General features: G+C 36.0%; 4 protein-coding genes and 1 long non-coding RNA gene across 6 annotated transcripts; 1 reads left to right on the forward strand and 4 right to left on the reverse strand.

Annotated features, from left to right (window-relative positions):
* Positions 1 to 6,964: 6,964 nt before the first annotated feature.
* LOC122602683 (protein SMG7-like) lies at positions 6,965 to 13,684 on the reverse strand. 2 transcript variants are annotated; one of them, XR_006324366.1, is made up of 8 exons: positions 13,514 to 13,681; positions 13,272 to 13,392; positions 11,841 to 12,443; positions 11,627 to 11,749; positions 11,325 to 11,536; positions 8,835 to 10,939; positions 8,345 to 8,476; positions 6,965 to 7,409 (listed from the first exon to the last, which is right to left on the reverse strand). XR_006324366.1 is itself a non-coding variant. In XM_043775272.1 (7 exons), the coding sequence occupies exons 2-6, from the start codon at positions 13,353 to 13,355 to the stop codon at positions 8,854 to 8,856; spliced, it is 3,108 nt and encodes a 1,035-aa protein (XP_043631207.1). In that variant the 5' UTR covers positions 13,356 to 13,392; positions 13,514 to 13,684; the 3' UTR covers positions 8,483 to 8,715; positions 8,835 to 8,853. The 2 variants fall into 2 exon arrangements, 1 of the variants encoding a protein (XP_043631207.1); XM_043775272.1 differs by lacking the exons at positions 6,965 to 7,409; positions 8,345 to 8,476 and adding an exon at positions 8,483 to 8,715 and having other exon boundaries at positions 13,514 to 13,684.
* Positions 13,685 to 16,386: 2,702 nt separating this feature from the next.
* LOC122602873 lies at positions 16,387 to 17,393 on the reverse strand. Its single transcript, XR_006324413.1, has 3 exons — positions 17,349 to 17,393; positions 16,896 to 16,950; positions 16,387 to 16,451 (listed from the first exon to the last, which is right to left on the reverse strand). It is a non-coding gene; the product is annotated as an uncharacterized LOC122602873 (long non-coding RNA).
* A 3,109-nt stretch (positions 17,394 to 20,502) lies between these two features.
* LOC122604272 lies at positions 20,503 to 21,753 on the reverse strand. The gene has a single exon (XM_043777160.1). The coding sequence runs from the start codon at positions 21,751 to 21,753 to the stop codon at positions 20,503 to 20,505; it is 1,251 nt and encodes a 416-aa protein (XP_043633095.1).
* An 11,502-nt stretch (positions 21,754 to 33,255) lies between these two features.
* On the reverse strand, positions 33,256 to 47,043 carry LOC122603490 (rho GTPase-activating protein 7-like). The gene is made up of 22 exons (XM_043776203.1): positions 46,710 to 47,043; positions 46,286 to 46,322; positions 42,448 to 42,524; positions 42,176 to 42,246; positions 42,010 to 42,088; positions 41,272 to 41,416; positions 40,298 to 40,417; positions 40,077 to 40,154; positions 39,931 to 39,986; positions 39,721 to 39,790; positions 39,180 to 39,267; positions 38,859 to 39,102; positions 38,140 to 38,358; positions 37,432 to 37,704; positions 36,818 to 36,867; positions 36,526 to 36,586; positions 36,362 to 36,445; positions 35,867 to 35,980; positions 35,596 to 35,765; positions 34,555 to 34,624; positions 34,240 to 34,449; positions 33,256 to 33,739 (listed from the first exon to the last, which is right to left on the reverse strand). Exons 1-22 carry the CDS (start codon positions 46,761 to 46,763, stop codon positions 33,542 to 33,544), a joined length of 2,568 nt encoding a protein of 855 aa, XP_043632138.1. The 5' UTR covers positions 46,764 to 47,043; the 3' UTR covers positions 33,256 to 33,541.
* Positions 47,044 to 69,010: 21,967 nt separating this feature from the next.
* On the forward strand, positions 69,011 to 69,448 carry LOC122604274. The gene has a single exon (XM_043777162.1). The coding sequence runs from the start codon at positions 69,011 to 69,013 to the stop codon at positions 69,446 to 69,448; it is 438 nt and encodes a 145-aa protein (XP_043633097.1).
* The last annotated feature ends 2,641 nt before the right edge of the window (positions 69,449 to 72,089 follow it).

A 72,089-nucleotide genomic window follows, 5' to 3' on the forward strand; every position in this document is an offset into this window, starting at 1 on the left:
TTTCATAGTATTTTGTTTTGAGTTAAGGGGTTAGTTTAGTTGGAACTTTAGTGGCTAGCGGGTATTTTGCCACAATCTATGTTATGGGACGTGGCTAGCAGGGGGAAAAGCCACCCACCAGGTTTGATGATTCATGTTTTCCCCCTCAATTTCCACTCATCATTTTCACTATCTTCTTTCTCTAATTCTTCTTCAAATCCATGCAATAAAAACTCAATTAAAGAAATTTTAATCTTGGAACAATAACCAATAACCATCTCCAATTGTAATAGAAATTGAAGTTGAGGGTTTGTGAGGAGGTGGCGGTGGCCGAAAATTCTAGGGAGAAAAGGAGAAGAATTGTGATTTGATAGCCTTAATTCCTTGTCTCTCATGCTTGAGGTATTGATTTCATAACCCTAATTTTATTTGTTATTGAAATTTAGGGTTCTTAATCTTAAAATTTGGGGGTTTTTGCTATTTGAGATTTTGAAGTAAAACCCTAATAATATTGATTGAGAATTGGATAGTAAATCCCCTTTGGTAAGAATTTTATACTTTATGGTGTTTGGCTAGTGATTTTGAAATAAAGCCTTATTATGAGAATTTGAATTTTGTTGGAAAAGTGTAAAAAGCCAAACACCATAATCTTAGAATCGATGACAATGCAAGTGGATACTTGCAAGAGAGTTGAGTTTGTAGAACTCATAGATGATATGTGTTTATTCTTGTATAGGTGTTGAAAATTTAATTGTTGAACTTGTAGCCTTGTAGTGCCAAGTAGCCAAGTTTGATGTGAGTGTATATGCATATAATCATATTCTTGTTATTAGAGGTCATAGGTGGGTAAATTCCTATGACCCATAGTTTGAGTGTTTGTAAGAACTAGTAGGTGGGTAAATTTCTACTAGTCATATTGTATGTAAGAGCTAGTAGGTGGGTAACTTCCTACTAGCCAAAATATCCATGGCCATGTTGAAAATGTATGTGTGATGTTTGTTATGAATGATATGGCTAGCTTGCTAGGCTTATTGTGGTGCTTGATGCACAAAGTTAAAATGACATGATTATGATTATATGTGTATGCATTCACTAAGCGTAGCTTACGTTTTAGTTGTTTAACTCTTTTATAGGCATTGGTAGTAGTAAAAGCAAGGAAGCTTTAGAGTGAAGTTCAAGTGAAGGTTCTTGCCAAGGTTGGCAAGTTGGATAATTTTGAGGGTAGATAGTCCCTTTTGACCCCTTTTGGCTCATGATACATGTTTTGGTTAACAAGTTGAATTTGTTTTGAAATCCTTTTTTTTGGTTCATTGGAAATCTGTTGATATTGTAAAGGTCGTTGGATTTAAAACTTGGTCATTTGACCCGTTTGATGTAGTTTGGGTAAACGACCATATAGGTCACATTAGTTGATTAAAACCTTCTCGGAATTTTGAATGTGTATTTATGTATCATTTTTGTTTTCATACGTTATTTTCAGAAGTGGTTTGGAAATTTGTTGTTGAGGGCAAACTCTAAGTGCAGGAAAAGTTGATCTTTGAACAAAGGGTTTTTCTGCAGGTCGTCCCACTGCGCCGCAGTGGGCATTTGAACATTTTATGCCGAGGTTTTCCCCTGCGTTGCAGTGGAGGTGTTTCGCCTCACTGCGCCGCAGTGGGTACTGAAAAAAATAAATATGGTTTTGATTAAAAGGTTTGGGTCCTTACAAGTCACTACCGTAAATCGCCCCCACCTACTAGTTACCACTGTGAAATGCCGCCGCCGCCAACTCATTACCCCCACACCGCATTTCCAGATCTATATCTATATCATTCATCTCAACCTTCTATAATTAAATATTTATTTCCAAATCTATATCTATAATGTATATCTATATAGATCTATATTCGTTTTGTGAGAGGTGTGTTGGTGGTGGTGGTCAGTGGAAAAGAAACCAGAGAAGAAAGGAAGGTTGGAGATGGTGATGGTTGGAGGTGATGTCTAATGGGTGAAGAACCATATGAAAAAGGATTGAGAATTTTTAGAGTTGATCTAACTTTATAGATTAAGTTGGATCAATTTTAACCATTGGATTAAACCCAATGGACAAGATTTAAACATCAAATTTTAATCTTGCCTATTGGATTTAATCCAATGTCTAAATTTGGATCAACTTTAGAAAATTCTAATCCGATAAAAAAACATTAGACTTCCTATAGAAGTAAATATATATAATGATGATGATGATGATGATGACAGATGAATGAGTTAGAGTTAATTACACTTCTGGTCCATGTGTTAATGACATGACTAAATTATCCATCAAGTGACGTGATTGGTTTTAAACAAACGTTAATAGTCGTGGCCAAAAATGTTGAAGGAACTGAATTTTTTAGACTAAAACTGTAACTTTTGCAAGTTAGAGATGAAAGCTACAAATAACGGTCTACAACAAAGACACTTTCTTCAATTAACTCCAGTTTCTATTTGCATAACTAATGTTAACTTCATAGATATCCTCACATAACAACATAAGATATGATAACTATATAAACTATGTGAAGCATAAAAAACAAATTCATTTGAAACATATAAAACAATAAACAATTGTAAACATAGTAACTTTATTTCAAATAATAAAAAATGAGTAAATGAGTGAAAAACTATTTGGTCTTATGTATCGTCTTAATACCCAGAGTACACATCGTATAGAATTCATACCCGATAACTTATAATTATCACACATGAATCATAGAAATCTAGTTTTTCCACTTGCATTTGGCAATGTTTGAACATGTAGCTTGTAGCTTATGTGAAAAGCAAAGTGACCCTCCAACCTATTTTGAAAGCTAAAAACGTTGGAAAGGTGTGCTTTTGCTGAAAATCAATTACTGAGTCGGGATGAACCAAAAAGGCTTCGAAATGTTATAGGATATGTATAGATTTGACCAAAAAAAACTAGTTTAAAACTGTAGTAAAAAAGCTGGTGTAGCATGAAAGCACAAACGCCTTAGCTAAGCGTTCGTGCGACCATCCGTGCTCTCTTAGAATACGGGTAAAAGCCCATGATTATTGTTCTTACACTCAACCTTTTAAATCTGGCGTTTTACTTTCGTTTTAGTCAAATACACTGATACATATAATTTTGTCAAATATATAACTTTATCATAATAGCATTTTGAACCTATTTACGATTACACACGTTGATAAATTGTTAAAAACCCAAGGATGGGGGGTGGGGAGAACTGAGAACGGTTGAAACTAGAACAATACCCGTGCGTAGGTTAGGTAATATTAAGTATTTAACATTTTTTTAGTTGGTCTTTCTCATCCTTTTTTGTTAAATCTTTTCTTTCTTAGCTTTCTTCAAAGATGGTACCTTTGCATATAGTGTCTTCTTTTTATTGACTTCGATCACAATTTTATTAGGAAAGAGAATTAGTGGATACTACATGTCACCTTTATAAAGTGTTAGGAGGATTTTTAGGCTATTTAGTTAGGAAGATTTATCATTTTCCAATAATATTACTATATTAGTTAGAAGATGATACACCTTCTAAAATAAATTTTTCTTCCATGTAGATTCACAAAATGGGTCGTTATAATGCTAAAGTAAAGCGCAAGATAGAAGTTTACTTCTTGTAAAAAGTTTATGAACCTGAAGCTCCATTAATTAGTTGACAAACTCCATAACTGCTTAGACTGATAAACCGTTTCAAGCTCGATTTCTACCCAGATCATTTGTTGGTTTCACAAGCCCTCTACACACAAATACACTAATTTATTTAGATATGCGAATCACATAAAATGAATATAAAAGTCTCGATCCGTATTCAATAATGGAAAGGATACAATGAAATAAAACGAAAACTAATCCTATTTATCGCAAAACAAAGCAAGTAAATTCTAAACCATTAGCTCTTATTTTCTAGTAGCCCACTATCAAATCTGATGTATGTAATTCATCTAAACCACCATGCACGTTTCTAATTTACTGGCACATAAATTGGTCATTTACTACCGGATCAAATTGAGACCAACATTGTCTTGATAACCCATATTTCTGACCCATGCCCATGACCCAGTAATGTAACCCACGAACAAACCCATGACGTGTGACTCGATAACGTGCATGCTAACGCGTAACCTGTGAACGAACCCAGTTAAGAAAACCGATTAACCTAAAATCATCATCCGTTAATACTTTTTTTTCAAGAGAAACACCTTCATACCTAAAATCCATATAATTTTCACCTTACATATATAAAACCAGCAGCAATCGACTGTGCATCTAAACTTGTTCCACAACCGGATAGAAATTAACAAAATATATATTATTTTCCCTTCTTTGGGTAAGCCATGATTCTATCTATTTCGCATCTATATTTCCATTCGAATATCGGGTAATTGAGATTGTAAAAATGATTATGGCAATAGTGATCTCAGTTTATATCTAAGATACCATCAGCGTTTTTTAAAATGGTTGGATGACAAGGTAGCATTTGATTTGTTGTTTGGAGCCATTGTTTTTTGATTTTCAAAGTGGATATTTTGATAAAGCTTATGAATATTGAGTAGAATTATGGTATTTATGTGTTTATATAGTGGAATGTTTATGGAAAAATTAGAGGGAAGTTGTGCATATGAAATTCAAAAGCCCATGATAATCCGATTAGTTAGTTACCAGGATATGAAAACGTGTGTTGGTTAAGTAAATTATATTGTTTTGTTTTACATATGCACAATAAAAGATAAGGATCAATTTATAAGCACATGTTGTTTATATAGTAACTAACTAAAAGATATAATCCATCTAAAAAGGATGGATTTATGCGGCTGTGATTTATTAGTTTGTTAATCGGATGGACTAAATTGAATTTGGAAGTTCACTAATCGGTGGCAATAATTATATATAATGGACGTGTGGCTATAAAATGACGGTTTGCTACATATTTTACTAGAGCCCAACAACACATTGAATTGAATTCCGAGGAGTGACAGATTATCATCTCACTACAGTGAAGTATGGATGTGCGAAATGCCGAAATATATTACACTGCAAGTCTGCAATATCAAAATTTTATTTTCATTTATTTATTATTATTATTAGTTTTTTATATTAAAACAGTAACTAGATATTAATGATTCGAACTTGAGTAGATTGATGTCCATATTGAGTATTCATTTATAATAGTTTCATATATTATACTGTAATTTTATTGTATTACTCTCTCGTTCTACTGGAATCGTCGCACTTTAAATATTTAAATTCTTTGTTTTATAACTTTGACCTTAAATATATAGTTTTTTGTTATATAATAGTCGATGAAAATTATACCTAATGAAAATATATCTAAAACTCAATCAATCCATATAACTTTTATCAAATATTATATAACACAAACAAAAATATTTAAGGTCAAAACTAAAGAATAAAACACTTTAAAATTTCAAAACATGACATTTCTAGTAGAACGAAGAAGGTATCTCATTTTTTCAGTTGTCATATGTAATTGCCATTTGCCAAAGACCATATAAACGAGGAAGAATTATTATGAAATGATATTGTATTATTAGAAAATATACAAAAGAGTGTATATATACAGATATAACGACCAAGCGGTTATAACTAACTTATTTCTAACTTATTTCTAATCTATATGTATTAAACCTCAAACTATCAATAATTACATATTTTCCCCTCTAACTATCTAAACAGTACAATATTGCATATATTTACATAATTCTTCATCCTATGACCATTTCCATTAGGCATCAAAAATGAAATCTAAAAAACGACTGAAATGTAGTAGGAATAGGCATGGAACTGGTACCATCCCGTCCCGTACCGGTCCCGATACTGATAATATCTATCCCGAAATTAAGCAAAACATGGTACCTTGAAATGGTACTGGTACCGGTACCGTACCGAGACGGGACCGAGATATCGGTACCAAATCCCAACTAGTCCCAAAATTCATGATTGTTTTTGGGGTTTTTTTTTTAATTCTCAAATTCACATAAATTGAATGATAATTTATGGTTTTTGTTCTAGATTATGCAGATGAGGATAGACAGATAGTAGTTTATAATAAAGATACTAGTAGTTTGAATCCACTATAGGTCTATAGCACTTAATCTCGTTTGTTCCTTGCATATTGGGACAGAATTGTCATGATTTTAGGCTTCAAAGAGTTAAAACTTAAAAGTTGTATGCGTAAATTAGCTACCACTAGACCTATCTTATGTGCCTTTTTATGCAGACTTAATTGGAGCAACCAATTAGAATCTTTGAAGTTGGTTTTAGTTGAGCTATATACTACTATACGTTCATGTAAATGCATTAGGAGTTTAGATTAGTTTTGACTTTTCACTTGTTACAATGTGCTATTGAGGTACCGCATATTTTATGTACTGCATATTTCATGTACTGTTTTTAGCATAATACTTGTTTTTTGATGAATAATATAACCGTGTATTGATGAAAAACTTAGATCTAAAAGGGAGCATATATAAAATCAGAACAATATAATCAAGATAAAACATTACTAATGACATACTTCTTTGCATGTTGGGACCAGTATTTCCCGGTCCCGGTACCGACTAGTCCTGATCCCGAAAACCATCAAAACTAGGTACCGGGACCATTGTTCATGAGATATTGTTTTAAGACAAAGCAACAGTTGATTACCATTGATTATAGCCATATTTTTCCTACCTAAAATCCGCTTAGCATGCTATTACAGGGGTGATATACTTCACAAGGATTTTAATGCCAATTATCTCGCCTGTATTATACATGGAACCTAACCGGTTTTAAAAACTTAGTTATTGTCTGGAAACAATATCGATATAACAAAAATGTAGAAATGTATATCTATCCGCCACAATACTTGGCTAAGAAATTACAATTTCTCATGTTATGGGAGACATAGGTTCTAAGCCGCATCACATATATTTGTAACTAACTCTGGCACAAAAAATAAGAACAAGGCTACCATCAGCATACCCTGGCAACAGAAAATTGATAGATGAAATATATTTGTTCAGAAACCATGTTGAGACCACAACATGACCTTATGTGTTCAAAAATCTTCAGAAAATATCCAAGAAACACATCCACTTGTTTAGTAGTAGTTTTAACTCTTAAACAACCCACCGTAAATATACTCGGAAGGAAAGTATTAGGCATTATTACAAACCCCTCGAATGGTCGAAGATAGTATCAACAAAAGAAAATATCAAGACGGAACTGCAATCCAGATTAAGCACGCTTCCATTCATAATCCACCACTTATCCCCAAAGATAAGCCACAAACTCAGCAGACATTCATACAGATATTATACCCAGTGGATGTTCATACGGTTGACATCCATCCCCAAAGCATAACCAGAAATGCATAACATTAGGTGGTTCTTTTGGACTCTAAAGGGAAAAGTAGTCGCAGCCTCTGCAGCAAAAACAAAATAAATACACAATAAGTAGAGGAGTAAATACTAACTCAGCTCATGAATAAAGAAAATCAGCATGGATAAAGAAGAAAAAGTGGGCACGGGTATCATGAGCAAGACACTCTGATATATAAGAGTGTGGTTAAATAAGAAAACAATAACAATATAAAAACTCAAATCATACCTAGTAACAAATACCTTTTCTCAACATACCAACGCTGCTTGGTTATGCAATTACAAGATTAGCGAACTTTGATTAGTTATTTCGAGATAGGTTCAAGTATCTTGATAATGTGGCTTTTACATGTCAGCTATCTATTAAATCCAGCCATCTATAGACCCTTGAAATATAACGTTTCATTATACAGCAACAATGGGACATAACTTTATTTCTTGTAAACTCAAGTTTTTCAACAATGGCGACCAGTGCCTTCGGGGTAGACTCATGCACCAAAGAGCTTAGTTACTGGATTCTCATATAGCTTACAAAATCTGACGTAACTTACTTTATTTATTTTTATTTTTTTATTTTTTTTGGGGGGGTAAAAAGTTTATACCCAGTGAATTTATATATATATATATATAAACATGAATTCACACTAGCTGTGATGGTGGGGGCGATTGTTAGTGGCGGAGGCTGTGTCGAGTGGTGTAAGTTATTGATGTAAAGGGTTAAAGAGATATTTTGAAAGATAAATGCTTAATAATGTAGTTTAATTATTAATGTTAAGTGGATAGTGTAGATAAAAACAATTAAAGGGGTGCTATGTGTAAATATTACACAAGTTTCAACATTTCCATAAATAAAAGGCTATTCTTTTATAATATAGTATAGAAGTATAGATAACTTCATTTATATGTTGAATTAAAAAAATACCTAAAACAAGTGCAACACTATTTCATAGTAAAAGCAGGTAACACAGTTCAAGCTTACCTTTTTGCCTGCAAGATGCCGGGATTGACAGCACCATCATGCTCCAACACAAAATTAAGAAAATTGAATGGAAGCTGGAGTGTGTACTTCAGGATAAGAGGATCAAAGGCCATCATAATAACCACAAATGACCTTCATACAACACATATATGTTAGGGGGTGAACAGATGAGGTGAACACATGAACCAAACAAAGACTTGATGAAAAAGGAACTTCATAAAAGTTAGGGGGTGAACAGATGAGGTTTTCGCTATTCAAGTATCTTGGGGAAGGCAAGTCGTTGACGCACATGAACATGCCTGACCGGGGTTTCCTCATGACCGTTTCCAAATCCTTTCCCTATCTATTCACTGCCCAACCCAAGATATTACCTAGTAAGGTTCGATTCAATGACTTCTTGTGAGGACATCAAAAGCCTAGCCACTAGGCCACCTTAGAGTTATTAAAATGAAGTAGATATAAACAGATATAAAAAAGCTTATAAAAATACCATGCAAAGCTCAGAGAGATCACACGAACTGATTGCCTTTCCACAGGGAATGCCCTTGTTGGTCTGCTCGAGAAATATATTGTTGTTGAAGTGATTCATGCTGAATGTCAGACCTTTGCATACTTTTCTGCTTTTCCCCTTCAAACTGAACCACTGAAGCATGTTTTCCAGGAAATGGGAAACTAGCAGTAGCTACAGGATCATTTATATACTGGGAAGTCAGATTTGATGGCAAATTAGCTGTTGGAAGACTACCCTTCATAGATGATTGCAACTGATATCCATCTAACCAGCTGTAATCATCAATTAGGGGATTCTGGCCCAAAGCAGAACCATGCTCATTGATTTGCTTAGGACGTACAGAGCTAAAACCAGGTGGTGGTCCCATGTGTCTTACAGGTCTGTTGGTAGAAACTTTCAAAGAGCTATTTGACAAGTTTGAGAATGTATTTCGACCCACAATGTAAGGGTCGGGTCCAGATGGTGCAATTGTGTTTATATGAGTGCTAGCTTCTCTACCAACCACAGAGGACCCTACCTTACTTTGAGATGCTCCGCTATACATCATACCACTTTCCCCGATACCAGTAGTATTTGATATCTGAATATCTCTGTGCATTCCATGTTGACCTAAATGCCCATTTTCCAGTAGGTTCAAGCCTTGCAAACCATCAGCAACTGAAACTGCCACTTGTCTGTTGCCAGACCACATTGGAGACTGGATATGGTATGGCTGCCCAAAGCTTTGAGTATAATTGTTAACCGGCTGCCCAATTATTTGAGTATAATCGTTAAAATGCTGCCCAATGCTTGAGGTATTAACATTAACTTGCTGCCCGACACCTCGAGTATCATTGTTAACTGGTTGCCCGATGCTTTGAGTATAGTTGTTAACTGGCTGCCCAATGCTTTGAAAATTATTGTTAACTTGCTGCTGGATACTTTGAGGGTTAGTGTTTACTTGCTGCCCGACACTTTGAGACTCATTGCTAGCTTGCTTCCCAATGGTTTGAGTATAATTGTTAGCTGGCAAAACGGACTGTGAATTAATGTATACTGCATTTATTTGGTGAATATCAGCATGTGGCACTGAAACAGGAGCTTCAAACTGATAAGTACTATCCTCTTCATTTTGCACATGCTCAAACCCTTCTTGATGACGACCTTTTGAAACAAGCACTTCACTTCGATTATCAGTCAAACTTGGTCTGAAGACAATTACTTCATCCTCGTCTTCAACTTCCGCATGTAATTCCGCCTTTGACTGTTTGACTACAATGGTTGAAGTTGTATCACTAAACTGTCCTTTAATTCCCCCATTTGAGTTGGGGCTTCCTGTGTCTTTATGAGTCTCATTACCTATAACAAACTTCCTCATTTTTGAATCAAACATCACCTTCTTGTTGTCAATAGTAATCTTTTCTGCAATTAGTTTCCCCGCGGCAAGGATCCTCTTCACACGCGCTACTTTATCTTTCTTGCTGTCAGAATGCTTCCTTGAGAAATCCAAAAACGTTTGTGCAGGCTGAAGGGGCAAGAATCCTCTTAACTCAAAATCCTCCCACAATGCAGGCTGGTATTCATTATCACCCTCATCATACGTTGTCATTTCAGTGAAGCAGCTGATATCTTCGTCATCACAGGTAACCAGACCAGCAGATAATAGCTTGTTCAACAAAGATATGTAGTAGCTCCAAAAGTTAATCTGAGCTTTTGAACGTTTTTCATCGATTTCATTGTGTATAACAATATCAGGATGACAGGCAATCCATTCTACACAAACACAAATGCCGGGCAACAGGAAACTTGAGACAGGGTCAGATAGCTGTAGGCATCTTTTTAGTAACTGGCCCATTATCTCAAAGAATGCGATGAGTGCATTTTTTATCAGCACTGTGTTTTGTACAATATTTGCATAGCTCTGACCTTCGGTCCCAACTTTCACATTATTCACTGTAAATATAAGTATGGAAACAAGTATTACAATAAAAAGTCCATTCTCTACAGCATCAGTGCCAAAATTCAGCTCCTCTTCTGGCCCAGAAGAAAGAAGCTCCTGCAAAGCATTGGTAACTAGAGAAAGGATTTCTTCAAATGTCTCCGAGCTGAAAAAACATACATAAATCTAATTATCTTGCTATGAAGTAAATGGGCATTGGTATTTGCATTTTAAACAATATAATCAGCTTCTTTTTTTAATCTGAAACAGCAAATTATGTTTCTGAATACCTGATTAGTTAGATTTGTTTACTAACAGATGCAATCAAATGGATTATCCAACAGTATAACAAAATTACATAACTAAACCTTCTTTTAAATTAATTTGAGATAGTTAATCGGTTACTCGCATATCACAAAACGTCTTTAGTTCACGAAATGTCATTTGCCATAAACAAAAGCATATGCATATGATCATGGTAAATCAACACCACGTAAACTATAAAATGCATAACCAGATATTCACTTAGTCGATCAATCAACAGTACATACCTTGTCCGCGTGAAAAGAATACCATTTAGGCGGACAAAACAAACACGAAATGCTTTAAACATCCGGCGAAGTTTCACAACATCAGTAATTGGCTCCTTCGATCGTACTACAGGCTCTGCTTTACCCCCTCCTTTACCTATTGTCCTAATAGATGTTTCCTTCACAAATGAGGCTTTTGGATCGATATGCAGTTGAGTGTAACTTTGCCGATTCTGCAATGCAAGAAAACAAGACATGTCAAATCTTCTCAATATAATCATCAAAAACTCAGTTACCCACAATGACATGTCAATGTAAATTACCTTCTCAAAGACTAATGACAAATTTTCTTTTGATGTCGAAGAAGGATATTTAACTGCCAGACTTCGGAAGTACCGATATAACCCCAAAAATTCGTCCCCTGAATAATTAGCCAATACACCGAGCTACAAGACATAAAATGATCAAGTAAGGATAGAAATACATGTGAACTCAGATTAAAAATTTTGATGAAACAAGTTGATGATTATGAATAACCTGATGGTGTGAATTCCCACTTGATGGCCAAAGAGAAGCTGCTTGCAAGTAGTAACTTGAAGCCGCTGCATAATCACGACCTTTTGATTCACCTTCACCGTACAGTCCTTTGTAACGTGCAAGATCACCCAAGTATATCAAACACTGGTGGCAGGATTGCAAGCCCATTTTAAACTCAGCTGATTTCTTTTCATCTTTCTCATTCAGATTATGGTTCTCAGAATCAGGATAGAACTGCCCCATCGGGAGACCATATTTGGCTCTAATTTTTAAGAGGAACTCATGGTAAAAACCAGTAGCTTCTGAGAGAAAAGTTTTAAATTGAAGACGTATTTTTTGTGCCTTATCGGTTCGGGCAGGCCCTCCCCTATGCTGAGAAGTAGTTGAATCAGAAGCAGATAAAGTGTTATAATGATTCCTAAATTCCACAATACGCTTATAGTGCCAATCCCATAGGCTAAATTCAACATTGTGCTTCTCAGAAAATTGATTGTCTTCAAGTATTATTGCTTCATAATTATCACGTATTTGCTGCCAAGTATTTGGATCTGACGGCAGCCTTGCCTGAATCGCCTTCTTACGCCTATTTTGCAACTCAATATTCTGGGATACAACGCAATAAGTAGCCCAAAAAAGAAAGTATAAATAGAACTATAAATGAAATAACATAAGAAAAAAAAACTATCTAACATTCACAAACAAATTGTCAAACGTTCACAAACATAAATGAACAAACGCCGGTCATCTTCATGTTCATTCATTTATATTGAAGTTACAGAATTTCAAGTTCATTAATAGTTAGTTGAATGTTCAATTTATTTACATTCCTACCAAAGTTCAAACCACAGCAGGTAAACACCTCAGGATGGGCAGCGAAAAAGTTTAGAAAACTGCCACAGGAATACATGTTACACTGCCTACATAAGAGCCAAAGACTCGACTTTCCCCAAGTATCCTAAACAGCGATCACTCTCTATTTACTTGTAGTTAAAGATATACTTTAAGGCCCTGTTTCTTTTTTACTTAATAAACTTAATAATTAAGAACTTAATCATTCAGTCAAGTTTTATGTTTCCTTTTTGACTTAATAAACAAAAAAAACCGTCAAATACATATATTTTACTTAATACATTCAGACATTCTTAATGCATTCAGCCACTTAATAAACTCAGTACTTAATGACTAAAAAAAGAAACGGGCCCTACGACACTTATTAAAGGCGACCACCACATAATAATACCAATAATTTCAAGTGTATATTCATTTACAACAAAATTTAAGAATACATACACATTAATAATATCATATAACATAACTTTACTACAAGCTTCATGTGTGTGTAATTTCTACATGTACTTCAAATACAGAAATAGCAATAATGATAATAATAACAAGTAATGATATAAAATAAAAAAGATGAAAATGGATTACTTTCTCGAAAAGACGTCGGGCACGGTCATACGAAGACGACGAAAACGAAGAAGAAGCAAGTGGTCTATCCATCTTCACAACCATCACCAATCACAACATCTCATAAATGCTTCTCAATAATCTGTCCATAACAACAATTTATAATTACAATAACATATATATATATAATAATCAATTGATTAAGTGATTATATAAGTAAAGTAAAAATAATAAACAGATAAACCATCAGAAGTAAAAAAAACCTTGAAATAGATAAAGATCTGGAATCAGGAAATAAGGATGGAATTGACCGACAGAAGCGCGGAAAAAAAGGGATGAAATTTAGGGTTTGGGTTTGGGTCAATGAGAATTTGATTATACATTGTTTTTTTTCTTTCTTCAATTTTATTTTATTTTGAGGGGAAACAAAGAGATAGATATATATATATTTTTTGTATGTATATGTATGTATGTGTGAATCGTGATAAGAAAGGTGAATCGGGTCTAATAGGGGTGACTGGGTTAATTGGGGGGTTTAGGAGTAGGTTAGAGTAGACTACGCGTTTACTACTCCACGCAATCACATCCAATGGGATTCCTTGTTTTTCTCTTTGTTTTTTTTTTCCCCCTATATATATATCTTTTTACATTCATTTTGGAACCACCTTTTTTATTTTTGACTTTAGGGATTGAAATAAAATCCACTATTAGGTGTCGACCCAATAAGATAAAAAAAATAAAAAAATAAAAAAATTAAGGCCTTGTTTCTTTTTAATTTAATAAACTTAATAGTCAAATTTCATGTTTCTTTTTACTTAATAAACAAAAATAACCGTCAATTACTTTTATTTTACTTAATACATACAGACATTCTTTATGCATTTAACCACTTAATACACTCAGCATTTAATGACTAAAAAAAGAAACAGGCCTAAGTGAGTTTGGATTCGGGTTTAATATTAAGTCATGCCAGTTAATTTATGAGATAGTCTAAACATGATAATCCGTCTAAACCTACATATATTACGAGCATGGTATTCGCGCGCGGCGGATATTATGGACATGATTCTCATGTCACGATTACCTTTTTTGGATTCTTAATTTTTGGTAAGTTTGTGTATTACTTTCTTAATTGTTTGCCAAAGAAAGAGGAGAGTATTTGCTAAAGAAAAAGATTTGTAGAATATGGAAGAACATGAGTATAGAATAATGGGTGTGTATGGACAAATAAGTAAATTCGCATGTCCCAAAATTTTTAAATTTTCAACACCACCCAATAATTTTTATAAAACAGTATAGATATACAATATAAGAGGAAGAGTTATTTAAGAACTCACAAATAAAAAAGAACTCAAGAACAATTCTGGACCACATATTTTTTCTATCTTTCCCTCTTTTCAATTAAATAATAAAATTCATCCAAATCATTCAAAATATTTTATCTCACAAACCGTAAATCGTTAGATAAAAAAAGCATGAGTAGTTTTAAAATTTCGTCTTCTTTCATCAGAGATTCAATTCGATATACTTTTGACGACTTTTTAATTTTCGTTTTTTTCCCTTTGTGCTTGTGTACCTACACATATGTAGGATCATTGTTTTCACACGTATATTAGTAAATGAACATATGTACACAACAATGAAGGTTAAGGGTGGAGCCCGTTAATCCATGGCGGAGCCATGGTGGCTAAAGGCGGAGCCCGTCAATCCATGACGAAGCCATAGCGGCTACGGGCGGAGCCCGTTAGGTAGATCACCCATCACCGGTCACCCCCTATGACCTATCACTCTCTATGACCTATTACCCTCTATGATAGGGCTGTTCATATCGCGGTCCAAACCGAAAAAACCTAGAAACCGAACTGGATTTAGACCGAAACCGAATAGAACCGAGGTCATCGATCCGGTCCATGGTTCTTTATTTTCATGCTATTTGGTTCTCGGTCCGGTCCATGTTTAAGCCGAGAAAACACTCGGTTTGAACCGAACCGAGAAATAGGATATCAATATATATCTCAGTTTATGTTGGATTCCCTTTTTTATTATTATTCTCATATAATAGTCATTTTGTTGCTATTAAATTTGCATGCTCAGTTTATTTGACATTAATTGCTCCATGCTGAAGGTATATAATTCGTTTCTTATGATTTAACATGAGTATATTGAAGTGCTATAATCATCATTAGTAAGAATACTGCTGCAAATATGCAAAATCTGTTTCGCGTATTTGTCTTTTTACTACAAATATATATAGTTTAAGTTTATATATTTGTGTTTCTCATTCCAATATTGATTTTCATGTTGAATTGACATGGTCTCAGTCCAAACCTTCAAACCAAAAAACCGACTATAAACCGAACATGAACCGAACCGAAGATATCGGTCCGGTCCTCGGTTCCAAGTTTTTCTAAAAACGGTTCTCGGTTCGTGTAACACCTCACCGTTGGCGGAAACATGAGGTGTCATGAAAAGTACAGCACGACATGCAATTACATAGATACTGCTATATGAAATAGAATATAATGAATATATTTGAAAGAACCAAACTCGGTAAACCGAAAACATAAGAAAAAAAATTATTTTTTTTTTACATACCGCAGTAGAAATCCTCGGCCAGAAGATGAACCTGCCCCCACTGCGCCGTAGTGGGTTCGATACATCTCCCACTGCGCCGCAGTGAGAGGAACCAAAACTATTTCCGTGGGAAACCACTGCGCCACAGTGGGCAAAACTACCCCCACTGCGTCGCAGTGAGACACCTGATCAGCAAACCTAAACCATTCCAACACTTTAAACAAACTTGTAACATTCACAATTCAACATGAATTTTATAAAACACATTTCAAAGATGACCAATAACAATATAGACACATTTTGAACAAAATTACAACATAACTTGTTTCAAATTCCAAGGAGACCATCAAATGGGTCGTTTACCCAAATAGACATAATTTTCGCCCAAAATTCAATTCACAACCCTTCCAAAAAGACTTACACTTGACCATTTGCACAATTTTAATAGGGACAAGACCATGAAAACAAAATGTATCAAGAGCCAAAGGGAGAAGGAATTCTATGCCTCTAATACCAAAGTAGTCATTCATCCAAGAATGACCTAATACCTTCAAGTCTTGCCAAGGTCAACTTCAAGCTCTACAAATCTTTCAATTCAACCACACTAGTTCCTTCTTCCGGAACTACCTATAAGAGAGTAAACAACTAAATTATAAGCAAAGGCTTAGTGAATATACTTGCATACATTTACGAATACGAAAGAGGGCAAAGTACAAGGACTTTTACATGCAACCTATGGTATCGTCATGTCACATTTACATATGCACCTTGTACACTAACAATACATATATGGATCCATATAAGCTAAACAACATAATCATGATCATCTATCGGGGTTCTTAGGCCACCGGAGGTTCATAGGCCTCATTAGATCAACTATCGGGGTTCTTAGGCCCCGGAGGTTCTTAGGCCTCAACAAATGCTATGCCCCACATGGGCTAACGCCGCATCAATTACCACACATGGACAAATAAACTTCAACATGGTGGTCAACACCACCATGGACAAAAGGTTTCAACATGTGTAGTCAATTGATCCAACATATACCTAAAGGTATGCAAATATACTCACCTCCTTCGCAACTTGGAAAAATAAGGCTAATCGACTATGCACAACAAGCTTCAACCTATGATCATATCATAAAATGTATAAGTTTACATTAACAACTTGACTAGCTCAACCTAGTCATACTAAATCACTAGCCTTTCTAAACCCAACACAACCCATTTGTCATTGAATTACTTTCATTTCCCACAATCACAATAAGGTAGTTCAACCTACCATTTTCATTACTATTTCAATAACTAGAAAAACTCATCTTTTCTCATAAACTTAAATTATCACAAGAACTTATCAATTTTATAATCAAACACATCAAATAACTCAATGACAACTAGGTTAACTAAAGAATTGGGAAAAATCCATCCATAATAAATTTCTAGTAAAACCCCCCAAATTTGAAATCTCCAAGAACCCTAATTTCAAGAGAAAAAGGAGATAAAACTAGGTTAAGGAAAACAATACCTCAAACTTCCAAGAACTAATTCAAGACTTTAAGTTACAATTTCTTCTGCCCCAAATTCCTTAGGAATTTCAGCCACACCACAAACCCACAAACCCTAACTCTTCAAATTGCTTGATAAGGATTATTGGTGATGGTTATTATGATAGTTTCTATCTTGAATTGAAGGAATTGAGCTTTGATTTTTTTGAAGGAAATGGGAAGGAATGCATGAAAAGATAGAGAAAAAAAGAGTGGGAAGTGACTCACAAGTCAAATGGATGGCTGGCACTCTTTGGAGATGCCACGACCCATCCCACCTTTTATGGGTATTTTACCCGCTATCCGTTAAAGTTCCAACTAAATTAACCCCATATTCAAAAATAAAATACTAGGAAATTAATTTAATGTCAAAACTATGAAAAATGGTTAATTTCTTTTACCTTAAAATATTTGGGGTATTACAACTCTCCCCCACTTGAAACGGATCACGGCCTCGTGATCCAAGCCATATGCAAAGACGGATAATAAACTAGCACATCATGCTCGGATTCCCATGTACAATCGGACATCCTACCATGCTTCCACAATATCTTGTAAGTTCTCACCGTCTTATTTTGTACTCTTCTAAGCTCTTCCTCGACTATGGCAATCGGCTCCTCAATATAATTCAATTTATTATCGACCTCAATCTCATTCAATGGCACATACGAAGACTCGTCGGCAAGGCATTTTCTAAGATGTGACACATGAAAAGTAGGGTGAATTCCCGATAACTCTTCTGGTAACTCCAAACGGTATGCAACTTTGCCAACTTTAGCCACAATCTTGAATGGACCAATAAAACGAGGACTCAATTTTCCACGCTTCCTAAATCGTAGAACGCCTTTCCAAGGTGAAACTTTTAACAAAACACGATCACCTACTTGAAATTCAATCGGTCTTCTCCTTTTATCCGCATAAGACTTTTGCCGATCCTGAGCTGCCTTTAGTCTTTCCTTGATCACATCAATCTTTTTGATGGTTTTCAACACTACCTCCGTGCCCCCTATTTCTCTTTGACCTACTTCTCCCCAACAAACTGGTGATCGACACTTTCTTCCGTACAACATCTCATACGGTGGCATTTGAATACTAGAATGGTAGCTATTGTTGTATGAGAATTCTACCAAAGGCAGGTGAAGATCCCAAGTGCCTCTAAAATCGATTATACATGCCCGAAGCATGTCTTCAAGTGTTTGGATGGTTCTCTCACTTTGACCATCCGTTTATGGGTGGTAGGCGGTGCTAAGCTTGAGCTTGGTGCCCATATCATCGTGGAATTTCCGCCAAAAGTGAAGTAAAACGGGTATCTCTATCCAAAACAATTGAGATAGGAACTCCATGTCTAGCTACAACTTCTTTCACGTAGATCTTTGCCAACACTTCGGATGATGATGTCTCACGGATAGGAAGAAACAAGGCACTCTTGGTTAATCTATCAACTATCACCCATATTGTATCAAATTGGTTTCTAGGGGTCTTGGGCAATTTTGTGATGAAATCCATGGTGATCTCTTCCCACTTCCATTTGGGAATTTCCAACGGTTGCAACATACCATAAGGCTTTTGATGCTCCGCCTTCACTTGTGCACAAGTCAAACACTTCTCGACATACTTCACTACATCACGTTTCATACCGGGCCACCAATATTCTACTTTCAAATCATGATACATTTTTGTAGCACCGGGGTGGATGGAGTACTTGGATTTGTGAGCTTCATCAAGTAGAACTTGCTTCAACTCACAAGAGAACGGGATCCAAATCCTCCCAAAACGTAAGGTAAGGCCACGAGAATCCTTAGTAAAATATTGAATTTGACCTTGAATTCTTTCTCTCTTGGGATCTCGTTGCAAGGCCTTTTCTTGAGCTTCTTTAACTTGATCATGGAAATCGTTGGTGATCAAGACCCATAGGGGAGAAACAACTAAAGCATGATGAGAACTCTTCCGACTCAAGGCGTCCGCCACAACATTAGCCTTTCCAGGATGGTACAAGATCTCACAATCATAATCTTTCAAAAGATCTAACCATCTTCTTTGGCGATCATTAAGATCTCGTTGTTCAAAGAAATATTTGAGGCTTTTATGAGCGGAGTATATAGTGAATTTGACTCCATAGAGATAATGGCGCCAAATTTTCAAAGCAAAGACCACCGCCGCTAATTCTAAATCATGGGTAGGGTACCGTTTCTCATGCTCTTTCAATTGCCTCGAAGTATAGGCAATGACTTTACCCCGTTGTATAAGAACACAACCAAGGCCATTAGATGATGCATCACAATACACTACCATATCTGCAAGACCATCGGGTAAGACAAGAACCGGTGTTTGACTTAATCTGTCTCGAAGTTGTTGGAAAGCCATTTGTTGCTCGCTTTTCCATTCAAACTTGATGTTCTTTCGAGTCAACTTGGTCAGGGGAGAAGCTATTTTTGACAAGTCTTGGATGAAACGACGGTAATAGCCCGCTAGACCAAGAAAACTTCTAATTTCCGACGGATTCTTAGGTTGCTCCCACTTCATCACAGCACTAATCTTAGCCGGATCCACCATGATTCCTTCACTATTAACAACATGGCCAAGAAATTGCACCTCCCTTAGCCAAAATTCACATTTGGTGAATTTGACATAGAGTTTCTCCTTACGCAACGCTTCCAACACCTCCCTTAAATGAACTTCATGATCGGACGAACTCTTGGAATAAATGAGAATATCATCAATGAAAACGATCACGGGCTTATCGAGCATAGGGCGACAAACACGGTTCATAAGGTCCATGAAAGCCATGGGAGCATTTGTGAGTCCAAAAGACATGACAAAAAACTCAAAATGACCATAACGAGTCCGAAAGGCGGTTTTAGGAATATCTTCTTCGCGTACCTTGAGTTGATGGTAACCCGAACGAAGATCAATTTTTGAAAAATACGAAGCTCCTTGAAGTTGATCGAATAAATCGTCGATTCTAGGCAAAGGATACTTGTTCTTCACGGTGACTTTGTTGAGCTCGCGATAGTCGATGCACATTCGCATGCTTCCATCCTTCTTTTTGACAAAAAGTACCGGTGCACCCCGAGGAAAGTTACTAGGTCGAATAAAACCCTTGTCAAGCAATTCTTGTAGTTGCTTCATCATCTCTTACATTTCCGTTGGAGCCAAACGATAAGGAGCTTTAGCAATAGGATTAGCTCCCGGAATAAGATCAATTGAGAATTCAACTTGTCGTTCGGGAGGAATGCCCGACAAATCTTCGGGAAAAAAATCGACAAATTTATTAACAATAGGGATGTCTTCTATAGATAAGGGTTTCTTCTCAACATCAACGATGTGAGCAAAGTAAGCATGACACCCATGAGATATGTAACGTTTGGCACGGGTGAAAGTGCACACGGGTATAGAACGCTCTTTCCTATTACCATAAACCACCAAGTCTTCGCCCCTAGAGGTCTTCAAATATACCGCTTTTTCATCACATGCGATCTTGGCATTGCAAGAGCTCAACCAATCCATACCCAAAATTATGTCAAATTCCCCCATTGGAAAAGGAATCAGATTAGCTTGAAAGAGTTCCGAAGAAATTTTGATCTCATAACCTTCATAAATTTCCTTCACTAATTCTATCCTACCATTACCAACCTCAACTTGCAAAGTATTTTCTAAACATGATTTAGACACGGGAATAACATGAATTACCTTAGTTGCAACAAATGATCTATTCGCCCCCGAATCAAAGAGAATTCGCATAGGCACATTGTATACGAGAAATGTACCTGTGACAACATCGTTGGTGTTTCTAGCTTGCTCCATGGAGAGTTGGAAAGATCTTCCTCTTGGATTCCCATGTGTTTGAGCATTCTTTCTCTCCGTTTCCCTTCTCCTTTCTTCTAGCCTCTCCTCCTCCGTCAATTTTGGGCATGAACTTCTCATGTGGCCCTCTTCGAAGCACTTAAAACATATAATGGGCTTGTGGGGTTTTGACTTGCATTCCCGGCTTGTGTGACCCGGTTTCCCGCAAGTATAGCACCCCCTTTCCGATGCCTTACAAATTCCGGCATGATTTCTCTTGCATTGACGGCAAAATGGGCTGTTTCTTTCATGAGAGTTGTTACGGGAACTACCCTCCTGTTTAAACCGTTTGTTTGGAGAATTCACATCTTCGTGCTTCCTTTTTAACTCACCTTCATCCACCCTAGCCATCTCAATTTCGTGGTCCCTAGCCACATCCGCCAACACGGAGAAGGACTCCATTTGGCGTAGGCTAATCTTCTCTCGAAGGTTCTTTTTCAACTTCAAGTAAAATTGCTCTTTGAGCAACTGATCATTCTCAAGAAATTCCGGACAAAATTGAGCCTTGTCCAAGAATTGGGCTCGAAATTCGTTCAAACTCATACTACCTTAACAATCGTTGAGAAATTCACTTCTCAACTTAGTAACTTCGGCCTCCGACCTAAATTCTTTGAAGAACATGGTCTTGAATTCGGGCCACTCTACATTATCCAAGGCTTCCTTCTTGATTGCCAACAACCCATCCCAACATCTCTTACCACTATTCCTAAGCATACCCACCGCGAATACAACCTTCAAATGTGAGGGGCATTGACTAGTGTGGAATGCCCCTTCGATCTCCGATATCCATCGTGTACAAACAATGGGATCACGGTCTCCGTGATACTCCGGTGGGTGGCAAACTTCGAAATCCCTGAAAGTGAACTTCTTCTTGTAAAATCTTTCTCTAGTCACTTCTACTTCTTTTTCGTCTTCAGTTTTCTTGCCCTTATCCTTGGCATCTCTTTTCTCAAACTCCCGTTGCACATTGACCGCAACCTCTTCTCTAATCATTTGAGCAATGTGGTCGTTCATTGCCCCTTCCATCGTTTGATTTAATCTCTTGAGTAAAAGAGGAGTGTACTTTTCCAACGCTCTCCCTATTTGATCGGAGATGTCCATGCTATGCCCGGGAAAAAGGATTTCCTTTTCGTTTCTTCTATTGTGTTCATCCTCTTCATTATGATTTTCAGCCATACTATAATAAGAGTAGATAAAACTGATTTAAATATACACCCTATTTCTCTCGAACTAAAAGTCAAAACCTATACTTTTATACTAAACTGTCCTAAGGTTTGATGCCGTCAGTTTATAAAATTGTTAGTACTTCAACCACAATAAGGTCGGCTTCTTATTGTGCTTTAAATACTAGTAAGTGGATAAACTAGCATCATCAAACGCATCTTTCGGTCCCATATAAAATTTCGGTCACCTAGAGTCGAGTCTCAACTAAGGTTTAAGTCTAGGCACTCTCTACACGAAGGAATACCTAAATCCCTTAAACCTGGCTTTGATACCAACTTGAAAGAACCAAACTCGGTAAACCGAAAACATAAGAAAAAAATTTATTTTTTTTTTACATACCCCATTGTGCCGTAGTGGGTCGAGGACTCCCCACTGCGCCGCAGTGGAAATCCTCGGCCAGAAGATGAACCTGCCCCCACTGCGCCGCAGTGGGAGGAACCAAAACCATTTCCGTGGGAAACCACTGCGCCGCAGTGGGCAAAACTACCCCCACTGCGTCGCAGTGAGACACCTGATCAGCAAACCTAAACCATTCCAACACTTTGAACAAACTTGCAACCTTCACAATTAAACATGAATTTTATAAAACACATTTCAAAGATGACCAATAACAATATAGACACATTTTGAACAAATTTACAACATAACTTGTTTCAAATTCCAAGGAGACCATCAAATGGGTCGTTTACCCAAATAGACATAATTTTCGCCCAAAATTCAATTCACAACCCTTCCAAAAAGACTTACACTTGACCATTTGCACAATTTTAATAGGGACAAGACCATGAAAACAAAATGTATCAAGAGCCAAAGGGAGAAGGAATTCTATGCCTCTAATACCAAAGTAGTCATTCATCCAAGAATGACCTAATACCTTCAAGTCTTGCCAAGGTCAACTTCAAGCTCTACAAATCTTTCAACTCGACCACACTAGTTCCTTCTTCCGGAACTACCTATAAGAGAGCAAACAACTAAATTATAAGCAAAGGCTTAGTGAATATACTTGCATACATTTACGAATACGAAAGAGGGCAAAGTACAAGGACCTTTACATGCAACCTATGGCATCGTCATGTCACATTTACATATGCACCTTGTACACTAACAATACATATATGGATCCATATAAGCTAAACAACGTAATCATGATCATCTATCGGGGTTCTTAGGCCTCATTAGATCAACTATCGGGGTTCTTAGGCCCCGGAGGTTCTTAGGCCTCAACAAATGCTATGCCCCACATGGGCTAACGCCGCATCAATTACCACACATGGACAAATAAATTTCAACATGGTGGTCAACACCACCATGGACAAAAGGCTTCAACATGTGTAGTCAATTGATCCAACATATACCTAAAGGTATGCAAATATACTCACCTCCTTCGCAACTTGGAAAAATAAGGCTAATCGACTATGCACAACAAGCTTCAACCTATGATCATATCATAAAATGTATAAGTTTACATTCACAACTTGACTAGCTCAACCTAGTCATACTAAATCACTAGCCTTTCTAAACCCAACCCAACCCATATACGGCAAAGGTAAATGATATCCGTTGATTCGCTTAATGTTTTGAAAGTTCATTTTAACTTGATTTGGCATTTCTACGAGGCAACTAGTCTTCCTAAATCATTTGCTCCGAGTCTTAAAAATCGAAAGGCACTAGTACTCAATAAACATGTCTTGTCTTATTCATACTCTAATCCATATAGCCACACGTCTAAAGACTTAAATTGATAGTTAATGACCTTCTACAAACGGAAAAAGTATAGTCAGACGAACGCTCAGGTGACGGTTGTCACAGCATTACCCCGTTAAAAGAATTTCGTCCCGAAATTCAACTCGCACCCATCCCATTAAACAACTGGGGGTATTTTGCCATGAAATGATCTTAACGTTCCCAAGTATACTCAGGTCCTCACTTTGAATTCCAACGAACCTTGACTAGTGTGTACTTGGTTTTCTTTAGTTTTCGCACCTTGCGATCCACAATCTCTAACGGTTCTTCAACGAAATTCAACTTATCGTCAATCCTGATTTCGTCCATAGGTACATGACGATCTTCTTCAGCTAGACATTTTCGAAGATGCGACATATGAAACACGTCGTGAACTCCCTTAAGCTCTTCCGAAAGTCTTAACCGATAAGCTACCTTGCCAACTCTTTCTAGTATCTCAAAGGTCATATAAAACTAGGTCCGAGTTTTCCACTATTGTCAAATCTAACCACTCCTTTCCAAGACGAAACCTTTAGGAGTACTCGATCCCCGACATTGAATTCCAAAGGTCTATTCCTGACGTCAACATATTTCTTTTGTCGTTCTTGTGCTACTCTAAGTCGCTCTTTAATCTGGATTATTTTCTCGGCAGTCTCTTTAATAAGTTCAGGCCCAACCAACTGGCTATCGCCATAGTCAGACCACGCAACAAGTGATCTACATTCCCGTCCATACTATGCATTAAAAGGAGCCATATTAATACTCGTGTGATAACTATTGTTGTAAGAGAATTCTATCACGCTCTTGACATGTCTTCTAAAGTCTTAATCGTACACTCGCTTTGACCATCGGTCTGAGGATGGTACGCCGTACTCATGTCTATCCTAATTCCGAAAGACCTCTGAAATTTTCGCCTAAAATGAGAATTGAAACGAGTATCATGTCTGAAATGATCGGAACTGTTATACCATGCTTCGACATGATTTCCTTTACATACTTCTTCACCAATTCCTCTATGGAGACTTTTTCACGAATGACTAAGAAATGAGCAGACTTTGTCAGTCTATCGACAATCACCCAAATCATATCCTGACCTTCCTTCGTCCTAGGAAATTTGGTAATAAAATTCATAGTCACACACTTCCACTTCCATTCAGAAATCTCTGGTTGTTCCGCTTTCACTCGTAAATACGTCAAGCATTGCCTTACAAACACAACAACATCCTTTCTCATGCCAGTCCAACAATACAACTCACGTATGTCATGGTACATCTTGTAAGTATCCGAATGTACCGAATACATTGAATTATATGCTTCATTCATAATTAATGACCGCATTTCACTAGTGAAAGGAACCCATAGTTTGTCCACAAAACACAAGTCGCCATCGTCTCTTTTTTCCAACCCATACCTCGTAATTCCTTCTTAAGAAGTTCTTCATCATTAACAACCACTGATTGTGCTTCTATGATCTGATCTCTAGCACTCCTCTGCATACTCGTAACACGTACTCGTCTAGGCTTAACTCTTTCCTTACGTCTTAGAGCGTCGGCCACAACATTAGCTTTCCCCAGATGGTAACGAATGTTACAATCGTAATCACTGAGTAACTCAAGCCATCTACGTTGTCTTATATTCAAATCTTGTTGCGTGAAGCTATGTTGTAGACTTTTGTGTTCATTATAAATTACACACTTGGTTCCATACAAATAATGTCTCTAGCACTTTAATGCAACAACCACTGCTCCTAACTCTAATTCATGAGTTGTGTAGTTTTTCTCATGGACCTTCAGTTGTCATGAGACGTATGCAATCACCTTGCCTCTTTGCATGAGTACACAACCTAATCCTTCACACGATGCATCGCAGTACACTACAAAATCATCTGATACTTCAGGCAGACTCAAAATCTGTGCATTACACAACCTATCTTTCAAAATCTGAACGCATTTTCTTGTTTCTCACCCCAGACATACGGTCTGTCTTTCTGTATCAACTGCGTTAGCGGTAGCATAATCTTAGAAAATTTTTCAATGAACTTCTATAATAGCCCGCCAAACCAAGGAACTGTCAAACCTCAGTCGGCGTCTCATGCGTTCTCCAAATCTTGACTGAATGAACCTTGATAGGATCTATATGTATTCCCTCCTTGCTCACAACATGTCTCAAAAGCGTACCTCATTCAGCCAGAATTCACATTTAGAGAACTTTCCATACAGTTTTTCTTTCCTCAACAATTCCAGTACATTTCTCAAGTGTTCAGTATGTTCCTCTTTTGTCTTTGAGTAGTTCAAAATGTCATCAATAAACACGATAACGAACTTGTCCAAATACAGTCAACACACTTTATTCTTCAAGTCTATGCACACTGCCGAAGCGATAGTTAATGCAAAGGGCATCACTGTAATTTCGAATTGTCCGTATCTTGTCCTAAAAGCGGTTTTTGGTATGTCGTCCTCATGTACACGTAATTGGTGATACCCTGAATGTAAGTCAATCTTTGAGAAACACTTTGCACTTTGGAGCTGGTCGAATAGATCATCAATCCTAGGAAGGGGATAACGATTCTTCACTGATAATATATTCAGCTCACGATAGTCGATACACATACAAAATGAACCATCCTTCTCTTTGACGAATAAAACACGTGCTCTCTGTGGTGACTGACTAGGTCTAATAAATCCCTTGTCTTTAAGTTCTTTTAGTTAATACAAGAATCAAATTGTCGAGATGGAGGTAAGCCGGGTAGATCATCAGGGAAAACATCCTGATAGTCAAGAACGACAGGGACATCAGTCAAGTTAACCTCTTTAACAGACGCACTCATGACATGCCCCTCAAAAGGCTCAAACCACTCACACTGAACTTCTAGTATCTCGCCATTAGGTAGGAATAAGAAAGTGGGTTATAAAGAAAAACCTTAGGGTCGATATCTCATAGAGCATGATAAAGATAAAGAAATGGTAAAAGTTACGACCTTTTGGAACTTAATCTTCTGAATCAAAAGTTAAAAAGGGAATTATATTAATTTTTGCAATACATAGTATCGTCGCATCGACCAATGACATCCGGTCCATATCAACAATAACGTCAAAACTCCCCTTTTGAAAAGGTACTAAGTCAATAAAGAAAGCATAGTCATTAAGAACTAATGTGCACGAATGAATGACCCGGTCTCGTCTGTCTAGCTCTCAGGTATCCAGTTGTACGTCAATATATATATATATATACATAAGACTCGGTCTAGTATTCAATAAAAAAACGAAACTGGTCGCGGCAAAACTATAGTCAGCTCTCGAGTCAAAGAACAGTAGCATAAAGATCATTTAGAAGAAAGTCCCAGTAGCACCATCGAATCATTACGAGTCTCTGTTGCATTTAGTACATACGCACGACCTCTAACAGCTGTAACTTGATTGCCTCTGAGGACATGTGTTCAGGGTAGTCTCCTCTGATTCAATGATAACCCATTGAACGGTGCCCTCTGAATTCTTGATTCCCTACCGTAACTTGCAAAATGCCTAGTCTTATGGCAGTTAAAAGATGTCATGCAATTTGATTCTCCGCATGTATGAAGATTCCACTTTGTACACTAAGGGTGAGGACCCACATATTCCTTCTTGCCAACGTCAGTCACTACGAATACCTTGCCCCTGTTCTGTCTCTTCCCATCAGATCGCCAAACTTTCTTACTACTACTTGCCCCACTACTTTCCTTTGTCTTTGTCCTAACAACAGTAAGAGTTCCTCACTAAATCAACTCATCAGTCATAGCCTAGTATCTCAATATAGCCTCTTCCAGAGTAAGCGGATGAACAAGAACCATAATCGACCTAACCCAAGGGATCAACAAAGATACTTCTCGATGCCTTTGCTCTCGGATTAACCAACTGTGAAACCATCCTTGACAACTCATTCAAACATGTAGCGTAACGAACATGATCAACACCAATCATCTTATACTCCAAAAGTTCTTGATAAAGCTTATCAGTTCACTTGTCGTATAGAACTTTCTCGTCAGCAACTCCTTAAAATTTTACCAAGACATCGCCTCAGCCACTACTCTGCCTCTGGCTCAACATTGACCATTCCACAAAGATAACGCATCCAAGGTAAAGAAATTGCCATATAACTGAACCTTTGACCAGGTGTACACTCACTAATGTCAATCACAGCTTCTGTCTATCTAATCATTGAATAAATATGCCTGTTCCACCTCTGCTAAATAATCTTGCATGCCACATTCCTTGACGATTTTGTAAGTAAAACATCTGACACCACTTCTAGTCTCTCTTAGTACATTTCCTATACGAATTCTCTCATCAGCATCTTCATAGTATTCACTAGTCTCTTCATTCACTGTTTCCTCATACTGTGCATCCTTAGCTTCATTATAATTCGGCCCTTCATTCGTCGCATTTCATGTCAGGACAGCATTGATGACTTGAGTAATTGCGGCAATCGTCTCCGTTTGCAGTAGCTCTCATCTCACCGTTATTCCGCACACGTTAGTATACCTTTGGAACGTTATTCGCAAAGAAACACTCGAAAATGTCAATGCCTATGTCACATGTTACACTCAGCAAGCTCTCTCTTCTTATGGTCTAAGGGATGCTATCTAAAACTTAAACTACTCATGCAGTCCATGTCAATGCAATACATATATACATATATATATACTACTAATATATAATCCTATATCGCAGTTAAAATGTAGTCCGAATCTAACACCTACATCCGTTGCACTAGCGGTGTATGTATACAGGGTGTACCAGCGGCTAACCCTCCACACCCCTAGTACATCTAATGCAAGGTCGGATCGCGGTACTGGTATGCTCTCTAGTTATTGGCTCGGTATGTATACAGGGTGTACCAGTGGCTAACCCTCCACCTAACCAACACCCATTAAGCAGACCAGGGTTGCTACCACACTCTCACTACAAGTGCAATCCGTGATGTCAATAACTGTCGCAAAGCATGGCGGTAATCATAGAACAGTTGATCAGGCTTTTCTATGATTATCGCTATGCGATACTAGTTAGCGCCATCACTTCATCTTGCTCTAATACACATAAATAATCACAATAACACCGAAAGCACACAGTCACCAAATGCTAGACATAGTCAAAATAAACACAGGGACAATAAGTCTCAATAGGATATGAACTCAAAATATGAGCGTTGGCGGAAATATGAGGTGTCATGAAAAGTACAGCACGACATGGAATTACATAGATACTGCTATATGAAATAGAATATAATGAATATATTCCCAAAACATGAGTTCAAAGTCATGACAATGCTAGGAAAGCTTATTACAAGTACATCCATAAAAGGAATAAACCAAGGCATGCAACCTTAAAGTCTGACAAAAGTAAGGAGCACTAATCTCCGATGTTCAAGCCTAGCATAGCAGTCTTTATCCCTGATTAGTCTGAGTACCTGAAAAGTATACTAAAATGTGTTAACACAAAGGTTGGTGATTTCGTAGGTTTTAGTTAAAAAGTATAGTAATAAATAAGTCTTATGTCGATTCTTTAGAAACAAAATAGGTAGATGTTCAATATATAGTGAGCAGAGCTACGCCATAGTCCAAGTACTCAAAGCGTGGCCTTACGGTACCTGCCTTAGATAATGATATGTGGCCTTACAGTTCAACAACTTGCCTTGGTGGCGTTACAGTTAAACAACTTGCCTTAATATAAGTCTCCAATGCACACAATAAGTACGTCTCAATAAGCACAATCATTAAACACATAATCACACATACAAACAAAAACAAGCACGTCACATGGCATCAGTAACTCTATAAGAACCGGCTCTATATTGAACATAAATAAATATCGACAAACTGTTTTAAAAAGTAGCAGTATACTTTCCACCCCAAAGCACGTAAAAAGAGGGGCTACGAAACTCACCTGAAAAGTGTTATGAAAGTATAACGGACGAGCACGACAAGCACAATCAAAGTTCACGACAATCAACATCTACCAATAATACATGACAAGTCACAATGAAAGTCTTTGGTCTTAAGTCTTAGCCTATTAGAAATGCCTTTAAGTGCACATGTCTTTATTTAACTTCTAAAACGACGTTTGACAAAATTCGAATAAACCGAACAAGAGTCTGGATTTGACAACAAAGTCCTTTATTAAGTTCAAACACATTATTATATCAATACAACCTCATTTGAAATCATTTTATAGTTCAAAATAAGTTTTACTCAAATTTACTGAAAACTAGACAAAACCGGAGATTTTAACCGAAAAGCTTACGAAACCGAAAAGAGTTGAGGTTGAGCTCAACCTAATGGTTGAACTCGACCAACTAAATCCCAAATATGTTATTTTAAAATCTTTTATTCATATGTTAGCCAATTGGACCAAAACTACACCTTTTGAGAAAACTAGTCAAGTTTAAGAACCAAATAAACGCGTATGGACACGATAGGCTAATGAAATTGACTATATGAGTAGGGAAGTGGTTGAACTCAACCATGGCAGGTCTAGTTCGATCTGGATAGAGGTCAAAATGATTCTTTTCCAAGTCTTAAAGGTCCGAGAGTTAAAACAAGTCATTTCGGGTCAAACTAGGAACCTTACGAGCCGTTTAAGCGACAAAAGTCAACAGAGGGTCAACCTAGACCACCAGAGGTTGAGCTAGACCAGCCTAGGTCAAGCTAGACCTGGCCGGGTTCGGATTCATACGCGATTTGAGCAAAACGAACGATTTTGACGCGATTTTGTTAAAATAACGAGATCTAAGGCTAGCCAATTCATACCCATGAGTCTTGATTGCACAAAAGTGTCACAAATCAGTACAAAAAGGGTGAAGTTCAACCGATTTCATACATCTTGTGATCGACAATTGCACAACCTTAGTCTTGGATACGGAATCGACTAGTTTTAGAGTCTTTTAGCCAAGTAAAGGATATCTTCAATTCTTGTAGTTGCACAAAATCCAAATTACATGAGTGCATAATGTATCAAATCAAAGCCTTAATCAAGGTTCAATTCGCTTCTTACACACAATTGTAACCGAAATTGCACAATCAACAATCAAAGACATGATTCGCTTAGCTTTTGATAAGGACCGAAAGAGTAAACATATGTATACATATAAAAACGAATTGGAGAGATTAAGAACAGAACTTACACAAGTTTTGATGAAGAGAATGATAATATTCACTTGTTTCTTGATCAAAGATTGAAGCCTTGATTGATTGAATGCGTTTAGAACCGAAATCGAGAGAATGATTCAAGAGAGGATTTGAAAGACAAACTCTTTTCTCTTCTTGTCTATGAAATCTGGATTTTTGTGATGAAAAGGGGTGTTTTTCAAAGAAAACCTTAGAGAGAAATCTTATGTGTGTAAACCCTTTTGATGGAATGAAAGATCAAGTTTATATAGGCATGTATATGGTTGAATTCAACCATGGTCGAACTCAACCAGGTCGACCTCGACCAAGTCGACCTCAACCAGGTCAAACTTGACCAAGATCTGGAAAATAGACTCTTTTACGAAAATGTGGCCGCTTGAATCGTCAAAAACGGAGTTACGGTTTGAAAGTTATGACCAATACAAAATCAATACGGTTTTCTGTTGTCAACTCGTTTAATTAATTAAAACGACGCCATATACGGCAAAGTTAAATGATATCCGTTGATTCGCTTAATGTTTTGAAAGTTCATTTTAACTTGATTTGGCATTTCTATGAGGCAACTAGTCTTCCTCAATCATTTGCTCCGAGTCTTAAAAATCGAAAGGCACTATTACTCAATAAACATGTCTTGTCTTATTCATACTCTAATCCATATAGCCACACGTCTAAAGACTTAAATTGATAGTTAATGACCTTCTACAAACGGAAAAGTATAGTCAGACGAACGTTCAGGTGACGGTTGTCACAGTTCGGTCCACGTACACGTCCGGTTCGGTCCGGTTCTTGGACCGTGAACACCCTTACTCTATGACCTATCACACTATGACCTATCACCCTCAATGACCTATCACCCCCATGAGCTTTAGTTTATGAATATCCTTAAGGGCGAAGCCTGTTCCGAATCATAATTGTTTTTCAACCTATACATGTGTAAATTATGTGTAAGTACCAAAAAGAAAACGAAAATTAAAAAGTCGTGAAAAGTATATCGAATTGGATTTCTAATGAAAGAGGACGAAATTTTAAGACTACCCATACTTTTTTCTTCGTCTAACGATTTACGGTTTGTGAGATAAAGCATTTTGAATGATTTTGATGAATTTGCATATTTAATTGAAGAGAGAGAGAAAGTTACACAAAATATGTGGTCTAGAATTGTTCTCGCGTTTTTTTTTTTAATGGCTCATAGAATTAATCATTCCCCTTTTTTTAATAATAATATTCAGATATTGTAAATGTCGCCACCATTTCCACCACCACCAATTGCCACCCCACCGCCGTGGTCATTACATCGCCACCACTACCACCATCGCTACCACCGCACGATCACCATCCGTCACCACCACCACCATCGCCGCATTGCGCGGTTACCTTTTAGTTTAAATAACAACTAAGTCAAAGATACGGGAAAATGATTTTGGATATTACATCATGTAACACCCCATTTACCAAAAAATAAAGAAACAATAACTCAAGAAATTATGTCTTAAAAGAATTGAATATGTGGATATTGTTATGTCTTTGTATGGATACTGTTATTGTTATGTATTTTTCTTTATATGATGAAAAGGGTATTAATATAGTTGTTAGACTTTGTGGTGGTGTTGATAAGAGTTTGTGTTGATGGTGTTTCTGCTGTTACTGATGGTGGTGGTGGTGGTGTTGTGACCAAATGCTTGCGGCTATTCTAAGTGCTCTAAATATATATCATGACCGAATCATTCCTGCTATTTTAAGTGCTCTTAATGCGAATCTTCACCATATCCTCCCATTTGGTGTTTAGTTCACTCTTACCCCTTGGAAGTTGCCCTGTATTTAGTACCTTTTGTTATTCAATACAAGACTTACTACTATCAAGAATCGGTTATGGTTCCATTGGAAATTAGTTAATATGTTGTTAAACCGCAAGAACACGCAGGCATAGACTATCTTTGAGATATATACAAAACAATAACACTCATCAAATATAGAATTAATCATTCGTTACAATCTCATATAGCAGTCTCCATTTATGCAAAAAAGTTTAGTAGCACTGACCCCTTCACTCAAGAATACACAGCCCATTCATGTTCACAACAAACTCAATGATACATTAACTACTTAAGGATTTTAAGCGCCTGCTTCACCTAATGAAAATGATGTTTTTTTTTTTTTTGTTTTCCAAAACATAATGACAAAGAATATGGAAGAGAAGAAACCAGGATGTACAAATGAAGCTCAGAATCAGCTTCTTTTAAGTATGTTCCAACCAGGCGACGGTTGTTTATGTGTAAGATCTTGTGAGGAGGTTCCGTAGCTCAAGTCAAGGTTGTGAAGTTGTTCCATGAGCTGAGAACGTCGTTCTTTGAAGAAATCAAGACGGGTTGTTAATTCTACCAATGTAGATGATGCTGCCACTGGGTTTCTTGCATAATCAGTCGCCTACACAGATTCACACCTTTAGTGTCATAGCAGAATTGTTTCCCTTTCTTACCAAAGCGCTTGCAAAAACGCAAAACAATCGGTGTGTTTCAATAAGAGGTGGCAAAATGATATTAATGGGTGATAATTAGAGTGGGTCAGGTAAGACCGGCCCTGGAAATTTTCTTTTTTTCTTTTTCTATTCTTAAACTTACATTATTTTGATATTTAAATAAGAATTAAAAAAAATTAATATTCTTACAATGATAATCAAATATTTAAATTGCAATGAATTATCAAGTATATGCATTGTGAACACATATTGGGTGGCTTTTGTGCCATTTGACCAGCTTTTATTTATTTGACCTTTATAGGCAAAGCATAAACCCATCGATGTCTTTATCAAAAATAGAGTTGAAGTTGATACATCTAATTTAGTTAAAAGACAAGGCAACTTGGGCAATATAAATAATGTAAATTTGGGAAAAGGAAGATTATTTTCATTAAGTTTTATCTCTAACCTCAGCTGGTCTCGATGTAGATGGCACACTTGCAGAATCAACAGCCCCAAAATCATCGTTGGATAAACTTGTTGATGCCTCGGTACTTTTAGAATCACTCAAGGTGGTTGTGTCCAGAAACTGTTTCCGACCAAGTGTTCTGCCTGTCGTGTTACCATTCATTAAGGTTTGCCCTTTTATGTTTCTCAATTCTGCTCCCAATGAAATTTCCTACAATGTATTAAGACAAGATACATGACTAATTCAATTGAGTTAAAGATTTCTCACAATGAATCTTTCATGAATGAATCAACATCATAGTTTAGCATAAATTACCCCTGATCTTTGTTTTCGTTCATGGTTAATATAAGCAATTGTAGAATCAAAATCTTGCTGAAAAATTCTTCTGCCAAAAGATATACACGGAGAAAGTGTAAGAACAAATATCTAGCCAGTACAATGAATACATCAACAAAGGCACAATAGTTCACTGTTCCATTTGTATAAGTGGATATCAACGTCCCTTGGGGAGTATTATCAGTACATCAATTTTGTTATAGTTTAGTAAAAACAATCACAAAGGCAAAGAGGCTAATGCACTTAGGTTAAAACATCAATGTGCAGGTTATGTTTTCATCTTTATCTGATCATAGATTTCCAAAGGTCCTTTGCCCTAGTGGTTTTCAAGGTGACCCATCAACCAATAGGTTTTGGGTTCTTGTCCCATTGTGGACTATATGTAAATATATGTGGACATGTGTGGATGTTTTCCTTCTAAAAAATAAAACAATAAGAACGCGCTTAGTTGGAGAAAACACCCCTTGTTTTCCATTTTGGTTTTCCAAGAAAACATGGAAAACACACGGCATTCAAATCATAGTTTTCCAAAAATAAATTTCTAAGAAAACTTTATTTTCTACTATTCAATGGAAAACTTGAAAACATTTTTTTATTGTTTTCTGTTTCTGTTTTCCATGTTCTATTCCTCTCTCCCATTCAACATGTTTTCTTTCTAAAATGGAAAACGAAAAGAGCATTTTCTAATTTGAACGTGTTTTAAAATTTTCATTTGTTTTCTAGAAATGGAAAACCCCTTCCATTTTCTAAAAAACTAGAAATGGAATACTAGGAAAAAATTCCATAACCAAACGCACCCTAAAAAATTTGGATTATTATTTAGATAAGGTATAATTTAATATTTCTTAATCATAATTAACGCATGTATTACATGACCCATCTTGACCCATGCAAAATACCAAGAACATCCCTTTTGCAACCTCCAATTGGAAGATGCGAACTCTTTATGTCGCATTAAAAAACATATTATATTCCCTCAAAAAACCGTACTTTTATTAATAAAATTACTGAATGACTCACTGTTGAGGATTATGGTTATGGGAATGTTGGTATCGATCAGAAGCATCAGAGAGAGAGCCATAGTGATGCTGGCGTTGTTGATGAAGTTGCTGATGCAGTTCTGCAACTTTTTGCTTCAATCGTGCAACATCCGCTTCAGCAAGAGCAATCTCCTCAAGTTCTGCTCTTGTCTTTATTTGTGAATTTATGACAAAAATGATGAGCACCAAACTTTTTAGTAAGCAATTCACATGAAACCAGTTGAAACTCAAATGTATAGAAGCGAGAAGACCTTTGAATCCATATTACGAGATCCAGAAACCTGCCCAGAAGACATGCTTAACCCTACTTCTAAAGCGGCTCTTAAATCTCTCTCAGCTTGTAATTGTTCTTGTAATCTTGAAACCTGTTAAGATAGAGAACTAATATCAAAAGCCTAAAGGTGATAAACAAGACAAAGGCTAAATGAACTTTAAGAGCAGGTTGGGTAATCGGGCAAGACTGCTAATTTTATGTGCACCTCAGATCGGGCCAACCTACCAACATTTTTTGTACTCAGTAAATATAACAAAACTCAAGTATTAAAATAGTAGGAATTTTAGAAAATTTCAAATTTTTATCAATAAAAAACACTGCAGGATTTCCATATCTATGACCAGGTCCTGCAACCACTCCAGAATCTAACATAACCCAAAAAGACACTTTCATACATTGGTTCAAATTGCCACCTCTGAGGTACGTAAATTGTATACAATGATATAGAATCAAACGGGAAAAGAGGACGTACATCTTGTTCAAGTGCCAATCGACGCTCATGCAATGCTTGTTTCCTTCTTTCCAAACTAGCTTGAAGTATTGCATTTCCTCTCGCCTGACATACATAAACTATTAATGTTACCTAAATATCTCGTTGCCTTTTAAATTAAGCAAGAAGAAAGGAATGTGTGTTACCTCCTTTGCAATTCTTTGCCTCAAGTCATTTTTCGTGAGCTCAAGTCTCTGAATAGCAATTCTATGGACATACATAAAATTACTTCATGAATATATATTCTTTTTAGAAATAAAAATAAATTGTGACTTGCACACTTCGATTTACAAAAAAACTACCATCAAATTTAGTTAGTATAGCATTGATCGCCATAAGCCATCAATATACACTGGTTTCGAAAAAACAGGTATCACCAGTATTAGTTGCTACAACAAAAAATGCAGAAGATGATAACTTGAAGTGTCGTAATCTTACTCTTCTTCTCCAGAAGAGTCAACTGATTCCATTGACGGAGTCTTTCTTCCCTGGGTTTAAATAACAGTTCAGCATAGCAAAAACAAGATGTTTCTATTTTAATACAAAACTTTAAAATGTTATTTTTCACATTCTATCTAATACTATCTTATAAAGCATTTTGCCCTTTTTTTTAAGAAAGGATGATTTGAACTACCCAAAATACCCCTATTCTTTATTCACTAATTTAAACATCTCTACCTAATATACCCTTAAATCTAAACCACTCATTTTCCTCTCTCTCCTCAAATCTCAACCACTCATTTTTTTCTCTCTACTCCATAAATCATTTTATTCCTCTAATTTATTCAAAATCTTTTATCACAAAAACCGTATACCGATAAATTATAAAAATTGTATGGATGTTCTTAAAATTTCATGCTCTTTCATTAGAGAGGTCATTCGATATACTTTCGACGAATTTTTAAATCCAAGGGCAGAGCCCGTACGGCTAAGGCATTTGGCTATCACACTTTATGACTTATCACCTCCTATGACCTATCACCCCACCATCTCACCGCCGCAACGCGCGGGCACTATGCTTGTATACATTAATAGAGCAAAGGTAAGCTTACATTTCGACCCCAAATTGTTGAACGCCTAGAATTATTGTTGGATCCTGCTAGTTTGCTAACAGGAGTTTCTGTGCTTGAATCATGTCCAGAGAAAGACTGAGGTAGCCCTTGATCCGCCTGATTTTCACTTGACCTATTTTGCTGCATAGGTTGGTCACTAACTTCATGATTAGAATCTACAAGAGGTTGAGAGTTTTCCAATGTATTTGATTTTGCAGATGAATTCCCATTGTTTTTTGGAGATACCACTTCTGCCTCGTCGGCTCCATATGCCTGTATTAAGTACCAAATATTACGTATTACTACTTTGGGAAAGAAAGAGTATGATCAGATTACAACTAGAAGTGATCAATTGGGCTGGTCGGGTAAAACTCAAATTAGGTCATTCTGGGAACAATTTAAAATGACTCGGATGGGTTTGACCTCCAATACTCTAGGTCCAGAACTTCTTAAGTGTTTTTAAATTTAAATGAAATGCTTAGTTTTATGCATTAGAAATAACCTTTAAATCTGTTTGACCCATTCAAAACGTTTACATTTTATTTATTTCTTCTTCCCTTGTTTAACCCATTAGGGATAAAACATAGCCCGAATTAAAACTGATTCATAAGGATAAGCATTGCTACTTCCAACAGCAGGAGGAAATATATAAAAAGATAGGAAAATAATGATGATAAATATTTGTATGACCCAATAATGTGGAGACACCTTAAAGTCATAGAGATCACTGCCAGCATAACCACTGCTTTCGCTCAACTTTCCACTGAATATCCTTTCAGGATCCTCATCAGTTTCTTGCTCAGCTTCATTTTCTGCATCATGGTAAACAGTGCCTTTGATTTCCAAATTTTCATCGTCACTTGAATCCTCACTGGCACTAATTTCCCGTGAATCTGCTGATATAGAACATCTGAGCATAGTATCATCCTGAAACGTAAATCACGATTATCAACAAGGTTTGAGTTTGCCACCAACTACAACGTATGTGGGTGTTTGGAATTGCGTGAACTGATTATCTGATTATTGCAACTTAAATTAGCAATAAGTAGTTTCAATCGTTAGCTTAATAGGCTGTACTAGTTATTATCCAACTATTAAAGGGTGAACAACAGCTGGTGTAAAGGAAGAATAAAACAAAATTAAGGGTCAAATAATTGTTTTTAGATCATAACAAAACTGATTATCTAAAGGGTAAGCCTAACTTGATAGACACAAACATCTTTTATTTTCCAAAAATGCCTTCTTTAATATTTCATCTTATATATACATAAACTACAGAAATTTGGCAAAAAAACTCAAGTATTTTGAGTATTTGATGGCTACTACTTCAAATAAGTTGTGGTTGTTTGATATCACATGTTAAAACTTTCAAGCCGCACATCTAAACACCTCTTATGGCTGCACTCAGTAAAATGAAATAAACTTACATCAAAGATATTGTCATACTCCTCAAGGAGAGTTGCAACTATCGATTGAGCATTATTAGCAGCATTTGCAGCAGCAAGCAGCTGTGCAGAATTGTCACGAGTGTCATCAAAATCATCATCCAACTCACATTCACCAGCTAAAAGTGGCCGTAAGAGCAATGGTGCCATACAAGCAGCTACTGCTGATGGTGTCATTCGGTTTTCAGCAGTATGCGAGGAAACAGTCTGCATCATTTTAAGTATTCTGCAAATGGAGACCTTCAGTATAAAATAGCAGGATTTTTAGCCAAACAAACACAAACTGTATATAATATATATTACCTTTGTAATAAGCGCCTGTTTGGTTCAGGAAATGTTTCCGAAATTGCAGCACGCATAGCATTAATTCGAGCTTCCTTCCGATCAATTTCTTAATTAAGCAACAGAGATAAAATCATTTTCAGTTGCTATACTAGATGTACAATAATTTCGCTAGGAACTCGTACTCTCAAAAATGAACGTAAGAATACATGTAAAAATAAAAGATAATGAATGATGGCATCCCACTCAATTAACTGAAACATATTTCAGTAAACATGCAACACCTTTCTATAGCACCCTTTCTGGTTTATAATCTATATATAAAGTGATAATTTCTAGATTATAAGCAATTCCTCAAAATTCAGTTAATCAACATTAAAATTAAAATACAAAATATTATCAGTGATGTAACCAAAAACTATGAGATACCCTATTAACCAACAAATGTCAACCTCATATACTTTAGAGGAATAAACTTGAATCAATACTTGGCGGTAGTTATCTAAAATGTAAGCAAAACAAAATTCAATCGCTCTGCCAAGAACATAGAAGGTGGACTCACTATAAGCTTCCAATAACGCAGTGCAACAGGATGCAGGAACCGGTGATGAGGGCAGCTCTCTAAGGACATGCTGCAAATTTATAATCAATAACAAACAAGAAATAAAAATTATTTAAGTTTCCCCTTTTATAAGCCTTTCCCCTTTTTCACATAATAATAGAGTAATTTATCTTCTGAAGGAACTAAATTAAACTTAAATCAACTACGTACCTTAACACAATCACCAACGACATGTGCATCCTCATCAGAACTGAATTCAGTCTTTCCTAGAATAAAGGTATGGTATTGCTATATAAATTTAAACAAAAACAACGGACTAACAAAACAGAAGGCCGTAAACATAAATGAAGTGAAACCTGTTTCATATTCTTGAACTCTGCGATCTACCTCCTCCACATCTGCAGATTGTCTCAGGATTCCTTCCACTTTGCCTCCTGTTACATACAAGTTTATATAAAGAGACCGGGAGAGTACAAATAACCTAAAAACACAAGCAACCAAAATTCCAAATTTCCTTACTATCACACAAACTTTTTATGTGATACCAGAAGATCTTTATTTATCTATAGATGCTTACCATGTTTCTCTAGAAATCTAAGAGCTTTCTCAAGGAAAGATGGGCCTCCATCTATGTCTTCCAGTGCTAGCAATATTGGTCTTCCGACAACTAAAGATTTAATGGGGCGTTTATTACTCCCTGAGAAAAAGGCAGAAACTCATATGAACTTCATACTGATTTGAGATCAACAAAGCAGCAATTGCCTGTAGCTAAAAGTAGAAACTTCCTCCCATTCACGTATGAATCGCATGGTTTGAGTTACAATTTTAAGTGATGTTCAACTAGGTAAAATTAAACTTTTCAGCAACAAAAGAGAATGGACCAAATGGTTTAAGTCTCATGAAGCATCTTTTAAATGCACACAACCCCCTAAATCACTTTTTCAGATACACAGATTATTATTGTAATAATATATTGTTCTGTAAGCAGACTTATAAATTAACTATCGCGTTTTGCTACCGATAGCCCTTATAGGTATGCTTAACCACCACATAACTATTATTATGGGATCAGTTAATAGCCATTTCTAACAATCAACGACCTTATGTTGATTATAAGAAGTTACACCCTTAACCATAGCACTTTGGGCTATAGTTAGCAAAAGCAAAACTCTTAATAGTCATACTAGAAAACTTTATTAAAAAAAAAAACCCGGAGTGTTCTCAAGTCAGCGCGTTCCCGGACTCGTATGTCTGATCTGTACCAAAATCGACTGATTTTGAGCCAACCCCATATTGACAATTTACCCAACCCATCAATCTCAACATTTCTACCTATAGCCAATTTATAACAATAACAATATTTTAAATTACAAACTTGCATTCTATATAAATGACTAGATTTGAGTAGGCATTTAGCTACTCAATCATGATCTATTGAGCCTATCGCTTGCATCTGCTGAAAACACTCCGTTTGTTAAGAACGTTTAAACAGAATCTTAGAGTAGGTCCATATAGCCAAAAGCAAACGTGGAAGAATGAAAGTTCACAAACATTGATGAAAGGACCCTTCAGTTGAATCAGTAGTATCATTCCGGAATATTCCATTTTGTCCCATAACAAGGGCTGCATTTGGGGCTTGTGCAAGAGCATGTTCAAGGGCTGTCTTCCACTCGTACAAATCCTCTGATGTCTCTGCCTGATATTGAATTAAATTACATACATGAAGAGATCATAAAATTAGATGTAAAAGTTTCAATGCACATCCACCCACTTATATAACCTTAATACCTTTATCATAACAAGAGAACAAAGAAGACTGAATAATATGCTGAGGTGACTATTTTGACCCATTTAGTTATGAATGAGTAGATTCGTTAATAATATTAATATCTCTAAAGGGTAAAAAGGATAATGCAAAAAAGTAGCCCAAAAAGAAACGGGTCACCTCGCTGAAAGTGTATTGTAATGCAGAAAGCCTCATAAATCATATATTCAATAATTTAGATTATTGTTGAGCTATGATAGTTTTGTAATCATATTTGACACACTAATATATTATTCCTATGACAGTTTTGCTCAAGCCAGTTTTGACCTGTTACTCAACACATTCGATCCGTGCAACCTCTTATTACAAGACCCAAACATCACACACTAATCTATTACCCCTTTGAAAGTTTTGACTTGTTACTCAACACATCTGACCCGTACAACCTCTTACAAGAAGACCCAAACATCACATAAACAGAAAAATCAGATACAAAGTAATACTGTTAACATTTCATGTCAAACCTTAAGAGTAAATGCACGCCCATCGCGTCCATCAGGAAAAAGAACCGTTAACAGCTTTTTGTCCTCTCTAACAACAACACTGCAAATATAAGTTCCAACCAACGAGATGTTAGGCTAATGACTTCCTTGATTAAAACACACAAACACACTCAAGAACCACCATTACCTTCCAGAATTGTTCAAGTCAATTCCCCCTAATGTCAGATTTACTTCACTTCCTCTCTGCGGAAGTGCACTCTAAACAACAAACAGTTACAAATTCAGTGATCGATCACCGGTAATGTTTTATACTAAGTATATAGTGATGCCTCCCGATATTACAGACATTAAAGGTTTTCTAAAGCCAGGGAGATAAAGGGACACACAAAAGAAAATAACCATCAAAGGGATAAAATTATAAATGTTTCCCAAGTAATGTAACCGAGATGGATGACTAACTGGATCATTTTTAAAGAACACCAGAGAAGTACGCGTGAGAATAAACCAGCGCTTCTTCCATGACTTCCAACCTAATCCTGCAGCAGAAAAATAAAAACTGATATACAATAAGCAATAAAACTGAGTGAATTTAACAAAAACCTGTTCATTAGTAATCAAACTAGATTTGTATACATCTAACCTGAAGATAGCATACGGTAAACCAAAACCATAAAATACTTGATATATGACACATAGGACTAAAGCACAATTAAACGTTTAACAATAGGACATGATCATCTGGAGATAATTAGTTTCAGAATTGCAGCACTTGAAGAAGATAATGCTTCCTTAAAGAGAGGAGACCAAAACTATGACATTTTTAATATACAGCAAAATAACTAAAAAAATTAATACATTGCCTCATTTAAGATGACCAGGATTTCTCCACTTTCCATTACGAAGTAACCAAAGTTACTTACCAGAATCTTACTCACTAATAAAGACAAGTTTTTTATGAGTTGAGCTATGATAAGTTGATAATCACAACCCTTAGGGCTTGATAAGCACAAGAACTTATCATGTTTCATGATCTAAATAAGACACAAGTGGGATGGTAAGTGAACCAATGTGGAATCATGAGAACAAAGAAAGATTGTGCTTACAGAGTTGACGATGTTAGAAGAAGAAAAGCATGTAAAAAAATTTGATGGACAAACATACGTATTTTCCCTGTTAAAGCAAGTTTGGAAGTTCAGAGGGACCTTATTCCCTTGGTTAAGGGTCAACCCAGGATGGCAAGTCATTTTAGGTTCATTGTAGCGGTCTAAACCCCAAATGTGTCTAGCACACGATTCGACCTTAAGACCACTTGTAAGGAAATAAGACTCCTTGCCACTAGACCAATTTGGTGATGGTTTCACCTTCAAAATTTAGATATTTTAGATTAGATATCAAAGGTATGTAGTTATGTTTTTATAACAAGGGGTGGAACTATCCGACATGACCCGGACAAGACACGTAAATAAGTGAGTTTTGGATCATAAATAGTTCAACACAACTAATACATTTAATAAATGCATTATGTTTGGGTTGACATTCAATCCCATTTACACCCGTGCAACCCGTTTTAAACTACCAACATGAACGCTAATAATATAAATTCATTTATTTGATTACTAAATTGTGATACTTTTATGTTTTTTCGTATTTCTACCATATATTTAAATGTTTAGGTTGATGTAAAAGAACACGAAACCACAAGAGTGGCGGCCTAGTGGTAAAGGTTTGGTCTCCAAGGATGAAAATACCTAGAGGCAGTGTTGTTAAAGGCGTGATGCGAGGCAACACTTTGCCGCCTGAAATCTAGGCCCAGGCCCACCAACAATTTTGGCGGCTAACTACTATTTTCCATAAAACCCTCTGGTTATCAAGAAGCAATTTAATAACATTAAACTACTATTGTTTAATTTAATCACGTCTCTAAATTATTTTCCATAAAACCCTTCATCATCACGTCTATATATTATTTTCCATAAACCCTTCATCATCAAGACCTACATCTTATGTAAGCTTAATTGATGATTCTGAGGAAGAAGAGCTCCACACATTTGACGATGATGGCAAGGCATAGTCCGTGGATCTAATTAAGTTTTGTCAATGGTTTTGAACTTGCTGTGTTAACAATTTGTCTTGAACTTTTTTGGCTTAATGCATTATGTGTTATTTAGATGGAATTTGCTAATTTGAATGGCATTTGGTTTGGTTTTACTTTAGTGCGCTTTTTTTTTTCCGGGCATGCGCTTTTATTGCGCCTCTCGCCTTCGCCCCATTTAGGGTTTTTGCGCTTTGAGTTCGCCGTCGCTTTTGACAACTATGCCTAGAGGTCTCAAGTCCAAATCCTAGGAGCAAAAAAATATATCCCCTTAGTTGTCACGAAGGTTTACTTGGAAAACTGGGTGGAAATATCCGACATGACCCAGTCATGACACAGGAATAAGTGGGTTTTGGGTCATGAACAGTTCAACACAACGGATACGTTTAATAAATGTCTTATGTTTAGATTGGCATTCAAACCATTTACAACCCTCCAACCCGTTTAAGATTACCAATAAGAATGTTAAGGATTATAAATTCCTTCGTTTGCTTACCAAACCGTATTAATTCTATGTTTTCTTATATTTCTCTAATATTTAACTGGGTTGGTTCGGTTGAGGTTGAGGTAAATGAAGAAGCCAACATCAACCCACAATTAATTAACTCGAACAAGACACAACTATGAACCCTAGTTGTAACATTCCAACAAAGCTGAAAGGTAACATAACCATTTAAAACTACAAGCTAATACAGATCTAGAAGTTCAAAAAGACCCTTCAAGATCTAGATATTAGATTAGATATGAATTGTACGTAGTGATGTTCTTGTAAGATGGGGTTAAAATATTGGGTCTAAAAGCGGTTTGACACACCTAATAAGATTAGTAGATGTGTTCTGTTTGGGTTATCATTCTAAGCCATTTACAACCCTCCAACCCGTATAAAACTATCAATGACACTACGTTAAGTATTATAAACTCATTTGTTTGCTTACTAAACCGTAATACTTTTATGTTTTCTCATACTTCTATATTCTATTTAATGTGTATATTCAAACACATCACGATTGTGAACCCTAGTTGTCACATTGCAACAAAGCTAAAAGGTAATACTAAGGTTTATGATGCATAAAAGAGAATGTGTCTCGAAAGGTTATGACATAAGAGAAGACACTTTTACTATGAAGAGATCATAGACGAGGCATAAGTTAGCTAAGATCAACTTCGAGAAAGTGACTAGGAACTATGATGTACACATACTTATATCTTAGCCAAAACTCCATATCAAGTTCCAAGGTACCATGGCACTAGTTCTAAAGAATATGGCACTAATTCTACATGTAGCTCTGTAATAAGCCAATAATCACGATCAACGAGCCTTATAGTTTACATGATACTTGAGTACATTGTCATTATGGAAAATCAGTTCGCGCCTCATAAAGCACCTATATATCGTTGAGGATAGCACTGCACTGGTTTTATAATGTAGATGGTCTACATAACTAAATGAAGCTCAAAGTGTTCAAATTTACGTGATCCTCGATTATTAGTAGCGGCAACAACATGCAATGCAACATAAGCTTAATATCAAAATCAATAAGCTATAGGTAGAATCAACTTTAATCAATATATTAGCATCTGTTCGTGCCTTCCTTTTCCAACCTATAACCCTTGCCAAGTTGCAAAACTTAGAACTAATAAATAGCTTTTGATCCTAAATAAAAATTTCAAATGTTTTGTTAGACATCTAACATGAAGAGAAGTAATCGTCTGTGCATGAAGTTGGTGACAATTGCATTTTGCAATATTACTTTTAAAATCATAGAATGCTAATTATCGCTTCCATTCGTAACTGTCCAGAAAATGTGTGAAACATTATTCACCTCATTCAAATACATATAGTCCTCTTGCATTATGGTCAAAGTCGGGTGCCAAGTATTAACGTTAATTTGCTTAAGACAAAACTACATGACTCGGTTATAGCCAATGCAATTAGATGCTTCCAAAAAATGCATAGGTAGCATGGATCCTAAACCCACTAGTTATATCATAGCGTCAAAGGAGGCACAGCTTATAGGCAAATTCTATATTCTTGCATGTCACATGTTCTGGATCATAGATACAGCATAGCTTGGCAGCTAAAAGAAAAGCCACAATCTAGACAATAACCACGAAGAATATCTAAAATGTCACCTACTTACTTTGCTCCAAACTCCACAATTATATGTTCAAAATTCAAACGAATATAAGAAAACGTTTACTCACCTTTCGAAGATATGAACAGTGGACCACTCTTAAAAACCTGTAAATTTTCCATCACTGTTAGAACATATTCATCAATCAAAACTTCACCATCCAAACCAATATTATCATTTAAACCAAACCTAATCCACAACCAAATATAATTAATTATAATAAAGGTGAGACATCAAAAGACAAGTTTGGTATTTCATTTGTTGCAACATATAATATGTATTCCAATTCCAATATATTATTACCCATATAAAAGTATAACATTATAATCAAAACTTAAAACAAAAGCAAGGCATTGACAACTTTACATTAAACCTCACGCATATACTTTACTTAATTCATACTTTCAAATTTTTAAAAAAGATATAAAATTTGATAATGGGTATTTACATTAATGCACCAATATATAATTATACTATATAAATATCAAAAATACCGTGTTAGTAGGTCCAAGTCTTGGACGTGTGAAAGGAGTCAATGAAGCAGACATTTTTAGAACACATTGACAGATAAAGATTCAAACTTTATTAAATGGGTGTTAATAAAATCCAAAAACAAGAATAACCCAGATCGAAATTAGCCAAGATCTTAAGGTGGGTTTGAAAATTTTGAAGAAAAAACAGAAAACATAAAGACACTGTGTGTTTGTGTTTGTGTTTGTGTGTGTGTTTTTTGTTATGTTTTGTGTGTGAGTGTATTGAAGAAGGAAAGAAGGAGATGGTGGATTAGGTAAGTATTAGCTAGAGGGGCATATAATCTGGGTGTGGAATTAACTTCGACCCGTGATTTGAGGGTCAGTCAAATATTTGCTGGTGGGAGTTACAGTTGATAATAACAACACTAGTACTACTTCAAAGTAGTACTCACTTTTATGTCTACTTTAGAATCTTATAGATAAAATAAGTAGTACTAATGTTGTTATTATAGATAAAATAAGTACCTAAAACGCTTTTTATTTTTATCTGCTTTTTATAGATAAAACAAGTGAAATTTAAATGAAATTTGATTAAATTATTGTTAATGAAAACGATTTATCCAAACAATTATTTTTTATTATTATTATTGGAACCAAGTCTTATTTATTGTAAAAAAATATAAAATGACAATTATCTATCTATAACCTCTCTAACACCTTATTAAGCATTTTAACCTCTCCAATTTTAAAAAATTCAACAATTTTATACCTTAAATATCTTTATTTCTTAATCCTAATTCCATATGCACCTAATTTATACTTTTAATCCTAATTCCCTATGCACCTAATCTATAATATCATTAATGATTAAATTACAATATTCATCATTTATCCAAAATACCTCCATTAACCTTTTACATCAATTACATTTACATCAATTATCTACATCACTCGACGGTGCCTCCTCCACCACCAACAGTCACCCCACCACCACACCGTTGCCGCTACAACCACGACCGCATTGTGTGGGTACTGTGCTATCTACTATTATTCGAAATGAAATTTGATTTTCAATAATGATAATTTTGATAAATGAAACGTTAGTTTATTTTATTTTATTTTATGATAGATTTGATATACAATGTTTATAAATAATAATGTGATCAAAATGTCTTATTTTATCCATTTATCAACTTTTCAGATTAATTTGTTCTTTCTAATGATTAGTGATAAATATGGTAAAAAAAAAAAGTAAGAAAAAAAAGTTTTATAATAGGTATGTTTATGATTTATTAATTCATAATAAGAAAACATACATGCCATGTGTCGATTATAAAAGTTAATATATTGATAGATATAATATAATGGAATTAATATTTTTACGTAAAACATATTGACTATATAAATAAGATATACGATTTGGCTATATATACATTGTATAAAAATAAGTTTATGATTAAATGACATTATAAAGAAAGTAAAAATTAGTTAGTGAAAGTTTATAATATTATAAACAAGTACTGTATAAAATTAAAATAAAATTTTACTGAGGTATGCACGTTAAAAATTAAAATCAATGATGGAAGAAAAAATATACATACATAATTATCAAATAAAATACCATTTTTGTAGTTTCAAACAGATTTTGCCCAGACCAAGCTGAAGACCCAACCGAACCCGACCTAGATCGACCGTGTCCAAAGCCTCCCGTATTGTCCTCGGTCCGGTGTTTCATAGCTTCAGATTTCAACCCAATCGGACAAATACCAAAAAGATTGAGTATACCCCAAAAGAAAAATCTTCAAATGGGTTTTCTTTTCGGCTTCTAATATGTGGATGTAATTCTAATGGATTGGCTCAATTTTATTTTATTTTATTCGGGCTTTTGATTTATGCATGGATGTGTATAGTTATATAAGATTAAAAAAAAAGTCAATCGTATTATACAATAAAAAAAATAAAAATATTGTGTTTTTCTTTTCCTAAACCTAATATAACGATGTCTCAATCATCCATGGAATTGAGTTTTTTAATCCGATGTGTTTTATATCATTTCATTGTTATTGTGTTTTAAGTTCATAATGATTGGGATGGAATCTATGACTCTCAAAAACCATGAATTAATCCAATCACACAAATGTCGAAAATAAGACTCGAACCTATGTGGTATCTCTCAAGATCTTATCAGTGGACCACCAATACCATTAGCCTATTTGGTCACTTTTTTGTTATCAAATATTTGTTGCTATTGTATATACGATAGTCATGTATATTATTGCATTATACATTGATTGTTAAGGTATTTTTTATATTATTTTACTTTACATGTTTTTATTCACAACTCAAACTAACGATATTGTTCATTAAATATTAACTATTGGGTAATAGCCCAGTGGCCACCAGCCACCACTTTTCAAAGGGATCCTGGGTTCGAGTCTTGCCAAAGACAAACTTGAGATAATTAAGATATTATTAAGTTGTTGAGATTCACCTGGACACTAGCCTGACTGAGGGGTTAATGGGTACCGAATGATACATGAAATTAAGGGGTTTTCATCCAATTACTTTTTTTTATACTGTTCTTTAAATATTTGATTTTTTTTCTTATATCTACCCAACTCAACTAATACCAATTTTTTCATTCTCATTAACAACCCAAACAACTTGTTTTTAAATATATAATAATTTTTTAATTAATATTTTTTGATTTATAATTAATTATCTAATATATTAGAAATACAGTTTTAGTTCAATATATATTTTTTTTATTTTTGAACGTTCGAATGGTCAGAGATTGTTCGTCTCATTTATCAGCCCCTACGTCCTTCGGGCAGGATGACATTCGAATTTCAAGGAACCACGGAGGGAAGAAAACCTCCTATTAATCCGTCAAATGGCACAATGATAAATAGGAGTAAACCTTGCCTCATCGGGATTTGAATGAAAGGACCAGACTCGATAAACCGAAAACATAAGAATTTTTTTTTTATATATACCCCACTTCGCCGCAGTGGGTCGAGGACTCCCCACCCCACTGCGGCACAGTGGAGATCCTCGGCCAGAACTTGAACATGCCCCACAGCGCCGCAGTGGGTTCGACACATCTCCCACTGCGCCGCAGTAGGCGGATCCAAAGTTGTTTTCGTGGGAATCCACTACGCCGCAGTGGGCAAAGTCACTCTCACTGCGCCGCAGTGGGCCACCTGACAGCAACCCTAATACTCATTTCGACCTTGAACAACTTGTAACCTTCAAATTTCGAACCAACATCTGAAAGACACATTCTAGAGATTTATAACAACTTCATAGACACATTTTAAACATATTTACAACATCAAATTGTTTCAAAACCCTTGAATACCATTAACGGGTCATTTACCCATTTTGACGCTATTTTCGTCCAAAGTACAACTTCACAACTTGTTAGGACTTTACACCTGGTCATTTACAAAATTTTAACAAAAGTATGACCATCCAACCAAAATATACCAAGAGCCATGAGGAGAGGGATTTCTAGGCATCTAAACCAAAAGTTTATCATTCCTCCAAGAATGACCTAATACCTTCAATTCTTGCAAAGTCACTTCAAGCTCTAGTCAACTCTTTCAAATCAATACACTAGTTCCTTCTTTCGGAACTACCTATAAAAGGGTAAACAACTAAAATATAAGCAAAGGCTTAGTTAATATACTTGCATACATTTACGGATACGAAGGAGGGCAAAGTACAAGGACTTTTACATGTAACCTATGGCATCGTCATGTCACATTTACATATTCACCTTGCACACTAACAACACATATATGGATCCATATAAGCTAAACAATCATATCTATCGGGATTCTTAGGCCCCGGAGGTTCTTAGGCCTCATAATCACAATGCCCCACATGGGCTTATGCCACATCAATTACTACACATGCATTTACAAACTTCAACATGAAATGGTCAAAACCACCATGGACAAAAGGCTTCAACATGATGTGGTCAATTGATTCAACATAAACATAAAGGTATGCAAATATACTCACCTCTTCCTTCGTTTAAAGGCACATAAGTAGATTCGTCGGCGAGGTACTTTCTAAGATGAGACACATGAAACGTAGGGTGTATTCCCGAAAGCTCATCCAGTAACTCCAAACGGTATGCAACCTTGCCAACCTTAGCCAAAATTTTGAACCGGCCAATAAAACGATGGCTTAACTTTCCACGCTTTCGAAATCGTAACACACCTTTCCATGGGGAGACTTTCAACAAGACACGATCACCAACATTGAATTCAATTGGCCTTCTTCGTTTATCCGCATACGACTTTTGTCGGTCTTGAGCCGCTTTCAATCTTTCCTTGATCACATCTATCTTCTCAATGGTTTTCAGCACCACTTCCGTGCCACCTATTTCTCTTTGACCTACTTCTCCCCAACAAATTGGAGATCGACACTTCCTTCCATACACCATTTCATATGGTGACATTTAAATACTAGAATGGTAGCTATTGTTGTATGAGAATTCTACCAAAGGCAAGTGAAGATCCCAAGTGCCTCCAAAGTCAATTATACATGCACGAAGCATGTCTTCAAGCGTTTGGATGGTTCTCTCACTTTGACCATCCATTTGTGGGTGATAGGCGGTGCTAAGCTTGAGCTTGGTACCCATATCTTCATGAAATTTCCGCCAAAAGTGAGAAGTGAAACGAGTGTCTCTATCCGAAACAATGGAGATAGGAACTCCATGTCTAGCTACCACTTCTTTCACGTAGATCTTAGCCAACACTTCGGATGATGATGCCTCACGGATAGGAAGAAACAAGGCACTCTTGGTTAGTCTATCAATTATCACCCATATTGTATCAAATTGATTCCTAGGGGTCTTGGCAATTTTGTGATGAAATCCATGGTGATTTCTTCCCACTTCCATTTGGGGATTCCCAACGGTTGCAACATACCATAAGGCTTTTGATGCTCCGCCTTCACTTGTGCACAAGTCAAACATTTCTCGACATACTTCACTACATCACGTTTCATACCGGGCCACCAATATTCTACTTTCAAATCATGATACATCTTTGTAGCACCGGGGTGGATGGAGTAATTGGATTTGTTAGCCTCATCAAGTAGAACTTGCTTCAACTCACAAGAGAATGGGATCCAAATCCTCTTAAAACGTAAGGTAAGGCCACGAGTTTCCTTAGTAAAATATTGAATTTGACCTTGAATTCTTTCTCTCTTGGGATCTTGTTGCAAGGCCTTTTCTTGAGCTTCTTTAACTTGATCAAAGAAATCGTTGGTGATCAAAACCCATAGGGGAGAAACAACTAAAGCATGATGAGAACTCTTTCGGCTCAAAGCGTCCGCCACAACATTAGCCTTCCCGGGATGATATAAGATCTCACAATCATAATCTTTCAAAAGATCTAACCATCTTCTTTGGCGATTATTGAGATCTCGTTGTTCAGAGAAATATTTGAGGCTTTTATGATCGGAATAGATGGTAAAATTGACTCCATAGAGATAATGGCGCCAAATTTTTAAAGCAAAGACCACCGCCGCTAACTCCAAATCATGAGTAGGGTACCGTTTCTCATGCTCTTTCAATTGCCTTGAAGCATAGGCAATGACTTTACCCCGTTGCATAAGAACACAACCAAGGCCATTAGATGATGCATCACAATACACCACCATATCTTCAAGACCATCGGGTAAAACAAGAACCGACGCTTGACTTAGCCTTTCTCGAAGCTGTCGGAAAGCCATCTCTTGCTCGCTTTTCCATTCAAACTTGATGTTCTTTCGAGTCAACTTGGTCAATGGGGAAGCTATTTTAGAGAAGTCTTGAATGAAACGACGGTAATAGCCCGCTAGACTAAGAAAACTCCTAATCTCCGACGGATTCTTGGGTTGTTCCCACTTCATCACCGCATCAATCTTGGCCAGATCCACCATAATTCCTTCACTATTAACCACATGGCCAAGAAATTGCACTTCCCTTATCCAAAACTCACACTTGGAGAACTTAGCATAAAGCTTCTCTTTTCGTAAAGTTTCCAAAACCTCCCTTAAGTGAACTTCATGATCGGATGAGCTTCTTGAGTAAATGAGAATGTCATCAATGAAGACGATCACGGAATTATCGAGCATAGGGCGGCAAACACGGTTCATGAGGTCCATGAAAGCCGCGGGAGCATTAGTAAGGCCAAAAGGCATGACAACGAATTCGAAATGGCCGTAATGAGTCTGAAAGGCTGTTTTAGGAATATCTTCTTCACGTACTTTGAGTTGATGGTAACCCGAACGAATATCAATTTTGGAAAAATACAAAGCTCCTTGGAGTTGGTCGAATAAATCGTCGATTCTAGGCAAAGGATACTTGTTCTTTACAGTGACCGTGTTGAGTTCGCGATAGTCGATGCACATTTGCATGCTTCCATCCTTCTTCTTTACAAAAAAGTACCGGTGCACCCCACGGAGAGTTACTAGGTCGAATAAAACCCTTGTCAAGTAATTCTTGTAATTGCTTCATCATCTCTTGCATTTCCGTTGGAGCCAAACGATAAGGATCTTTAGAAATGGGGTTAGCTCCCGGAATAAGATCAATTGAGAATTCAACTTGCCGTTCGGGAGGAATGCCCGGCAAGTCTTCGGGAAAAACATCGGCGAATTCATTAACAATAAGGATGTCTTCGATAGATAGGGGTTGCTTCTCAACATCTACGATGTGAGCAAGATAAGCATGACATCCGTGAGATATGTAACGTTTGGCACGAGCAAAAGTACACACGGATATAGAACGTTCTTTCCTATCACCGTAAACCACCAAGTCTTCGCCCTTAGGAGTCTTCAAGTAAACCGCTTTTTCATCACACGCAATCTTGGCGTTACAAGAGCTCAACCAATCCATACCTAAGATTATGTCAAACTCTTCCATTGGAAAAGGAATTAGATTAGCTTGGAAGAGTTCCGAAGAGATTTTGATTTCACACCCTTTATACACATCCCTCACTAATTCCATCCTACCATTACCAACCTCAACTTGCAAAGTATTTTCTAGACATGACTTAGACACGGGAATAACGTGAATTACTCTAGCTGCAACAAATGATCTATTCGCCCCTGAATCAAAGAGAATTCACATAGGTACATTATATATAAGAAATGTACCTGTGACAACATCATCCGTGTCTCTTGCTTGCTCCACCGTGAGTTGAAAAGATCTTCCACGTGGGTTTCCATGAACTTGGGCGTTCTTCCTCTCCGCTTCCCTCCTTCTCTCTTCTAGCCTCTCCTCCTCGGTCAACTTAGGGCATGAGCTTCTCATATGACCCTCCTCAAAGCATTTGAAGCATATAAGGGGTTTTTGAGGTTTAGACCTACACTCCCGACTAGTGTGCCCCGGCTTCCCACAAGTATAACAGCCCTTATCCGCCGCCCTACATACCCCCGAATGATTTTTCTTGCATTGGCGACAAAAAGGAACATTTCTTCTATTTGAGTGGTTCCCAGAACCACCCTCTTGTCGAGGCTGCTTGTTTGGAGAATTCACATCTTCATACCTTCTTTTCAACACACCTTCATCAACCCTTGACATCTCAATTTCATGATCCCGGGCCACATCCGCCAACATGGAGAAAGATTCCATTTGACGTAAGCTGATCTTCTCCCGAAGATTCTTCCCCAACTTCAAATAAAATTGCCCCTTGAGCAATTGATCATTCTCAAGAAATTCCGGACAAAACTGAGCCTTGTCCAAGAATTGGGCTCGAAATTCATTCAAGCTCATGTTGCCTTGACAATCATTGAGGAATTCACTCCTCAACTTAGTTACCTCGGCCTCCGACCGGAACTCCTTGAAGAACATTTCTTTAAATTCGGGCCATTCTACATCATCTAGCGCCCCTTTCTTGATGGCCAACAAACCATCCCACCATCTCTTCCCACTGTTTCTAAGCATGCCTACCGCAAATATAACTTTAAGATGTGAGGGGAATTGACTAGTACGGAAAGCCCCTTCTATCTCCGATATCCATCTCGTACAAACAATGGGATCACGATCACCGTGATACTCCGGAGGGCGGCATACTTCAAAGTCTCGAAAGGTGAACTTCTTCTTGTAACTTCTTTCCCCCGTTACTTCCACCTTCTTCTCATCTTCATTCTTCTTGCCTTTATCCTTGGCATCACATTTCTCAAATTCCCGTTGCACGTTAATGGCAACCTCTTCCCTGATCATTTGAGCTATATGATTATTCATAGCCCCTTCCATTGTCGCGTTCAACCTTTTGAGTAACACGGGAGTGTACTTCTCTAAGGCTCTCCCGATTTGGTCCGAGATATCCATACTATCCTCGGCAAATATGGGTTCTTCTTCCTCATTTTGACTATGGTGCTCCTCTTCATCGTTGTGTCGATCAGCCATACTATAATAAGATTGAATAAACAGGTTTAATTTCATAACCTATCTCTACACGCTCAAACTAAAACTAAATCTATAATTTTATACTAAATCGTCTCAAGCTTTGATGTCGTTAGTTTATAAACTGTTAGTACTTCAACCACAATAAGGCCGGCTTCTTACTGTGCTTTAAATACTAGCAAGTGGATAAACTAGCATCACCAAATGCATCTTTCGGTCCCATATAAAATTTCGGTCACCTAAGATCGAGTCTCAACTAAGGTTTAAGTCTAGGCACTCTCTACACGAGGGAATACCTAATCCCTTAAACCTTGGCTCTGATACCAACTTGAAAGGACCAGACTCGATAAACCGAAAACATAAGAATTTTTTTTTTTATATACCCCACTGCGCCGCAGTGGGTCGAGGACTCCCCACCCCACTGCGGCACAGTGGAGATCCTCGGCCAGAACTTGAACATGCCCCACAGCGCCGCAGTGGGTTCGACACATCTCCCACTGCGCCGCAGTAGGCGGATCCAAAGTTGTTTTCGTGGGAATCCACTGCGCCGCAGTGGGCAAAGTCACCCTCACTGCGTCGCAGTGGGCCGCCTGACAGCAACCCTAATCCTCATTTCGACCTTGAACAACTTGTAACCTTCAAATTTCGAACCAACATCTGAAAGACACATTCTAGACATTTATAACAACTTCATAGACACATTTTAAACATATTTACAACATCAAGTTGTTTCAAAACCCTTGAATACCATTAACGGGTTATTTACCCATTTTGACGCTATTTTCGTCCAAAGTACAACTTCACAACTTGTTAGGACTTTACACCTGGTCATTTACAAAATTTTAACAAAAGTATGACCATCCAACCAAAATATACCAAGAGCCATGAGGAGAGGGATTTCTAGGCATCTAAACCAAAAGTTTATCATTCCTCCAAGAATGACCTAATACCTTCAATTCTTGCAAAGTCACTTCAAGCTCTAGTCAACTCTTTTAAATCAACACACTAGTTCCTTCTTCCGGAACTACCTATAAAAGGGTAAACAACTAAAATATAAGCAAAGGCTTAGTTAATATACTTGCATACATTTACGGATACGAAGGAGGGCAAAGTACAAGGACTTTTACATGTAACCTATGGCATCGTCATGTCACATTTACATATTCACCTTGCACACTAACAACACATATATGGATCCATATAAGCTAAACAATCATATCTATCGGGATTCTTAGGCCCCGGAGGTTCTTAGGCCTCATAATCACAATGCCCCACATGGGCTTATGCCACATCAATTACTACACATGGATTTACAAACTTCAACATGAAATGGTCAAAACCACCATGGACAAAAGGCTTCAACATGATGTGGTCAATTGATCCAACATAAACATAAAGGTATGCAAATATACTCACCTCCTCCGCAAAAAGGACAATAATGCTAAAAACGAATAAGCATAAGCAAGCTTCAACCTATAATCATATCATAAAAATGCATAAGCTCACATTCACACTTGACTAGCTCAACCTAGTCATACTCAATCACTAGCCCTTTCTAAACCCAAAACCCAACTCATTTGTCATTGAGTTACTTTAATCTTTAACTATAACATTAGGTAGTTCAACCTACCATTTTCATTCACATATCAATAACTAGTAATATTCATCTTTTCTTACAAACTCAATTTATCACATGAACTTATCAATTTTAAAATCAAACACATCATATAACTTAATGACAACTAGGTTAACTAAGGAATTGGAGAAAATTAACCATAATTCATATTCTTGCAAAACCCCCAATTTGGTTCATCCATGAACCCTAATTCCAAAAGAAAGATAAAAACTAATTTAAGGGAATTCAATACCTCAAGATTCAATGAGCTAAATCAAGACTATAGGCTACAATTTCTTTTTCTCCCTTTTTCCTCTTGATTTTCGGCCACCACCCAAAATCACCAAAACCCTAGCTTTTAAATTTCTAATATAGATGAAGATGATTAATGTTTTTGCTCTTGGATGAATTAGCCTTTGATTTTGAAAGAATATGAGAGGGGATGCATGTAGGAAAGAAGAAAAATAGAAGTGGAAGTATGATTCATACTCAAATAAGTGTCTGGCACTTCCTATGGGTGCCACGACCCACTTATCAAATTGGTGGGTATTTTACCTGCTATCCGCTAAAGTTCCAACTAAATTAACCCCATATCCAAAAATAAAATACTAGGAAATTAATTTAATGTCAAAACAATGAAAAGGGGTTAATTTCTTTTACCTTAAAATCTTGGGGGTGTTACATTGAACTTGTGTCACCTCGAGCTCAAGACCCTCATGGAGTCATGGGAGAAAAAACAAATAAAGACAACAACAAAAACTTGGATTGTTTGCAAGTTTGAGGTTCTAACCAACTATACATTCGCTGACTGACTAAGTCGGTTTGCAGTTTAATACATTTGTCTTCAAGCTTAATGTCGGACTCACTCACTAGGGGTGAATATGGGTCGGTTTGGGTCAGTTTTTGGCTAAAACTGAAACCCGAACCGATCCATTTGGTTTTTAGAAAACCAAAATCATTGGATTCAGTTTTTGTTCGGTTCGGTTTGTCAGTTTTCCGGTTCAGTTTGGATCGTTTTCGGTTTTTTTTCGGTTTATATACATATATTTTTTTACTTTTTCGTTTATTATGTTACAAATTTAATTTTCAATTGTTAAAAAAAATATGATATAGAAACTAAAATATAAAGATGTTTTTTATTAACAAATTATATTTTTTAGGTGTTAAAGTTGATATAATGTTTATAAAACGAATTGATTTTATTATACGTGTTCATATAAAACAGACAATTTATATAGATTTGTACACTAAAAAGACAAAAAGATTAAATATAATATCATTTTTACAAATTATAAGTAAAAAAATATAAATGTAATATGAAATAAATATAAAATAAATTAAAATATATTGGTTCGGTTTTTATCGGTTTTTTGACATATGAAACCGAAACCCGAACCAATCCGTTAAGTTTTAAAAAACAAAAACCAAACCAATGGATTTTGTTTGGTTTTTGGTTTTTTTCGGTTTTTGATTTTCCGGTTTGGTTTTTGCTCACCCCTATCACTCACCATCATATATCCGATGGAGATGGTTTAGTGCTATTACTCAAGGTATTTTTATTTGTGTGATATATTTTTTATTTTTTTATATTTTTTTAGTCATATTTATTTGTTTGTAATGGTATGTTGATACTTTCAAATGTTTGAAATGGTCCCACTTTAAGATTTAAGCCAAACTAGTATGTTGTTTTAGAGAATTAAGAAATAAGTACATGGCTTGAAGTCGGCTCGATAAGCTCAATTTCAACTCAATAGTTTAGTGGTGTAGACTACAACATGATTCAAGATAACGGATAACCCAAAGATTTGGTTGATAAACTAACTGTTTTTTTTTTTTTTGAGAATCTGGAATTTATTAGCAAATTGATAATAATTATATATATATATATACTAGGTCTTTTACCCGCACGATGTGCGGATATTTAAAAAGGTTGTTTTAGTTATATGAATATTTATAATAACTTTTAACAATTATAAATTATTTAAGCATGTACATATAAATCTATATTATCGTAAAATGAAAATCTTTACATTTATTGAAATAGATAAATCTAAAATATAACTCTTATTATTTATGAAAATCTTTGCATTTACAAAAAAAACATTTTAAAATATTCATATTAAATATCACATATTATACTTCATGCAATACTAATAAACATAAAATTAAGTTAAAATGTAAATGTAATGTAAAATCATAACTAAAACCACTTTAAATTTTGATAGTAGAATAAAATATGAACACTTTAAAAACCAATAGTATAAAATATTTTTCAATTTTAAAAATAAAATTTAAGTTCATACGGTTTCTACTATGACATAAGATTTGATTTTTTACTTTTGTTTTTCTTTTAATTTTGTGTATATATAGATTTTATTTTTATTTAATCTAATAATATGTCTATATAATACAATTTAGTGGATTTATTATATTGTGAAAAAATATAGAGAAGCCACATAGGATAAAGACTTATGTGACAATTTTTAAAAATAGCTTTAAATTGAAGAAAGCTTTAGAATGCTAGGATTCCTATTGTTTTAATAATTATATATATATATATATATATATATAGGAAAAATGATCCGTACTGCAGACTTTACCTAAGCTTAGGTACTGCCACATTAAAAAAAGTTACATATTAAACCTTTGAATTTAATAAACAGACATAACCACCCTGAATTTTACATAAACTCCCCCTGAATTTTACATAATCACCTACTGCTTTATCTAAGATAGGTACTGAATGTTTTACCTAACATTTCCCCATATATATATAATAGGTGAAAGTTATTTTAGTACTACTCCTTATTTTATGACCAATTAGGACATGTGTTTTTTATAACTTACACACCACCATCATCATCTCCGACCACCACCATAATTTTCCGGCGACGGGAACACCGGAAAATCATTTTTAAGTTAACTTACACATTGTAAGTTAACTTACACATGTGTAAGTTAACTGAAACATGATTTCCGGCGAGAGGGTGGTCACCGGAGCCAGAGAATCATGTTTTTGGTCGGAGATGATCATGGTGGTGGTGGTGTTGGTCGGTGATGATGATTATGATGTGGTCCTAAAAATAGGGGTGGTCCTAAAATAACTCACCCTTATATATATATGTATATATATGGCAAAGATATTTTGAAAACCTTTTTTTTTGTGAAAACCTTTGAGAATTTTTCAAATTAAACCCAACTGATGATTGTTTTTTATATGAAAATTGTTTTTTGATTGTTTTTTGAATAACTTAAGTGTAATTTTGAAGTTTATAATTGTGTGGAGCATGGATTATCATCCGTTATACAATTTTACTTTTCACTATATATATATAACAATTTTAGACTTTCTTAGGAACAGTGAGTTTTTGGCCTTTTTTTATGTCTGTCATGAAACTTTTAATCTTTTACTTTTCGTCACATAACTTTATTTCTTTTACTTTTGACACAAAAGCTTTGTTTTATTTAGTTTTAAAAATTTTATTCTTCTAACTTTTGCTACTTAACTTTTTGGTATTTTCCATTTCTGTCGTGAAACTTCTAACCTTTTTATTTATTGTCACATAACTTTATTTTTTTTACTTTTGGCCCAAAAGTTTGTTTAATTTAGTTTTTAAATTTTCATTTTTCAAACTTTTGCCACGAAAATTTCATTCTCTTTTCTTTTTACCATATATTTTACTTTGCGAAACTTTTAACCCTTTTATTTATTGTCACATAACTTTATTTATTTTTACTTTTGGCCCAAAAGTTTGTTTAACTTAGTTTTTAAATTTTCAGTTTTCTAACTTTTGTTACGAAAGTTTCATTCTTTTTACTTTTTATCTTATATTTTACTTTGCGAAACTTTTAACCTTTTTATTTATTGTCATATAACTTTATTTCTTTTTACTTTTGGCCCAAAAGTTTGTTTAATATAGATTTTAAATTTTCATTTTTCTAACTTTTGCCATGAAAGTTTCATTCTTTTTACTTTTTACCATATATTTTAATTTTTGTCACATAACTTTAAAACTTTTACTTTTGGCACAAAAATTTTGTTTTATTTAATTCTTAAACTTTCATTTTTCTAACTTTGGACACGAATGTTTCATTTTTAAACTTTCCTTTTTCCAACTTTGGACACGAAAAATTCATTCTCTTTATTTTTTATCACATAAATTTACTAAATTTTAGTCATTTTACTTTTTGCCGCATCACTTTCATTTCTTTTACTTTTCGCACGACAATTTTCTTTTATTTACTTTTTATACTTTTATTTTTCTAACTTTTGCCATGAAAGTTTCATAATCTTACTTTTCACCACATAACTTTTGTTTTTTTAACTTTTGTCAACAAGGGTTCTTCTAAATTAAAAAAAACTAATATTTGCATGACCAATGACCTGGTAATCACATAACACTATGTAGTAGGATTTTTTTAAATAGTATTTTGAACCACTTTTTATTCTCCATGTTGTAATTTTTTTGTTTTATAATACACTTTGGTAATGGACGTCTATCTTTTCGCATATATCACTCATCTTATACACAATGCAAGTTTTATTTATCGTTACGTTTGCCGGGGCAAGGTTTATTTCACAATAAAAAATTATGGAGAACTCGTGGATCATTATCAGATCGACGAGGTGAGGAGACGAGATTTTTAAAAAATCGGGGAGATATCATGGAGATTTCGGATTGGGTAATTGATATAAAAATAATAAAATTCCAAAAATATATAGGAAATTTCATAAACATTATTGTCCAAAACATAACATAATTCTTCAAACTTAAATATGATTGTCTCAAAGTATTAATATGATTTTTTTAACTTAAACATAGGGGTTTATTTAATTGAAATAGGATTTCTTTTAAAAACCTGTGAAATTTATAAAAAAAAAGACTTTTATTGACCTTGACTGATCCCAACCGAAATTTGACCGAGATACCCGATTTTTGAACGAGATTCCGATATTTGGTCGATATTCCATGGTTGACTAGTGTTGGCCGATATTTTAGCCGATCCCCATTTCGTTTCCTTAAGAGGCCGATCCCGATACCGATACCGAGATATTGGTCGATATGGCCGATACAAGTTTTTTTAAAAATTAGAGAAAATTACAATTTTGGTCCTTCAAGTTGACAAAGTTTTCATTTATTGCCTTAAGTGAACTAATTACAGAAAAACCCTGAAGTTGGTCAATTTTTTCACTTTTCACTCCGCGACTAACAACCGTCTATTAGATCCGTTAAGTGAGGGACAGATTCGTCATTTCACCATGATCTCTTCTTCTTCTTCCACACGCAAACACAAACCCAATTTTATCAAGTTTTTCGTAACTTCTTTCATAGATCTCGTCGTCTTTTTTTGTCTAATCAATTTGAAATTCATCAAGTTTTAATCACCGTCGAATTCTGATCATGATGATTGTTTCTGTAACACCATGCTTATAAAAATGTTTTAATTGGCAATCCTTGTTTTGTACTAACCTGTTATCTTACTCGGCTTTTAAGTTGACACTTGTGTTTTGTGGAAAAATGTTGTGCCCTCAGGTTAGGACTTGAAGCTGATCGATAGATGGTGAGATGGGTAGCTACTTGTGGAGCTTAAGGATTATGGCTTTAGTTACCCATAGTTGCATTTACTTACGTAGACATTTATTCAGCCGTTTGGCCATTATTATGTCGGTTGTCTTTTATGTTGATTGTGGATTTCATTTGGGCTATTGTGATGATATTGTTGGTAACACCTTTTAAGACATTCATTATGTTTTATTGATTCCGTTAGGGATCAGATGGGATTTTTAAATGACGCTTCCGCACTTTACTTAACGGAGTTATGTTTTATTTTGAAAAAAAATAATTTTGAAATCCACATTTTTATAAGCAGGGTGTTACAAGTTGCCAAGTTGGTATCAGAGCAATAGTTTAAGTGAACCATTGACCATAGGTGTAGGTCTTGGACTTAAACTAGTGATATATTGCGCATTTGAGCTTTAGCATGATTACCTTAGGACGGGTTTGGGTTGAAAGTGAGAGTAGGATTAAGGCTTATATGTATTTGTGGTGTATATGCACATTTTTGTAGCTTAGCCTTATTTTCCCGACTTCTCTGTATATCCGTCACTAAATTCTTCGTTGTGACTTTATAGAATTATGGTGAACACAAGGAGCATGAATGGTGTTAACGGAGCGGGTGTCAGTAAGCCAAATAACAATGTGAATCCTCGTCCTACTGAAGCTGATATGGCTGAATTGCTTCGCAGTGTCACCAATGAATTAACCAGGACAAGAGCTGAGTTGACTGAAATCAGAAATGAGAGGGATTATCTGTTGAATCAGCCCGAAAGGTCCGGAGAGAGTTACCCTCGCCAGAACCGCCGGAATGAGGAACCATCTCCCACCCGTTCTTTCACGGGTAATACTTCTTCGATTCACTCTATTCATCGACAGGAGGACAGGACCCTTGATGGTCGGGATGGTGATACTAATAGGAGGCGTAGAGATGATGGTGATAGGATTATTGACAGAAACAATCGTGATCGTGGGGGTAACTGTGATACAGTTCATGAGTATAATAGTTTTATGAAATGCAAGCCAAAGTTTTTCAAGGGTGGTCACAATCCAGTGGCCAATAGACGTTGGATTATGCAAATGGAAGTGGTATTTGAATCTTGTGATTGTCCGGAGAATAAGAAAGTGTTGTTTGCCTCGAGAATGCTTGAGGATAGTGCTTTGGATTGGTGGAATACTTGTCGCACTGTTTTGGGTTCAGCTTACATTTCTAGTATGACTTGACAGTCTTTTGTTGGGTTATTTGAAAGGGAGTATTGTAGTGACAGGGACTTCGAGGTACTGGAGCAATCGTTCTTAACTCTCAAAAAGGGGGATAAATCTGTGGAAGAATATGCTAAGTTGTTTACTGAGAAGATGACATTCTGCCCTCACTTGTGTGCTACTGAAGTAGCTACTGTTACCCGTTTTGTGAATGGGCTTCCAGCTGAGTATCGTTGGTTCTGTAGGAGTAAGACTACCTTGAGTTTGGCTGTTGATGAGGCCAAGCGTGTGGAGTATGACTTGGGGTCCAGGGTTAGGAAAGACGGTAATTCTGGTTTTAAAAGAAGCAATGACAAGTCTTCAAGGTCGAATAAAAGGTTTAAGCGTAATTCTTCCAATAGCAGTAATGATAAGAGGATTGGGACTTGGTGCGATAGATGCAGGTCTAATCATACTGGGCAGTGTACTATTAGCACTCTTCGTTGTAATAGGTGCACCGCTACAGGTCATTTGGCTAAAGATTCTACTGGGGAGGCTCGTTGTTATAGGTGTAAAAAGACTGGACATCAAGTTGCTGATTGTCCGCAAGCAAAAGAGGGTGAGAAAAAGAATGAGCGATCGAGGACTACAGCTCGTGTGTAACAACCGCTTTAGAAATAATTTAAATAAATTCATGATATGTTCTAGTTTCAAATATGTATTCACATGAAGGGCAATTTAATCCTAAATTGTAAAATTATAAGACGAGCTTAAGAGTTAATACGATAAAATACCGAATTCCGTGTCGTAAACGACCGTATTTAAGAAGTTCTAGTCCGGAAATGTTTCACAAAAGGTCCCTACATTTATAAGGTTTAGTTAATATGGGAAGACTATAAATACTTGCAACCACCATTTTCTTTCTTTCATCTTCTCCATCTTCCTCACTCTCTCTAAAACACACACTCACAACCACCATTTTCACACACAACATCCATCTTATGATTTTGGGTTGTTAAACCAAAATTTCTCATACTTTTAGCTTCCTTGTGATAATCAAAACATATTTCTAGCACCAATTTTCAGGCAGCAACAACAACTTTTGAGATTTTTATCAAAATAAAAGTATGCTTTTTTTTTTTTCAAGTTTATGTTCTTGATGATTTGGTCCATTTTTGATGAAAAAAATCATGTTAAAAGTAATGGGTTTGTGCCTAAAAGTGTTTAGTAACCTTTTCGTGATCAAATTTGGGTCGTAAATATGTTTTAATCTTCAAAACCCCCTTTTCGCTAAGTCAGTCCCAAATTCGTTCGAAGAACCCCTAAAACGAACTTAGACCTTCAAAAACGAATTTAGACCTCCAAAAACGAATTTAGGTCTTCAAAAACGAAGTTAAGCTTCAAAACAAACTTTATCTTCGTTCAGTTATACCTTAATAACTTTATCTTCGTTCAGTTATAATCAGATTCTATACTTAGTCATATTCCAAGTCTTTCATGTACAAGGAAACCCTAATTAAGGTATAATTAAGACATATTCCATCTTGACCATCAAAATACGAGTCCTACAACTAATCAAATTGAAATTCTAAAAGTTAAGATTCATTACTAAAGGCACAAACAAACTTATATGCGAGTTCAAAGACGCTCATTTTCGAGTCTAGTTTATGTAAAACACTTTTGAGTCAAAATGTTCAAGAATCTTTAAGGGACCAAATCATCAATGCATCAAGGACACTCAGTGAATAAATAATCACAAGAACTAATACATGTATCCATCTATGCTCAATGGTTTGTGATTAGGTTGACATCAAGACATACTTGGATTCGAATAGATATACCTTACTATATCTGTGCTCATACTCTGTGCTTGTAGAACTACGCTTGTAGCAGATCACGGTGAGTCTTTGTAGCCCCTTTTTACTTATGCTTTGGGGTGAAAGGAATACAAACGTGTTTTTCATATATGCCGTAACTTCTTTCTTTGGTTATTCGATGGCTATTTGACTACTTTATGATAACGATACATACTAGCCATGTCATGATGATGACTGTAAGTCCACGATTGATATACTAGCCAGGTCATGACGATGACCGTAAGTGCACGATATACATACTAGCCAGGTCGACTGTAAGTGCACGATTATACTCTACTCATACTTATGTAACATGAACATGTCATGCCTCTTCATACCAACTATTCGTGTATTCTCATTTAACGGCATAAAACTATTTACTCAAACGATGAATGTATCAAGAGATTATTTAAGGAAACTATTATGATTCAAACGAGATTTCAAGATATGTTCTCAAACCTACGAACTCACCAACCTTTGTGTTGACTCTTTTAAGTATTCCTTTCAGGTAATCAAGCAAATCGTGGCTAGGATTGGTAGCATGGGACTCGTAGCAGACTTCAGGCTTAGGATTTGGAGTTTTGCTTGCATTCTTATGTGATAGATGGCAATATGCCTAACTGTTTCCCCTGCATGGGAACTTATCTTACTATTTGTTTGGATGATGTAGAACTTATGTTTGACATTTATGTTTGGGAACTATGATTTGTGATTTGAACTATGTAAGCAACTATTTATGTTTAATCTATGCACTCATTTAACTTTTCCTATGTAATATCCATGTGCGCGTGTGCTTTATCTTACATCCCGAGTTTTCCGCCTAGTCGGGGTGTTACATCGTGCCTTCAACATGACAGCTGAACATGCTCAATCAGATGATGAGGTAGTTAGTGGTACCTTTATTATTAATTCTTCTCTTGCTAATGTGTTATTTGATTCTGGTGCAAATAGATCTTTTGTGTCTACTTTATTTGCTCCTAAGCTTGGTACAGTAACTCGCACATTAGATACACCAATTGAGGTTGAGATAGTTGATGGTCGTACTTCTATGGTTCGCAATGGCTTCTTTGATTGTTCTATTGAGATAGAGGGTCATTCTTTTTCTATTGACTTGTTGCCCACTACTGTTTCTAGCTTTGATATTATCGTGGGTATGGATTGGATGTCTAAAAATGGTGCTGTTATTCTCTGTTCTAAGAAGATTGTGCGTATCACTACTCCAAATGGTGATGTAGTTTCTATCTATGGTGATAAACAAAAGGGTAGTGTGAAGATTGTTTCTCTTGTGAAAGCTCTTAGGTGTATCCGACAGGCTAAGGAGCATTCTAATCATTTTATGGCTTATGTAATTGATTCATGGACGGCTAATCCTTCTATTTCTGATGTTGATGTTGTAGCTAAGTTTCCTGATGTCTTTCCAGATGATCTTCCGGGTCTTCCTCCTGATAGAGAAGTAAAGTTTCACATTGATCTTATTCCTACTGAGATGAAGGAGTTGATGTCTCAGCTCCAAGAGTTGCTTGATAAGGGGTTTATTCGTCCAAGTTCCTCGCCTTGGGGTGCTCCTATTCTGTTTGTAAAGAAGAAAGATGGTTCTGTGAGGATGTGTATCGATTATCGTGAGCTTAACAAGCGAACGGTGTAACTTATTTGATCAGTTACAGGGTGCTTCTTATTTTTCTAAGATTGATTTGCGGTCGGGTTATCATCAGTTGAAGGTGGATGGAGAAAGTGTTGCTAAAACAGCTTTTCGTACTCGTTATGGGGATTATGAGTTTTTGGTCATGCCTTTTGGATTAACTAATGCTCCAGCTGCTTTCATGGATCTCATGAATCGTGTTTGCCGGCCTTATCTTGATCATTTTGTCATTGTTTTCATTGATGACATTCTTATTTACTCTAAATCTGTTGAAGAGCATCGTGAGCACTTGAGGACTATTCTTGAGGTTCTCAGGGAGAAGAATTTATATGCAAAATTCTCCAAGTGCAAATTCTGGCTTAAGGAAGTTCATTTCCTTGGGAATGTCATTTCTAGTGAAGGTTTGAAAGTTGATCCATCAAAAATTGAAGTTGTGGTGAAATGGGAGCAGCCGAATTCGCCGACGGAAATAAAGTCTTTTCTGGGTTTAGCTGGCTATTACAGGAGGTTCATTCAAGATTTTTCTCGTATTGCTAAGCCGATGACTGAGTTGACAAAGAAAGGGGTGAAGTTCTTGTGGATTGATTCACAAGAAAGATCTTTTCAGATTTTGAAGAAGAAATTGTGTGAAGCTCCTATTCTTGCTTTGCCTGAAGGGACAGAGGATATGGTGGTTTATAGTGATGCTTCGGGTGCTGGTTTGGGTTGTGTCTTGACGCAGCGTGGGAAGGTTATTGCATATGCTTCACGCCAGTTGAAGCCACATGAGAAGAATTATCCGACTCATGATTTGGAGCTTGCAGCAGTTATTTTTGCTTTGAAATTATGGAGGCATTATCTATATGGCACAAAATGTACTTTATTTACTGATCATAAGAGTTTGCAATATGTCTTTAACCAGCAAGACTTGAATGCGAGACAGAGGCGCTGGATGGAGTTGTTGAAAGACTATGATTGTGAAATTAAATATCATCCAGGGAAAGCTAATGTGGTTGCTGATGCTTTGAGTAGAAAAGGACAGGGTCCAATATGTCAACTTCATTCTATGATTACCGAGGTGAAATCTGGGTTGCTTGAGCGTATCAAGTCAGCTCAAGTTGAGGCTTTGTTACCGGCTAATGTTGATGATGAAGGAATAGGTAAAAAGAATAGAATTGAAATGGAGGTGAATAGTCGTGGTTTTCAGACCTTGAATGGTAGGATTTGGGTGCCCAAACTCGGAGGTGTTCGAGAATTGATTCTTAAGGAGGCTCATAGGTCGAGATATTCAGTTCATCCGGGTGCAACTAAGATGTATCGTGATCTTAAGCCGTTGTATTGGTAGCCAGTTATGAAGTTAGATGTAGCTGAGTTCGTTCAAAGGTGTGTGACTTGTGCCTAAGTCAAAGCTGAGCACCAAAAGCCTTATGGTAAATTACAACAGTTAGAGATTCCAGAGTGGAAGTGGGATCACATTACCATGGATTTCATTACAAAATTACCTAGGACGCCAAAGGGTAATGATATGATATGGGTCATAGTGGATAGATTGACCAAGAGTGCTCAAGTCTTAGCTACACGTGAGACAGCTTCGCTGAATAAGTTGGCCAAGTTATATGTAGATGAGATTGTGTCGAAGCATGGGGTTCCATTATCTATTGTTTCAGATCGTGACAGTTGATTTAATTCTAACTTTTGGAGGGGTTTACATCGAGAGTTGGGTACTAGAATTCATTTGAGTACTGCTTATCATCCTCAAACTGATGGACAGAGTGAGAGGACCATTCAGACTTTAGAGGATATGTTGAGATCTTGTGTGATTGAGTTCAGTGGTGCTTGGGATGATCATTTACCTTTAATCGAGTTTTCTTATAATAACAGTTATCATTCGAGCATTGGGATGCCGCCATTTGAGATGTTCTATGGGAGTAAGTGTAAGACTCCTAGTTCTTGGTTAGAACCTGGTGAAAAGCAGTTTGCGGGGCCGAAAATTGTTCAGATAACGGCAGATAAAGTGAATATTGCAAAAGAAGCACTTAAAGTTGCTAGAGATCGTCAAAAGACTTATGCTGATTAGAAGAGACGACCTATGGAGTTTAAGGTGGGTGACATGGTTATGTTGAAAGTGTCGCCTTGGAAGGGTATTATTCGGTTTGGTAAACGAGGTAAGTTGAGTCCTCGTTTTATTGGACCATTTAAAGTCCTGGAGCGGGTCAATCAACAAGCCTATAAGCTAGACCTTCCTCCTGAATTAGATGGTATTCATAACACTTTTCATGTTTGCTACCTGAGGAAGTGTTTGACAGAGGAGATGAGTGTAATTCTTTTGGAAGATATTAGCATTGATCCCAAGAAGAAAATGATAGATGAATCGGTTGAGATTCTTGGCCGGAAACAAAAGAAGCTTCGTAGGAAGGTAATCGACCTTGTGCTGATTAAATGGAGGCATAATAAAGGTGAGAGTTTAACGTGGGAGACTGAAGCAGTAATGAGGGATCGTTACCCGCATTTATTTGTTGCTGAGTAGATTCTGAGGACAGAATCCTTTCAAGGAGGAGGTAATTGTAACATCCCGAACTCTTTTATTCATTTAGTTGACTTTGACTGTTAGTCAATGTTGACCTATCGTTAAGTGGCTTTATGTGAGTTATTACGTGGATATTAAGGTAGTTTAAAATGTGTGTCCTTTAGTTGGACAGGATATGTGTTCCTATAATTAGTGTGACATATCGATAAATGTTTACCAAAATGCTTTTTATGTTATATGTATTCCTATTAGGTAATATGTGAATTTAAAATGTGGTTACGTAGTTAAGGGCTTAAGTGTGGACTGTATAAGCTATAGTTAGTGATTAGAGTTAACCACATTCTAGTTTAGTTTCTAAATGCAGTCAACAAGACTTTATACGTTATATATCTTTTTGATTTTAATTATCATATGTGGCATGTTCTCGTGGGCCATTGTGGGCCATCAAGGAAGAAATTAAGCGGCAGCCCAAAAGCCTTTAATTTGGCATATAGTTTATGTAGCAAACCATAGTAAACGAAAAAAAAGGGTTAGTTTTGCTCGTGTAGCCGTCGAACAATAGATATAAGAAAAGGGTGTGTTCATTGGGAATTGAGTAGTTGCAGAATTACAAAAAACTATATATATATACATATATATCTGTGTAGTTCTCGTGAGTCATCAACATCAAAGTAAGTTTTATCTTTTATTATGGTTCTTATTTTATAATCAATATATATATAGCAAAGAAAATCTGTGTTGTTATCTTGAGCTGTGTGTGTCGAAATATGTATCCATATACATAATAAGAGTTTGTCCATGTGGTGAAGATTGTTGTTTGTTGGCCTCGCTTTGTAGAACTTTTTCTTGAAGTGCTTGGTAACCGTGGCAAGAGCTTGATATAAATCGTTAGAAACACCATCTCTTGGAGCCAACATATCATCTCCCTCCACATCAAACGAAGAAACAACTACCATTTGCCTTTTAAGAGCTTCAAAAACCTTCTTTTCAACAATCAATGCTAAAGGATCAGAAGATACAACTTCTGGCATTTTGTTTGATGAAGCTTTGTTTAGAACTTGATGTTCATTGAGTTTGAAGGATTCATGAAGATTATGGATGGAGAACTTGGCCAGATTTTGATGTTGCTTAATCTGTGTTCCATAATCTTCCCATTCAGGCTCAAGAGCTTTGATGAATTTGATGTTTAACTCAATCTCTGATTTCTTGACATTGTTCTTCCTAAGTTCATTTATGACATTGCAGAATCTACAGTAGACAGCCTCTAGAGATTCATTCGGCAACTACCAAATGGTATTTGTTAGAAATCCAAAAATAGTGATACATTGTAATTTAAGTTATGGACTTACTTGTTGTTAAGTCATGAGTTGATAATTTCTAAGGTTGAGGGGCTAATAGTGTTAATTAGCATAGTTAGATAGTTTGGACTATAAATAGCCCTCAATTCCTTTAGAAATTATAACTTTGGCATATTAACAACACATTCTTCATACAATTACTCTTGAATATCACACTCTTGATTCCAATTATCTCTAAAAACACACACAAACACCAAGAACACACACACTAACCAAACGCTATTGTTGATGTGAATTCGGTTGAGAAATCGTGTTGATTACATATGGTATCAGAGCAAACATCGTTCTGATCTCGATCCATAACTGAATTCAATCACTTCTCATCACAAATCACCTTTAATTCTGTTTTATTTCTACTTCTGTTCGTCATTTTTGTTCGTTCTGAAAATAAAAAAATTAACCTCTCAAATCACATAAAATCACAAATGTTTGTTCACCGTTTGATTCCTCATAGTTAATAACATAATCCTCTCAAGTTTCATGTTCTAATTCAATCTGGATCAAAAGTTCAGATTTTGAGTTTTTGGCGCTAAAATTTGGGATTTGATTCTGTTGTGTTATAAGCTAAGTTTTGTTAATCGGATCATTGCTGAGGTGAAAACAAACTGTTTGCAAGTGGTGTCATGTTCCAATTCTCAGAAAATCAAAAGATATTGAAGTTTCAAATATCGTCAATGGAGTTGTTCATGTTCAGAGGTTGAAGACGACTGTGTAAAGCTAAAACGATCTTAATTAGATCGTTTCAGTTTTTCTTTTCTTCATACTTTCATATCAGTATTGTGGAGTGTCAAACGATTCAAATTTTGATCGTTTTGACAAGTGTGGTTGTTGAGATAAGAGTTGATTGTGGCTAACTGATCCTTTGGATTGGTTTTGGTCAATTCAATTCTTGAAAGATAAACAAGTTATTGAAAATTCTGAAGAGAATCCAAAACGATCTCTTTTAGATCGTTTCAGTTCTCTTAGAAACTAGAACGATCTCTTTTAGATCGTTTCAAGTTTCATCTGAATTTTTTTGGTTTGAGTAATTCCTGAAGAGTGTTGTTTGGAAATCATCCTACTTTTGGGTAACTGATCTTCGTGATTGGTTTTGCTCAATTCATTACATTCCAGTTCATACCAAAACTCTGCCCAAATCATTTCAGATTACTTAGAATTTTTCCTTCTTCTGAAAATCGTTTTACTGTCAGATCATTTCATTCTTACTCCAAAACAAATCGTTTCATTTTTAATTTCTTTTAGATCGTTTCAGCTCTTTGATTCCAAAACGATCTAAATTAGAT

Source organism: Erigeron canadensis, chromosome 6, assembly GCF_010389155.1.
Source record: "Erigeron canadensis isolate Cc75 chromosome 6, C_canadensis_v1, whole genome shotgun sequence".
Classification (NCBI taxonomy): domain Eukaryota; kingdom Viridiplantae; phylum Streptophyta; class Magnoliopsida; order Asterales; family Asteraceae; genus Erigeron; species Erigeron canadensis.

Excerpts from the sequence above, each read along its gene's own strand:
- LOC122604274 (XM_043777162.1), top strand. The coding sequence starts at position 69,011 with ATGGAGTTTAAGGTGGGTGACATGGTTATGTTGAAAGTGTCGCCTTGG.
- LOC122602683 (XM_043775272.1), bottom strand. The coding sequence starts at position 13,355 with ATGGTTGTGAAGATGGATAGACCACTTGCTTCTTCTTCGTTTTCGTCG. Across the intron at positions 12,444-13,271 it reads CCCGACGTCTTTTCGAGAAA|AATATTGAGTTGCAAAATAG; the intron begins GTAATCCATTTT and ends GTTGTATCCCAG. Across the intron at positions 11,750-11,840 it reads GTGGGAATTCACACCATCAG|CTCGGTGTATTGGCTAATTA; the intron begins GTTATTCATAAT and ends TATGTCTTGTAG.
- LOC122604272 (XM_043777160.1), bottom strand. The coding sequence starts at position 21,753 with ATGAGTTTGAACGAATTTCGAGCCCAATTCTTGGACAAGGCTCAATTT.
- LOC122603490 (XM_043776203.1), bottom strand. The coding sequence starts at position 46,763 with ATGTCTGCTTCATTGACTCCTTTCACACGTCCAAGACTTGGACCTACT. Across the intron at positions 39,987-40,076 it reads AGTTCAAGAATATGAAACAG|GAAAGACTGAATTCAGTTCT; the intron begins GTTTCACTTCAT and ends CCTTTATTCTAG. Across the intron at positions 36,868-37,431 it reads CAACAATTTGGGGTCGAAAT|GGAAGAAAGACTCCGTCAAT; the intron begins GTAAGCTTACCT and ends ATTTAAACCCAG.